General features: G+C 38.7%; 1 protein-coding gene, 1 long non-coding RNA gene and 1 pseudogene across 18 annotated transcripts; 1 reads left to right on the top strand and 2 right to left on the bottom strand.

The window, feature by feature from the left end:
- Nucleotides 1-294: 294 nt before the first annotated feature.
- Nucleotides 295-41,634, bottom strand: CD55 (CD55 molecule (Cromer blood group)). Of its 17 annotated transcripts, XR_008999409.1 has the most exons (12): nucleotides 41,018-41,604; nucleotides 40,048-40,233; nucleotides 38,415-38,606; nucleotides 37,935-38,034; nucleotides 36,799-36,884; nucleotides 32,688-32,876; nucleotides 28,975-29,088; nucleotides 27,781-27,864; nucleotides 24,963-24,983; nucleotides 19,612-19,684; nucleotides 17,502-17,606; nucleotides 15,579-16,661 (listed from the first exon to the last, which is right to left on the bottom strand). XR_008999409.1 is itself a non-coding variant. In XM_057508018.1 (11 exons), exons 1-11 carry the CDS (start codon nucleotides 41,103-41,105, stop codon nucleotides 7,121-7,123), a joined length of 1,272 nt encoding a protein of 423 aa, XP_057364001.1. In that variant the 5' UTR covers nucleotides 41,106-41,607; the 3' UTR covers nucleotides 6,911-7,120. The 17 variants fall into 17 exon arrangements, 13 of the variants coding, with proteins under 13 accessions (XP_057364000.1, XP_057364003.1, XP_036765738.2 ...); XM_057508018.1 differs by lacking the exons at nucleotides 15,579-16,661; nucleotides 17,502-17,606; nucleotides 19,612-19,684 and adding exons at nucleotides 6,911-7,264; nucleotides 12,912-12,979 and having other exon boundaries at nucleotides 41,018-41,607; XR_008999407.1 differs by having other exon boundaries at nucleotides 27,781-29,088; nucleotides 41,018-41,631.
- Nucleotides 34,671-34,770, bottom strand: LOC118924758 (U6 spliceosomal RNA; annotated as a pseudogene).
- On the top strand, nucleotides 40,246-60,098 carry LOC118924746 (uncharacterized). Its single transcript, XR_008999420.1, has 4 exons — nucleotides 40,246-40,864; nucleotides 53,530-53,618; nucleotides 56,815-56,913; nucleotides 59,763-60,098. It is a non-coding gene; the product is annotated as an uncharacterized LOC118924746 (long non-coding RNA).
- Nucleotides 60,099-72,089: the final 11,991 nt, after the last annotated feature.

The raw sequence follows: 72,089 nt of genomic DNA on the forward strand, positions 1-72,089 counted from the left end.
GGATTGCCCCAGACTTCCCTGAAGGAGGACGAACTTTTTGTTGCATTCTGAAAAAGAATGAGTCATTTGGAAATCTTGGGACCCTGGAGAGTCTTTTAGAAGACTTTTCTAAGGAGGGGGGCACAGAGAGAATAAGGGGATGACACTTAAGAAATTTGAGGAGCACAGCAGGGGAATAATTTATTTAAGTATCTGATTCTTACATCAGGGTGGTAGGGAACCACTCTGAAGAAGGACTTTTTTTCAGTAATTTTTACAGTAGATTCTTCTGCAAGGATTGCTCATAGAATCAACTCATTCTAGTATCAGGGACTTTTGAAGCAAAGGCCAGGAATTCATTTCTAGAGCTTGATGAAACTGTAGAATGAGCTTACTAAGGCTCGCAGAAACAATTGAGATTCTTCAGATTAACCCTTTCAATTTGCAGGAGGGGCATCAAGGTCCTGAAGGTAGATGGTCATTCAAGTTGGTGACAGCGGGAACCTGAACTGGATTTCCTGACACCCAGCCTCATGCCCTTTCCAGATACAACTCGAAAGTTGTTCTCGGCTGGAGAACATGCTCAGAGTTGGCCTGTCTGTGAAAGACCATTAAGGTAATATTGACCTCAGGGTGAGAAGTCAAAGGTCCAGACATAATGGAAACCTTTTCAGGTGCAGAAAAAGATGCCGACTAGCCTCTACTTATTTATCACCTGTGACAGGAAGGAACAAAGTCTAGGCTGCCAAGCTCAATTTTAAGCCCCAATTTATCCTACAGAAAAATCTGTGATTGGTTTTGAATGTGCCTAATTGCCTAGAAGGACCACAGAGAATTCTTGGCCTCTTCTGTTTGGTAATGGCTGAGAAGGAAGTCAGTTTAAAATTAGGTCTTTGAACTTTGCATCTCATTATTTTACAAAGGAGTGCAGGGGATGGGGTGGGAGGGCAGGAGGCAGAGGTCAAGAGAAATCGAGGTTACAATTCCGTCAGTTTCCTACACCGAGTATATGCTCAGAATCTGCTTTCTACAAATACATACAGCCAGTTCCTAAGGCACCACGAAGGCATTGGATCTCCAAGGGGCTTGCAGGCTACTCTTTCAGCTCTTACAGAACTTTAGCAAGAACAGAAAAGGTGCTACTCAACATTGTTTCTCTCCTCTGTTCCTGTTGCCTCACAGTTTAATACAAGTCACAATCCCTTTGATAGGAATAGAGTGAAATGGGAGAGCAAAGTGCAGGAAGAGGGATAACAAGCACTTTCTTAAGAGAAAGAACCCAATCTTACTCTTCCTTACAAACTAGCCTTTAGCCGCCACATGCACACCTTACACATAGTGGCTTATATATACCAGCAGCAAATACGGACACTTAGCTTGTGTCTTCTTCTTTTTTTTTTACTTTTATAAACAAATGTTTGTTCAACTACATAGCATTTTGTCCTAGTCACTCTTGTAGTTTATGGCAGAAATCTGAACTGAGCAATAATTCACCCAATAGTGTTTTAAGAAGATGGTCATAGAAAAAGTGGGGGAAAGTAGAAAAATATATCTTGGTATAGATTGTATGTAAAGCCTCTCAAATTCCTGAGTATCATTTTTTTTGATGGTCTGCTTAATTTAGCTTAATGCATATACATTTATGAAGTATTTTTCTATCTTATCTCACCATAAAAGTCTCACAATCAGGGACCTCATTGTTCTCTTTATTATGTAATTACAAAATAACAGTATTCTTATGGAAATTAAGTATTTATACAAATATTAACTCACTTAATCATCATAATTGCAAGAAGGGAGAGATCTTAGGAAAAGCACTGAATTTGGAATCAGGAAATCTATTGTAAATTTTCATCTGCCTTACCTCTTTATTGAAATTGGATAGGTTATAAGATCTCTTTGTACCACATTTCTTTATCATAGACACATAAAGACCTTTCTTATCCTCCTTGCAAAGTTGTGGGAAGGGTTGTGAGACCATGTGTGTAGATACAGGAAGTATTTTAGGTTTCTCAAGTGTTTACTGACAGATGTTGCAGATAAAGAAATGAAGGCTCAGAAAGATTCAATTAATAAATAAAGGAGAGTTATTACAAAGGTGGTTAGATTTTATACCTGGGATCTTTTAAAGAAAGTTTGAGGGCTATATGTAAGTGTGAAAACAAATCTCAGCTCTAAAATTTAGGTCAAGGCAGACCCCCAAAAATGGCCGCATAGCTAATTGGCTCCATCACATAAATAAAAACCACCAGCATCTTTTTTTTAATTGAAGTATAGTTGACACACTGTTATATTGGTTTCAGGTATAAAACATAGTAAGTCAACATTTTTATACACTACAAAATGCTCACCATGCTAAGCATAGTTATCATCTGTAGCCCTACTAAGTTATTATAATATTATTGACTATATTCCCTATGCTGTACTTTTTATCCCATGACTCATTTTTGAACTTAGTACCTATTGCCCCTTTTCACCTATTTTGCCTATTCCCCACCCTTCTTTGGTCTGGCAAACCACCAGTTTGTTCTCTGTATTTATGAGTCTGTTTCCTGATTTTTGTTTATTTATTTGTTAGTTCATTTGTTTTGTTGTTTAGATTCTACATGTAAGCAAAATCATATGGCATTTGTCTTTCTGTGAATTATTTCACTTAGCATAACAACCCTCTAGGTCCATAGTGCAAATGGCAAAATTTTCATTCTTTTTAATGGCTGACAAACACTCCATTATAGGCATATACCACATCTTCTTTAGCCATTCATCTATTGGTGGACACTTAGGTTGGCTATTGTCAGTAATGACCTGCATCTTTAATATTTGTTTATAAATTAGAATTTTAGATTTTGTAGAAAAAGATATTGTTACTATTTAAAAAATTGATGCTATTAATTTGAGTAGAGTAAAATTTAATAAAGTTATCATGCAGCAGAAAATATTTCCTTCGTGTATAATTACAAGATAAATCATGGACACCCTGATGACATGTACCCAATAACAACCACAATAATTCCTGTCAATTCAGCACTTAGATGTTTCACACTGTGGCAGTGACTTTACTTATACAAACACTTGAAATATATTTCTACCACTAGATGGAGACATAATCACAACTGATCAAAGTTTACCCACCTATCTAAAAGACGGGGGATTTCTATAAAATCTAAATAATTTTACATAGAAAGGGACATACACATTAGCTATACAATATAAAAAGTTTCTTTGATATTTTAACATACTTATTTAAATTTTTAGTATTTCGTTAATATGAAAGATTGACATGTGTGAAGGTTCCAGGTACTTTCTTGATGCCGTATTACTATCTCAAATCCCTGAGACTGGAAACAGAAGATGGTCAATTATATAAACAAAATAAAGTAAAACTGTATACATAAAGTTACTAGAACAGTGTCTGGAATCTAGTTTTCTCTCTATTTAAGGATGGTTAAAGATCTGAGCACAAAGATCTAAAAACTTTTATGTAGTACTATTTTCTGTCTTGGAATTTAAAGATTTTCTTTCAGAACAAGCCTGGATAGGCACGTATACTCCATCAATTCTGTCTCAAATTCTGTGACTCTTTTCATCCTATAGTTTTGAGATCTGTAAACAAGGGACACTTTCCTTTATTACTTTTATAGTTTTAATCTACAATGGAGGTGTTTTAACATACATTATGTTCTTATAATACATGTAATGTTTTTATAGATTAACATACATACATCTTATAGGCTATATATCGTAACAGTGATATATCTGGGTTAAACATATTATGGATTTAAATGTTATCATATATTGCAGATTACTTTCTAATTATTTAAACTGACACTCCACTGATGTATAAGTTTGCTTTGCCAAAATCTTTTCAACACTTAATGCTTAAAATTTTACCAATCTGATGAATGAAAATTAAATTATATTTTTTATATTGCATGTCTTTGAATATCTATGATATTGAACTTTTTATATTTTTTATTGGTTATTTGCAATTTTCCTCTGTAATTGCCTATTTGTATGGTTTAGCCAATTTCTTATTTATTTATCTTTTTCTTTTCCATATGTAGAATTCACTTTATATATTAACTTGTTTGTTATATTGGTTGTAAATTTTCTCTCCGGCTTACATTTACAAAGACTTTTTCATATATAATTTTAATGTAATCAAATATATATATATAGTTTATGGTTCTCTGGTGTTGTTCAAGTCAATTCAATTGTTAGTCCCAATTTTTATTATATATATACTTACATAAAATAGATAATAATATATGTATATTTAAATTACAGATACTTTGTCTACCTGGATTTTATTTACATAAATGTGTGATGCAGCAATCTTTTTTTGTTCCAGGACAATATGCATCTATGCTGGTCTTCTTTTTAAAATACACCATTCTTTTTCCACTGAATTGGGATGTCAAGTTCATCCTAAATTAAGTTTCCATATAGTGTTGGATCTGTTTCTATATTTATGCATTTGACTCCATTGATTTATGTATTATGAAAGACATTTTAGTATCCTTTATGATTAATTTAGTTTTACAATTTGACAAACCTTGTCTTAAGTAATTAGGTAAAGATATAAAGCAATGACTCTTGTGAAAATTACAGTAACAGATTCAATATCACTCCTGCACTTCTGATAACAAAAATAATTTCACTTGTTCCTCTTTCTTAGGCATCAAGACATTAAGAATCTAGATGATTCCTAATTTTCCTGAAAGTAATTATAACACAGTGTTTTCTTTTTGTTTTAATAATCTTTCTGCAATGAATAGCTCTATTGTCTTGATTTGAATTTTTTCCCTACAGTAAATAATTCTGTTTTTTTTGGGAGCAGGGTGACATATCATTCAATTATAAATTACCTAAACTTAGCGAAAATGTTTTCTCTGAGTGGGACTTAGGGGAAAGCCTTGTGTGGCTGCTTTATTGTATGCTAGCCTGGTTAAACTCTATTTCTCCAAATCTCTCCTGCAAAGATTCTCAGAGCCATGTGCAAAATTCATCCTATGGTTTGTAACATATCCCCTGAAGAGTATGGGCTTCTGGCTGGTTGTTTTAGTGACATTAGCCCATTATAATATTTAAATCTATATATCTGTTTTATTGAAGATATGCTTGTGAATATTGTTTTTAAGGAAGACCTTTGAAATTTTCTCCCCCCATTATTCAAAAGATAAAGTAAAATCCATAGTTTTGTTGGATTCCTTATTCAAACAGAGAATTAAGAGCCTCCTGTCTCTTTTAAATTAACTGGGGATTGAATGATGAAACTGAAGTGGGGTGGACCCTGACATACAGGTAAGGTTACCCTCCATCTGGGGCTTAGGGGTGAGGCTGTCCGCTGCCATCTGTCCCTGTTGTTGGTTGTTACTGAGGTTGATTTGAATCCATAGGATCCAGGTTTCTTTTTTTTAATGGCATAAGGAAGTCTGCAAGCTTTTGAACTTAAGGATGATTAAACTCCTAAATTCCCCACTTCTGGTTTGATAGTTCACCTATCAAACTGGTTGGAAACCTAGTCTGATTCAAAGCAAGCGTGGGCTTCTTTCTTTGGGTGAATTGAGGGTCCAGCAGGGGCAGGTTTCGTTTTTGTAGTGTGAGGGGAGCAGCTGCGGAGCTCTGGAGCCCCCCAGACAAACCTGCGACCACCCTGCGTTTTCTCAGTAACAGTGCACTGCTACCCCCTAGTGGACACACGCACAATGGGACGTTCTGGTTCCCGGAAGCTCACTCAGCGCCCTTGGGTAAAACCTCTGCAAGGCCAGGCTCGCCTTGAACTGGTTCAGAGTTAGCTACTTCCTACCTTTTGTTTACTTTGGACAAAAAGGGTGGCCACAACCTCTACTTGGCCCAAGCATTAGATAAAATTCTTCCCCTGAAGCCGATCGTTTTTTTTCTTCCCTGAATGAAAGCCATGAAGTAAAAGACAGGGAATGGATAATCCAAATGAAATCCACAAATCTTAAACAGGGGCTCCAGCCTGTTAAAAACAGTTTGGTTTAAGGATCTGCATATTTCCTGAAACATACTGAAGATAATCCTGATACACTCTGAATACAACTCAGTTTCCATGGAGGGAAAGTTAATCGAGATCAGTCTCTGCACCTCAATCTTTAATGGAAGGGCAATACTGTTTGTCAAATGCAATGGAATTTCCATAGTGTTAGTATAAAAAGGCCACTCAATGCATACATGTCTCAAAGAATCCAAAAGAATTAAGAAATCAAGGTAACATTCCAAATTTTTTAATGTGCTATTTCTGAAACGAAGACAAAAACAGTAACAGCAAAAACCTCAAGGTTAGGAAAAAATGGAAGTACATGTCTTGGAGTCACGGCACTGGTGCACACAATCATTATTTATATAGGGTAAGGAAATCATATTCAGAGGACCAAGTCTTAAAACGTTTTGACTATTTGAAAATACTTACTGCCTTCCAAATAAAAATACTGACTTGTTAAATTGTGTTATAACAGTACACTGATGAGAGGAAAAATAAAATACACATATATTAGCTGTGTAGAAAAATCTAAATTATTAATGAATATGGTTTTCTGTCCTGGTATAAATGCTTCCTATTCCTTAAGTTTTGGGTAAGGAAAAGGGAAATGAATGGTCTAAGGGCCTCCATGTCCCTGCTGAATTACAAGGTAGAGAAAAATAATACATCAATTAGCCACAGTCTAATAATTAAAGAAGAAAGACACACATGGGAGATACGAGGCCAAAACTGTTTTCTGTAATGAAAAGTAACACTAAACATATAATATAAAGTAACTTCAGAAATGTGCTTTATTTTTATTTATATATTTAATTTGATAAACACATAGTATGCTTTGTCCTGGGCACTATTCAAAGCATGCTACAAATATTAACAGATTTAATTCTCATAAATATTCGAGGTTCTACCTTAAGATTTATAGATGAGGAAACAGAATAGACATCTACAGGAAATCAGCTTTAAAGCTGGAGGATGATTTGCCACTACAATAAAAGATGAGAGTGTTTGAGATAAAACCTCCACAGAAGCTACAAATGAGTTTTGGACATTCCTATGATGTTGTGTTCCTTTAAATACAATTTATAATGGTTAAATGCATCTTAGTGATATTTTTAATGAGACCTATCACATCTTTTAAAGTAAAGTATTTCTGGAAGTTGGGAAAAAAATTTCTTCCTTAATAGCTCTTATGAGAACCTTATTTGAATCTTGATCAGTAGTTCCATTGATTTTGTCTTTGAGATTAACGCTTAACACCAGCAGGGGAAGAGAGAACATCTGAGGGATGTAGAATGCAGAATGTCAAAGAGGCATGAATACACAAAAAATAAAGTAAGAAACCAACAGTAGAATTCAGAATCTAATACAAAAACAGAGTAACAACTAAAAACCTACTCATAACTCATGAAACTAGCTTATAAAACAATGAGTTATTCTTACCACTATAAGAATTTAACAGACCGTCTAACAATTTCAGCCATAAAATTTTCAGTCAACAAACAGGGTAAGTATAAAATTTATATTTATGATATATTTTATATTTTTATATTGATTTTTATAAATTTTAAAAGTACATTCATTTTGTGTTTATTTGCTTATTTTTTTTTCAGTGAATATATATAGTAAGCACCCATAATGAGACAGTACACTGAAAGAGGTAGAAATACATTGCTGAGTAGGATGAATATGATTCCTGCTTTCATGGAGTTTACAGTTGAGTGATAAGGCATTAAACTATGCCAAACATACAGTTATAACAAGGAGTGATATATGAGTTGTACAAAAGATGGTGCATATGTGGTGTGAAAGTGTGCTTTTGATATAGCATAAATTAGGGGAGGAGAGAAGTGAAAGGTGTAGGCAGAATGAGGGTCAGAGGGTCAGATTAAAGGTCTTTAAGACTGAAACCTACAAAATGAAATTCATTACTTGTGTGAAAGTTCTTAGAAGGGAAAGAACTGAGAGAAAATGACACTCAAAAGTTCTACCTTTAAAAGTTGAAATTCTCATATATTTCATCAAAACAGGGCAAAATGTTCTGTTAAACTCATGCTCAGAGACAAAAGTTGTCTAGGAGAAATAAGTACACATTAAGTAAATTCCACATTAAAATACTTGAAGGAAAATTTTTGAAAAATATTTTATCAATGTGCTAATAAATGAAAGAAATTAGAATAAACTTTCATAACTTTATCATTATGATTAAATAGGTAAAATTGTTGAGGCATTTTCAGGTAAAATAATTAATGTAGCTTCAGAAGCATAGTACTGATATGAGTTATCATTGGTACCCAGGCTATGGACCACTTATCATAACACATATTGTACTATAATGAAAAAATAACTTTTATGAAAAATTACAAAGCAAAATATTATTGTTTCAATCAATTGACAATTACTACAGCACAATTAATTTAATAAGCCACATTTCCCATGCCATAATATATGCCTTAATCATATATTAAAATCCCTCATAGTACTGAGTCTATTCCTAAATTTTATTTGATATAAATGTGTTTTATATTATACTGATTTGTTTTAAATGTATGATTCCTTATAATTTGGTAGTTTTGGTAGACTAGAATTTACATCTGCATTAACATCAAATTTCATATTTATTTCTGATAAAAATGGCTTCCATTAGAAACACTTACTTGAACACTTCACTGTATTCTCTACAGACAGTACCAGTGTAATGCTAGTAGTGAAACTTTGACCAAAATGGCCAGATGTTTTAATTTGGCACTAAGAGTCAATAGATCTAATCATCTCAGAATAATTCAATACAAGCTTTACATCAAGCAAGTCCCTTCCAATAATTTCTCAATAAACTTGTCTTCAATTTCACACATCAAATAGACATTAGATGAAAGTAAATAAAATAAAGAGGTGGGCATCTAAATAAAATTGAAAGTTTATTGGATATTAGTGAGCAAGCTGCAGTGTTAGAGCTGTGAAAGCAGTTTGGAAGTCATTGAAGATTCACATCAGTACAAATTTACAATGAGGATAAACATCTGGAAATTAATTCATAAGAGACATTGCTTTACTACATGAGGCATTCAAAGCAATGCCAATAATTTCTTTCTCTTTATGAGAAAAATATAGTTATTAAAATTAAAGATTCTGTAAAAATACACATATGAAGCAATAAAATCATGAGAAATTAAAGCTATTGTTGAAATAGTCATGATGTACTACAGAACAGAACAAAAAGTAATCACTCAAGAGAAAAACTGTTAAAAAGTCAAATTTTATCAAAATACATTTGTTCATGACCAAAATAAAAAACAGACTTCTTTTAGATTATTGAATCATGGAATATGGTCAAATGAAACTCAGGGATTAAAGGTGAGCAACACTTAAGTAAAAGTTAAGTCAAGTAATAAGGGGCTAACATCCAAAATATGTAAAGAACTCATATGACTCAACATAAAAAAAAAAAAGTAACCAAAGTAAAAATGTGCAGAGGACCTAAACAGACACTTCTCCAAAGAAGAAATACAGATGGCCAACATGCACATGAAAAGTTACTCCACATCTCTAATCATGAGGGAAATGCAATCAAAACCACAGTGAGATATCACTTCACATGTTAGATGGCCACTATCCTGGAGACAAGAAATAAAAAGTGTTAGTGAGGATGTGGAGAAAAGGGAACCCTCCTGCACTGTTGGCGGGAATGTCAATTCGTATAAGCATTGTGGAAAGCAGTATGGAGGTTCCTCAAAAACTGAAAGTAGAAATATCATACGACCCAGTAACTCCACTTCTAGGAACTGACCCAAAGAAGACAAAATCCCACCCCTATGTTTATTGTTGCATTATTTACTAGGCAAGATACGGAAGACACCAAAGTGTCCATCAATAGATGAATGGATAAAAATGAAGTGGTACATATATACAATGAAATACTATTCAGCTGTAAAAAACAAAGACATTCTGCCATTGTGGCAACATGGATGGATCTGGAGGATATTATGCTAAGTGAAATAAACCAGGCAGGGAAAAGCAAACACTAGGTGATTTCATTTATTCGTGGAATCTGAAACCAAAATGAACAAAACAGTAGTAGACTGATAGACACTGAGAAGTGACTGATGGTAACCATGGGGGAGGGGTTAAGATGGGTGGGTGGGGTGGGGGAGGGGGATAAAGAGGCACAAAATTGCAATCATAATTGGTCACAGGGATGGAAGGACAGCATGGAGAATATAGTCAATGATTCTGTAACATCTTCCTATGTTGATAGATAGCAACTGCACTAGTTGGGGTGAGGATTTAATAATGTGTATACCAGTTGAATCACTGTGTCATATACTTGAAACAAAGAATATTGTATGTCAACTAGACTTCAAAAAACAAAGAAAAAATTACATAAAACTTAAAAAAAATAAGCCAGATAACTAAATATGACATCTCAAAATATGTATGCAACTAGTTGATAATAGAGATAATGAATATATAAATTTTACATGCAGTGTTATGAGGGCTAAAATAACTTTCAATGTAATGATTCTTCAAAAGACTCTGAAAGATTTAGTACCATGACAAGATGATAAGTATCTTAATTTTGTTGTACACACCAGAGTAAAGAAGAAAATACTGAGAGCTAAAATAAAAATTTCAGCGATATCATACAAACAATACTCCAAAGGTCGTGGTGAAGTCAGGGGGAGGAGTCACTTAATGATTCTTCTCACTCTTCTTATCCCTGTTCCTTCTCCTGTTCCAGTGAGAACTAACAAGATTGTAGGGGTATAAGCCACAGATATGATCTAATGTTGTATTTCTGCTTTATTGTATCAGCTAATCCTGTTTGCTTCTTAAAATAAATTCATCTATTTTAGGGGAGCAGGTGGATGGTATAGGAGGCAAGGAAATATAATTTTAAAACTTCCATTAGAAAATAAATACATGTTTAGAACTTGGTAGGGTAAATGTTTAAAATGTGTGCATAATAACTTATAGATTGTAAGGTTTGTCGTTTTAAAAACAGTACATAATTCTCAAGTATACTAAACTATAAAGATCTGGAATGAAGCAAAATGATACATAAGTGAATTGTAGTTTTACTAATTTATTTCAGTCCTGATTAATAAGATGACATTATTGGACTAGAACTAATAAAACAAGGCAATGACTACCCATGCCAATATTTGAAGAATAATTATTGTTTTCTTTCTCTTTTTTTAAATCAACATAAAATCTTGGTAGTGGCCACAAATTCTGTAGAAATAAAAGGGTAGACATCAGATGTTACTTTTAGAGGTGGCAGAGCATGCTGGTGAATAGCACCCCTACAGAGTATTGTCCCTTCATCTGTGGAACCACAGGTAAGCTCTCGCGTACTCTCTGTGCTTTGGTTTAATCATCTGGAAAAAGGAAATAATGGTGGCAAGATGGAAGAGGGCTGCACACTTCATGTTAAAATTCCTTTCTCCCCTTTTCCTTTTCTACTCTGAAATTTTTAAACTTCAAAGGCCTTCTTTTATTTACCAGTTCTAAATAATGAAATTCTAGTCCTTACTTCTGGAAATAGGCTTGTGAAACAAATTCCAGAAAAATAAGGCAATGAGAAATCAGTTCTGATAAACAGGTGAATTGAGAACAAACCGCAATATCAATTTAACTCTCCTGTTCAATATGGAGGATTGTGTGAAATGGGATAATCTTGTTGCTTTTTGTTTGGTAAACATTCCTTTAAAAACATCCATGCTTCAAACAGTATTGCTTTCCCTTTTGAGCTTTTACTTAAATAACCTCAGATTAGCTGTTTTACTTAATGATTTGTTGACTTGATGTTTAAACTGACACATCTGTTTTGTAAAGGTATAAATAATTTGTGAGAGGAGGAATTTAGCAATTTCATTTTTTTCCCTTCATGCATAAATGTGTAATAGAACCATTACTCTCTTGGATTTCTTATTCAAACACAGATTAAAAATCATTCTTTTTTAAATTAACAACAAACCATTAGTATTATGAAAAATAGGACAAAATGTAGCGACTGTGCCAATAAATGAGTCCACCAATCTCTGCCTTCTCTCCCAGCCTCTGAACCACCTCAAATGAGACGTCTGTTGAGAGAAATGCAAGGCTGTGGAAAAGCAGAAGCACTGATGCCTTGTCTGAGGGTTTCAGCCCTGGGCAAGTCCACTGTGACTTTGGTGAGACTGAGAAATGACAGTGGAATGTTCTTGGTGTCAAAGGGTTTATGCCCAGCTTTGTTTTCATGCCAGTAGGTTGAACACCAGAATCCCATCTGCACCCAGCAGTCTGCAGGTCCCTAAATGCACCTCCCTCTCTGGCTCCATCCAGAGCACTGGGCAGAGCTCTTACACAGTGACTGAGTCAATAATAGCTCATTGCCAAGGGGTGTGGGAGCAGTAGCCTAGCAGACCAATTATAGCATCAAGTAGCTTAGGGTCAGGTGAGGATCCCAGCCATAGGAACTTCCATTTTCCTCACAACTGAGTCACTTACATTGTTGTACTTTCTGCCCATGTTACTTGCAGGGAGTCACAACATAGATTCAGCATGTAATTTTTAACTAATTTATTAATTTATTTAAGGAAGTGAAGTAGATCTGCTAGCAGCAGGGTAGGAGAAAGTGTTTAGTTTCTGCCTGTTAGGAAATGACATGTCTGTGTTTGAGAGCTGATTAGGTTAGAATTATAATGTATTTTGAGGCAAGATGTTTGTTCCTTTGTGAGAACTATAGCTTCAGAAGAGGAAGCTTTCTAGCACCTTAGGTAGCTGAGGAGTAGGGAGGCTGTGGCCATCTCCTCACTTAGTAGAAGGCTGTCCCTCAGAATGAGAAACCGCCACTCTCTAGAGGATGAGAATGAAACATAATAACTAAGCATCAGTCTCAAGAGTAAAAGCAATACAATCTTTGCAACAAAGTTAACCTCATGCTTACCTTGGGACTATTCAACTTCATGAAAACAGGGTTGTCTTGCCAATGAGTTTCAGCTCCAGACAAGTTCACTATGGATTCAATGAGATTGAAAAAGGACAATGGAATGTTCTTGGGGTGAAAGGGTTTACACCCAACTTTATTCCCACGGCGGCAGGTCAATCACTAGAATCAGTCCGCTCAGAGTGAGTCTGCGTGCAGCAAGCCCGTCTCTGCCTCTGGGCCTCTCTGTCCCCGCAGCCGTCTGTTTCTGTCCTGGGCGGTACCACCACTCCAGCCTCTGCTCTTCTGCAGCCGTGCAGCCCAGAGCACTGGGCAGAGCTCTTCATGCAGCGTCAATAACAATGTAGTGCCCACATGTGTTTAGTGAGCAAGCCGACCAGGGCCAGGTGAGAATCCTGGCCACAGGAACCTTCACTTTCTCCACAAGAAGACAAAGTAATCATAAATCCTACCAGAAAATCTTGTTTTCTCAAACATGCCTACTCTCTTGCCAATGGGTTTCAGCCTCCAGCAAGTTCACTACGGATTCAATGTGACCAAGGAAAATGACAGTAAAATGTTCTTGGGGTGAAAGGGTTATACCCAACTTTATTTTCACGGTGTCAGGTCAATTATTAAAATCCTGTTCACTCTGAGTGAGTCTGCATGCAGCAAGCCGGTCTCTGCCTCTGGGCCTCTCTGCCCACACAGCCGTCCTCTGGGCCTCTGTCCTTGGCACTGCCACCATTCTAGCCTCTGCTCTCCTGCAGCCTTGCAGCTGAGCCACCGTGTCTCCCAGAGCACTGGGTGGAGCTCCTTATATAGAGTCAATAGCAATGTATTGCCCACAGGTGTGCAGTGAGCTAGTCAACCAGGGCCAGGTGAGAATCCTGGCCACAGGAACTCTCATTTTATCCACACCTACTATTTATATTATTTTCTTCATAACTGATTTTTAAATTTTTTTTAGATTTACCCTTATCTAAATAATGATATCAAGTCTAACTCAAGGAATTATATTGTCAAAGTATTTCCCAATATCTAAAATTCAAGCTATTAAAAACCTGTTTCCATTGATTCCAACTTCTAATTAAATCAAGACAGACTAAAACACTAGGCATTTATAATTCTTACTTCTATGCTAAACACATGACACACCATAGTCCTCTTGTTGGGCAGAAAGGGAAACATAAGTGGGTGCAGGGAGAATAAAGCCAGTAAAGCTCACTAACAGGGACTCACAGAATTAACCAGATGAAACCAGTAAAGACTCACAGTGTTAACCTGTTGAAGTTTCAACGACTAGGAGCTACTTGGAATGTCTACACTCTCCCCAGACAAAAACACAACACACCCCAATGAGAAGTTTCCAAGCACTGACTCTCCCCAGAGGAGAGAAAATAAAACATCCACAGACAGGCACAGAAATCATCAGAGCAGCCCCTGTCTTCTTTTTGCCAATTAGACCAGGCCTCCAAGGCCAAAGACCTTCAGTCAGGGACTTTTCTGCCCTGCTAAGACCCCATCAGTGAAGCTTTAGAGTAAGCTGCCTGTGCCTGTCTAACCTTCGGCCAGCCTGCTCTGCTGTCCAGGGCTAAATTAAATTTACTCTGCCTTCCTAACCTTGGTTTCTCGTCTCACTCTATTTCTGCGTCTCCAAACCGACTTTCTCCCCAGCACTCTCTCTAAGCTTTCCTCGTTTTGAGCTCACTGCCCCGTTTGCAGTTTCCAGTCCTGCCCTGTGAGTCTTACCTATCTGTCCTTTCTCAATTCATTTCCTGGTTTGAAGGCCTTCCTGCCCACCACTCATCCACCCAGCAAAGGCACCCCGTGTTCTGTCCAGGTGATGGCTCTCTTACAACTCTATGTTCTTTCTTCAATAAGTGTATAGTTGTGGTCTTCCTGTGGTAGAACATAAAAACCTGGAGCACAGACACTGAGGTGCTTGTCTTGTGTTGTAGTGTCTCAGCACCTAGCACATGGTGACGGGCAGGTAGGAGGCTCTCAGGTGTTTTCTGAGGACCTGAGTCAGTGTTGTCCTTGTGGCTATGCCAGGAAGCACCAGACTGTCAGAGAGTAGGCAGGACAGGCTCTTATTTAACAAGCAAGTGAATTAGTAGGTAGGTATGTCCTTATTCACAGAATTTTTAGGGGAGTTAAAAGAATTTCCTAATATTAGAAACTATTAGGCAATTATCGTTAATCTTGTTAGTTGTGATGATTGTGTGGTTAGGTAGAAAAAAAAAGTCCCTGTTGTTAGAAACACATATTTAAGTATTTACAGGGGAATGCCACGATACACATGGAATTCACTTTAAAATATTTCAACAACAAACTAGATGAAGCAAATGACAAAACAATTATTGTTAAATTTAGTTATGTGTATATTCTAGTCTATTCCAACAATGAAAATGTAACTGGCAGGATGACAAGAACATATTAAGAATCTAGAAATTGATGTGATTGCCTTTAGGTAAATCAGTAACAAGTTTTACAACACTTATTAATATGAGAGGATAGGACATACTCGAGAAAGTCAAATATAGTACAATTTAAAAGCAACTTAAAATGTTTCACACTAAGATAACCAAAGGACAGCATTCTAAACTACTTATGGGCAACAGAAAGGGAACCTCTCATTTAGAAATAAATTGTTTACATTTAAGAAAATAAGTTTCAAATACTACATGAGACAAAAATGTGATCATTTATTTCTATTAGGGAAAATAAGATTTTCTTTACATCACTTCTTGAACGTTTCTTATTATACATGTGAAATCAATGTGTTCACTGACATAAATAAATACAAATAAAATAATCTTAATATTACAAAAGAAAAAGATTTACAATTTGACTATGAACATCTCAGAAATATGGTATCTTTCCTTATGTTAATATTGTATTATCTCTGGATACTTCCAAAGACAGTAAGTCAATGAAGACACTTTTCACAGGGTTTTCTTTTCTTTTTTTTTTTAAGGCTGTCCTAAGAAAATCGTAGCTGATCCATCTTACAAGTAAGGGGCTTTGTCTTGGTTCATTATTTGTGCTGTGTGACAAAGAAAAAAAATAATCCTACATACTCTACTCCTCCTTTGCCACCAACTAACCCAAGAAACTCAAAACTCTTGAGTCATTAGCATGTTTTTCCTTTAAAATATTTTGTCAACCCATTTGGACTCATTTTAATGGAGTAAGGAAAGATGAAAATGCCTTACAGTCAGGAGGGATTATTTTATAATGAGGTTCATCTCTCTTTGGCAGCTTTGCTCGGAAGAGACTGGTTTTAGTTTTAGCTTAGTTTTCAATATCCAAGTAACGTTTTGAATTTTTTATTTTCTTTGTAAGTAAAAATAGCATTACACATCTAGTGAAAAAATATCACTTATTCCCTTTTCTTCATGCTCATATTCTAAGCATGAACAAATCTCTACACTCCGTTACACTTTTAGGAAAGGGATCACTCTCAGTCTCGTGAGTTGTTCTATTTTCAAGAGGCTGAGAAACATTGAGAATGTGTTTCCAGGACAAATCCTTTCTCCTTGTTTGGCTGGCATTCCTATGCACCACACACCTTAAAGAAGACAATGATCACAGCAAAACGAAGAGCACTATTGGATATATTGTGTCCATGTCTCCAGAAAGTTCTAAGAAACTAGAAATATTCTGTGTACTTGTGTGCACTTTCTTCTTAACTCTTCTTTGGCTAAGTCAGCTAGCCAAGGTTTACTAGCATCACAAGCAAAACTGTCAATATTGTACATGTGTGTCCTGAAAGTTAAAAAAAAAGTTACAATTAAAATTATTTTATTTACTGGTGATACACATTAGTTGTTTAGTTACTATGTGATAAACCATGAAAAAGAATTAATTGGTTAATTGGTTGTGCAAAACAAATGCAAAATTAGTAAGTTACAGAGTATGGACAACCTCAGCCAGTGTAGAGTGTAGTTAGTAGCTATAGCAACTCCACTTAAAATATGGCACTAGAATGTTTAGTTTCTTGAAATTAAGTGACCAAGTTAGAATCAGTTAAGATACTTTTGGATTAAAAGTCAGTGAAAACCCCTGACTATTATGTGTGGAATTAGAGGAAAGTTTCATCAAAGGAAGACACCTAGAAAGTTTCACAGGCACGTTTACATAAGATTCACAAACATGACATATGAAAGATACCTCAGAGCAAATTTTAATATTCCCCAAACACTGGAAAATCTAAAACCCATCCAGCAAAAAAGGAGGAACAAACACAATATAAGGCAATCATCTCACGATGCAAATCGTTACAATGAAGACATTCCTATTCGTAAACTGTAATGTCTCGACCTTTTGTTTTTTCCAAATACCTGCGGCCTTGTTAGCATCCAATCATTACAATACACTGAGTGCAAAACACAGGATGAGATGGTGGCCATATTGCTGGAAATGGGCACTGATGACACATCATACTAATGAGAGATTCACCCTGGCAAGTCATTCATCCAACAAAGAAAAACAGTAACAGAGGTTTATGCCTCTATTATCCTTTAATGGTCACAGGTAAATCCTGAGCCAACTGTACTGATGGACACTTTGCAAGACACAGAAATGTGATTTTATAAAACCATATACCTTTTATAATTTATTAGGCGGTCTTACTTCTGAGGCATCACCAGTCACAGTTAAATTATGAACAGAACATTGAGAGCTTTGTTGTTCTCATGTGTGTAGTAAGAGCTGAACAGTGGAGAAGGAAAACACTCATTGAGTTGCACATCAGTCAAAAAAGCAGTATCAGCATTTGCTTAAAATTATACCTTTTACAGACTAAAATTTTATCATACAAACTCAACACTTCTAAAAATAAATAAACCCTTTGATAGGCAAACACAAAGGATCACCAGGTGAAGGTCCATTATCCCCTTCATACTCAAATTCTTTCCCTGTCCTCATTAAGATGAAAGTTTTCATTAAGTCAGTATAAAATCACGAGAATAACCAGGAATGTATAAAGTTAGCTCTCAACCTCAACAGCTTATACTTCCAAAAGAAGGCAAGTGGAGTTTTTAAAGGGCACATGAAAAAGGTGAATTCTTTCACAGGGGTTTGCAGGAATCTCCTCTCATTCAGAAATAGAGGAATTAGGTTTACTGCCAAACCCCAATAAAATTCAAAATAGGTACTCCCTCCTCCTATGTTTCAGCATTTTTTATTCTGTTAAAATTATCACCACCAATTACCTTACCAAAGTATGTAAAGAAACTGACAAAGAGAAAAGACAGGGTACCAAGTAAACCCGTCACATTCCACTCCCCTCACCTACGGAGCCCGAAGCGCCCACTTTGGAAGGTAAATTAATGAAGCTCTAATTCAAAAGAAGAGTTGGAACAAATGCCCAAAGTATGTAAGGTCAGTGGTTTACTTTTCTTTCAGAGGAGTTTTGCTGAGGCGTTTGTACCAACTTAACTCACTTTATATGACTTAAACTCTGTTTTTGCTGGGCTGTAAACCACATTCTTAAAAAGTTTCTGAAAAATCTGAAGAGAAAGTTATTTTACTATTTGCTATGATAGCATCTAGAATACTTTACTGGAAACAAAAAAAAAAAACACCCGTAAAAACTACTTTAAAAAAATCCCAAGGACCTAATGGTCAAATAATTTTACTAAAAGACTGTACCATATGGTGATTTAAAGAACATTCACATACATTAGCTTATACTAGGCTTAACTAAAAGTGTTAATTTAAGGAGAAAGCAAAAGTCAAAGAGGGTAAAAAAGTAGATAGCTCACATCACCCAGAGAACTAAAATTGGCAATTTAGTGACAGCATTAAAAGATAATTCTTAATGAATCAGTAAAAAACATAGATAGGCATTAGGGAAGTTTAGAATTAACTCAAATTTATATGCATCCCACAATTAGTTTTCTGAACAGTAAAATCTACACAACGGAAGAGTGTTAATTTAAATAATTCTGTTTGTGTACCGGATATGGCAGAGCCATCCATGACATTACAGTGAACATATGTATGTTCAAAGCAGGTCAGATGTTTCAAATATTGATTTTTTTTTCTGTGTTGCTTTATTCCCATTTGAGGGCTTACCATGTGCCAAGCAATGTTCTACCTCTTCACAGGTGGCAAATCGTTTGGATCTTACTACAACCCCATGAGGTAGGTACTCTATTTCCCCCCACTTTACAAATAAGAAAACCAAGTCATAGAGAGGTTAAGTCATTCACAGTCACATGGCACATGCGTAGTAGACCCAGAATTTGAACCAAGCTGTCGGGTTCCAGAGCCTGCCCTCTTCCCCACGTGGCTGTTTGGGGCTAGACTAGTGTGTCTTAACAAATACAACTCAGAAAAATGCCTCATCACAGGCCATTTAACTACATGTTACAGGTTGATTTTTCCTAGATTTTTTGCTTCTGTACCACACACAGATACTACTATAAAATATACTGAGTAGGGAAAAAGGTGAGTTCATTAATAGATTACAAAGCAAGACTGGGGCTTTCAAATCACTTTCCTTTGAAATGTTAATGTCCTCGAGTACAATGAGAACATTTTTAAAAAGACACAAAGTCTGTTGATCTGGGGCAGTGATTACAGACAAGAATAAAAATATAACATGCCAAAAGATACAATTAAGCTAAGATAGTTATCTCTGAATTAGTGTCAGTTTTACTGAACAGAAGCTATGAATAAATTTTTAAAAATCATCAGAATTTCTGCTCACCCTGATTTTCCATAGTCCCAGATAATTTTGATTAGGATTAGGCTACCAATTATTAAAGAACCAGCAACAAATCCTTGAGGGGGACAAAATTTGATGACACAGTTAATAGACACATGAGCAATGACATATACAGTACAATTTCACAATGACAGATATACTAGTTCTGAGGCAAGTTAAACAAAATAGGAGACATGAATTACATTCTATATGTGGCGTCCTATGTCACAAGTTTGACAGTAAAAATTGCATGTTATTTACCTTCTTTTCTTTCAAAGAAAAATGACATAATATATTTAAAATAAAGGAACAATGCTCAAATAAAATCTGTTTGACAGGCTTGAGAGAATTCGAAAGTGTTGATCACATCCCCACCACGCTAATCTTAAATGCTTTGATCATTCAGCCTTCAAATACGATGATTGAATTAGGTAGTTTTAGCCCTAGGAGGTATCTGAAGTTCACTTTAATTCTGTAGATAAGGAAATTAAAACTCTAAAAGGTGAAAGTTACATATGTGGTTAAAGGAAAGGCCATTTACCTAGTTCACAGTAAGGGTAACAGAGATGTGGGTATTTCCCCATCACAGGGGAGGTATCATCATCTGAGCACGGAGGATAAACTTACTTTGCCTATAGAATGTGCCTTCCAGTGTTCAGTCTACTGTAGAAAATATTTCATTGAGGAAAGTTAATATTTACTTTTAAGATTAGATGCACTATTTGGAGCTAACCAATACAGAAGAATTGGTCAAATAAGTTGGTCAACAGCAAGTCATTTTTATAGCTTGACTTTTACACATTAATCTTTCTTCTTAAAACCACCATTTCCCCTTTCTCCTCATCACCCTGTTCTCCCTTTTCCTCCCCACTCCATCCTCCACCAATGTCCTTGAACTCCACTTTCTTGATCTCAACTACAAAGGAAATTACAGATGACACTAGAAAAGCAACTGAAGCTAGTGTGCATATTAAGTGTATTTGGTTTAAAATCAACAAAACATAGATGTTGCAAAATTGCACTGCGATATAGATACATGATTTAAAAAACAGCTCTTTCCACCATAGGTAAGGTTTTGCAATATTTTACCCAATTTATTTAACTGATCACCTAGGACTGTATCATTAGCTTGGAAAGACCATATTCATAACATAAATTGTGTCGCCTCAAAATTTTTGAGTTTCTTTTCCCTTCACCACTTGCCATTAATACTACCATTTTGAAATGATGCAAAAACATCCCATTTTCAATTTGAATGATAAATGAAGAGAGAACCCTTTAAAGTGACCCAGAATATCTGGGTGACAGAAATAAAACCCTATTCTTTTACTGAAACACTAACGAGCACATGTACATAATTGTAGAAGGAAGTGTGGGGAGGTTGATGTTTTATCAAAAAACCAGAGCAAAATACAGAAATGTGAGACATAGAATTCTACATAAATGATTCCTCAGGAGATTAGTAAGACAGTATTACCTCCCATATTAAAAAGAAAGAAAATGTTAAGGTTTAAAGGCAACAGTTTATGATCTCCAAATTCACTCAGTATCTACAGAAAACCAAGGCAAATGAGAATCAGTACCAATTTAAGACAACACAATTTGGGATAAATGAATCAATGAAATTATGATTATGATTGCAATGTTCCATATCACTGATTGAGGAGCTCCTAGGTAGGAAAATCTCATAATTTTAGACAATGGTTTTCTTCTTCTTCAAAAAAAAGTATTTAGTAATGTTCCCCATTATATAAAACTATATTTACACAATGTTTAAAACATTGCAAAGCATTTTGCCTTCTACTATCTTACCTCCAGTAACTAGCACAGTACTTGGTAAAGAGTAGGGAAGTGTCTAGAAAGTATTTATTAAATTGCATTGAATGAGACTCTTTTTTGCAGATGAGAAAAATGAGACCAAAAATGTCCAACAATTTGTTACTAAAAGAAACCTTATTTCTAACCCCAAGTTCAGATCATGATTTTAACTGTTCCTAGCATTCTCAATAAAAATACCTGAGGTTACTTAAACAAAATTTATAGTAGATGGGTATTACATTAATCCATAAAAGTATTATCCCCTGGTCCAAAGAATCCAAGTCAGAATTCTATATGCAAGATCTGGTATGAATTAAGTGCTGTTGGTCTCCTTTTCTGGAGACATGTGGGTTCATTCAGCCACTTGAAAAGTCTCACTTATGCATCTCATGAAGTGGAAATGCAGTTGACGTGATATGAAAAACTAAACAAGTTATGAATAAGTTTTGTTCTTCCTTACAATCCTATTTGACATAACAATAAAGGCACTGAGGTCTGTGGACAAGAGAAGTCACCTAGAAAAAGACTTTTGTAGGAAAAAGAATGTGCTTGAATAAACCTTAAATTTTCAGATTTACAAATCAGGATTCAACATCACCTCATCAGCAACATCCGTAGGACCCTGTAAGCATCTTGTATTATCACTGGATTTGCTCTGCTCTATATATTTCTGCCGATTTTTAAAGTAAGAGATATACACACACTTCCCTTTCCAGATTAAACAAACCACTGAAAATTAAATGAGTATCTGAATTCGTAATTCTGAATAACATGTAGATAATTGAAGTCATTACACATTGAGATTTAAGTTTGTCGTGTGTACCAACAGGTAATAAGACAGTGAAAATCCTTGTATCAGCATCTTACACATTTCAAATAACAACTGATGATTCAAGACTCTAGAAAACATACTTCAATCTATAATACATGCCATATTTAGGTAGGTATATGAAGCATAAGTAAATAAGCACGTGATATTTAAAGGATACAGAAGAAGTATTTTAAGTGTTTCCCTTAGTATTCTCTAATGTTTTCTTTAATATTTCTTCATTTGACCTGTAAGTCCCTATAAAGGATGTATGAATGCCAGTATATAGGATTTTATCAATGGAAGGGACAAAAGCAATACTTGTAAAGAATCGGGACCATCTTGTCATATTTGAGTCTTGCAGTTTCTTGTCCTGCCACTAGTACAAGAATCTTTCTATCCTTTCAAATACCTGGTGCTGAAGAAACTAGTCATTTGCCTCTAGCTTAGTGCCTAACATCTGTGTGATCTCAGGCAAGTTACCAGTCTTGACAAACCACAATTCTCTCAGCTAAAAACTGGGACATAGCTATTATAGGACTGTTGTGAGAAGTAAATGAAATAATACATATAGAGATCTCAGTACAATACTTGCCACATAGCAAACATATAAATATTACCCTAATGAGAGAGTTATTCTTTGGTACGGCCAGAGGGAATGATAAAACTGTCAGAAACCCATTTTAAGAAAACAGTAGTGACTACATTCTATGACTTCTTAATTCTTTAATATTTATTCATTTTTAGCACTGTGCTAGGAGTGTTCATATCCACTCTCACATCATGCTTCAAAGACTTTAAATAAGAACCGTGATCTCCATCTCATAAATGAGAAAATGGAACTCAGAGAGATTAACTTAATCACTTGGGTTGAATATTTACCAAGTGGAAAAAGAAAACCAATTGTCAGACTGACTCCAATGCACAAGGCTTCCTTCTATTTGATGTTGTCATAAAAACTGTATCGGGCATGTATTCTCAATGGGGGTGGTATCATTTCCAAGAGGGTGGAAAAAGGAGTCTGAATTCTTAATGTGTGAACTACAGATACACATGCAGTACTACACAGATTTACAGTATACCCGTGGCATTAAAATGCCATATGGGATGACTGGAAAAAGAAATGTCTAAAAAAAGCTCCTCAAATGGAAAGGGAAATAATGAGAAACAGTTTTTGAGAAACATGGATATAGAGCCAGCAGAGGAATAGCTTTAAAGGTCACAATAAGGGCCTCTCTTATATGGCAAATAAGGAAGTTCTGAGATTAGTCAGCCTCTCTTTCTTAGCAGAATTAAATAGGAAAAAAAATCAAATATTTCCAAAGTTCTAATACTACCTGCACCATTCACATACATTGCAGTGTACTCAGTAAAGGCAAATCCCTTGCAGTGGACTTTATTTATCTTTATACTGATAGGAAGCAACCTGATTCACAGAATCAATTTAAGAAATAAGGATGATTTTTAGGTTTATATTTTACAAGTATAGCATCCCAAAGAAAAATACTGTATTGTCATATCTCTGATTTAAGAGGGAAGGAGGTCCTCTTTTTTTATTTTTTGAGCATGATTTGGACTTAACAACTAACCCTCAGGGAAGGCTTCTGGGAAATCATGTACTATGTACATCAAGAATTTCAGAGAAAATAGTTGAGCACTTCAAACCTTCATTGAATGCCACTAAACAAGTGAGAAAAAGCTCATGTATTAAATTCATCACTACTGTCAACATTAAACCATGAAATCATGAGATTTTCATTAAAAATACTTTTATTGCTATTTAAAATATAGAATGAATAAAATATGATTCCAACTGTTGGAATCTTTCAAAGTAAATATTTTAGCTTATGAGAGGTTCATTCAACATATAAATAATAGCAATAATAATAAAATAAAAATAAAAAAGTATCTGCTTTCAGTTTTATAGATCCTTGGCTAATTCATGCATGCATAAGATACTTGAGCTTATAAGGACATTTTAAAATGTACACTTTTTTTAATAAGAATGTATTCTCTATTGAATATTACTTCTCAATGTGCCAACTTAGCTGTATTGCCTCTTAACAAACATTTCTCTTGCCATCTTCTTTAGGAGTTTATTAGTCTTCTTTTTAATGCATAACATTAAATAAGACATTTATGGACAAAAAGAAGGTGTGACGCGAATGCTAGAAAAACTTGCAACACAGATGTATGATTTTGGCCTTATGTCTACAACAGAATATATTTTTAAAGATTACTTTAAATCACTGACAGAGAAGGGAAAAGGAAGAGGATGTGATCAAAGATAGCACTCTTTCTTTTATTCAGGGTAGACAGAAATCTAGAAATGATCAAGGAGTAGTTTATGATTAACTATGAAATACTTGAGGATAGGAACCATACTGTAACATCTCCACTGTGTGGCTTTTCAGCTCCTAGAATGATGCATTGACACAATAGGCACTCAATAATACTTGATTGATTGGCCAAATGATCTGAAGTTGTCCTAAAATTATCTTGGAACAAGAACATGGTTGGGAATACTTAGAAACATACCGAGTACCTAATGGTGTCCATAAAACACGTCGATAGAATGCATTTACCTGTTTTCTCTTTGGCCCCCATAAACACCGCACTTTAATAGCATTTCTAAGACAGTTAAAAGATAATATTCTCTTCCAGGAATATGGATTATACATCCCACAGTGATGACAATTTCTTTTAACTGCTGGAGGGCCAAACTTACCAAATGTAATGATGGTAGCACCTAAAGAAGGAAAAGAAAAAAAGAGAGTTACAGAAATAAAAACTTCAAAAGGTCATTGGTTTGCTAGTATATATATATATATATAACAATAAACTGCACTTGAAAGTTCAAAAGTAACTCAGATTGTGTAACTAAAAGAATTATAAACAAATTTATGAGAAATCACACATTATTTAATTAATATTCACACCAGCGCTTTTATCTATTTAACAGAGACAACACTATAAACATAAAACACGATCAAACACCATCTAAATTTGGTTATATGACTTAATGGCAAGAAACAAGTTTGAAAGCTTAAACAGCAAATAACTGCTGATCCAGTTCTATGACCAAGAAACTTTCAGAAACTGAAGTCTCTTTCAGCAGACTCCAAACTTAAATTACCATATTGCCTTATTATTTATATCTTTCAATGACTATAAATTAGGTATTGCAAAAATAACTGTACTTTCAAATAAATGTATTTATAATAATAATAAATACGCTGCTCTCTTGCTCTCTTAAGTGAGGTGAACAAACTTGTTCAAAGTATCATTGAGAGGAGACACTATTACACAGAGAAAAAGCATGGGATTTAGAGCCAGCATATATGTGTTTAAACCACAATACTCTTCCTGTTAACTATGCATTGTATTTGAATCATTCAAGTTAAAATCTCTAAGCCTCCAATTCATCATTTATATAAAATGAAGCCAAAAATACTTATTTTGCAAGGTTCTGATACTGACTAGTGTCAACAGATGGAAGGTGCATGGTACATGCCAACACAGTATATAGTCAGTAAGTGGTAGTTACTACTATTTTTTCAGTATGAGCTAAGAGTGGTATATGATATTTAAAGAACAAATTAATTGTCCATAAAAGAGAAATCTGATCCCAAATACTGGTTATATTTTCACCATAACTGACTCAGTTTTAGTGTAAATTTATTAAATCTTATATTTTTGAAGAAACAGTTCAACAAAGTTAGCTCTATAGCAAACTTACATAAAGCGAAATACATTTCTCTTTGCCATGACCTTCTAAAAATTGGGTGTATTCAACCTAAAACTTTAAGGCCCAGAGATGTCATGAAAATGTAAGAAATCAGTAATTGCACACAAGTATTAATGAACTAAAGCTAATGTGTCAACATAAGCCACAAAACCAGTGTTGAGTGCAAAAAGTCAACTTAGGTAAATATATGACGTTCTGTTTACATAAATGAAACAATATTATGTACTATCTATAGGTACATACATACAGCCTAAGAATAAAAACATAGACTGGAAGTTTGCACACCAACCTAAGGGAAGTAATTACCTTAGAGCAGGAGAAATGGGAGTTGGAAAGTGGGCAAGAAAACTAACACTATATCTGTAATGTTTACACTTAAAATATCCAGGTAATGACAAAACAGACTTGAAGATAACAATTGTGAAATGTATGAAAATACAGTCATAATGTATAAAACTATTTAAAAAACACAACTGATATCACTGAAGATTGACCAAAAGCAGGCAGGAATTGAAGTTCCTCTTTTCAACAGGACAACTAAATGGCATGAGATTTTGTGTATTTGTGTGTACTTGGCTTTTTACCTAAGGGAATATAGAAATACATAAAGGGAATGTCAACAATATTTGTAATTTTTTAAGTTCTTAAAAATTGTCTGGGTTATGGTGAAATAGACTTCAACATAGCAATTATGAAATCTGGACAAAGTAATGAAAGACGACAATAATGGTGATTTGAAGGCACTGGAAAACAAAGTAACACAGGGAGAAACTGATCAAAGCCAAGAGAGAGAATTTCAGGGAATGAGATTTGCATATATGTTGCTAAAGCAAATTGCTAGGCCACATGGTTAGGGAGCAGAAAGCCAGTCTTACTGGCTTGAGAAGTCAGAATGGAGTTCAGGATCAACAGAGCATCTGGAAAGTGAGGGGACAAATCTAAGGGGATGCTATGGTTCTATTTCTTGACATTTGTGGTGGTTATGCAAGTATTTGCTTTAGACAAGTTACTGAGTTATGTATGTCCGCTCTGTGCAGTTTTCAGTATGTGTGTTGACTTCAGTGAAAATGTGAAAATAATTTCTTAAAAAGTTATCTCCTGGCTCAGTTCTATCAAGATTTTTCAAGGAATTTAAAAAATGGGGATCTCTAATAGAGAACATGAATAGCTATAAAAATGGCTATATATTAGACAACTTGTAAGAATAGAAGAAATTCAGTGGCCTGAAGCAACAGCACTTAGTAAAAGGGGTTTCATTCATTTACTCCACAGGTATTTCTGAAGTCTATAGCATATGGTACTCCACTTGCATAAAAACTGTCATTTAAAGAGTCTTATATTAATATGAACTATTTCAAAGAACTCTGTGTTTTCAACTACTTGGGACACACTGTTGAGATGCTTTACCAAATTCAAAGCTCTAAGGAATCTGGAGAGATCCTTTAGCATGTTTGAGTATCTGTCAGTGAACCAGACCCAGAAAGCAACCTTGTGGATGTCACCTATTTGGTTCTTTGAAGGGTCTTAAGGAATTCAAGACCCCCTACAGCTAATATAGAAAACAGAATTTTTTCACCAACCTTATTTCAGGATTGTTTTCATGAGGCCACAACTTTTTCAATACCACTGCAAAATGTTTCTTTTCTAAAGATTTGCCCTATCACAGTCCAAGTCTGCCTCTGAAGATTTTGGTTAGAATAAATCAAGAGACTATTGAATTTTGTGATCCTGGTCAAGTTGAAATTTCTACTACAGTGCATTAGATCCATACTTGGAAACCTGAACACTGTCAACTGACCTGAAGGAGCAGTTCCTCTTCCTTTAGATGTGCTTGTTGCATGGAAACGCGTGGTTGTCCTGGAAACAGCTGGTCTCTGTGTTGCTGCAATATGAGCAGAGGTCAGTCTTTGTGTTGTGTGGAGACGCTTAGTCACAGGGACATGTACAGCAGTGGACTTTTGTGTTCCTGGAAGACTCTGTGTAAATGAAGCTTTTGCTGTGGTGACTCTCTGGGTTGTTCGTGTGGCCTGTGTAGCAGAAGAATTTGCCTTGATGGGGTTCTGGGATGCTTGTGGGGTCTCTGTAGATACAGTGTTTGAGATGGGGGATTTTTTGGCTGTTGTGGATGAACCATTTGCTGTAGTGGGTTTCTGAGGAGCTGAAGGGGTTTCTGCAGCTGGAACAATCACAGCGGTGGGTTTCTGAGGAATTAGTGGCAACTTTGTAGCTGAAGAATTTATTGAGGTGGGTTTGTGAGGAGCTGATGGGGTTTCTGTAGCCAGAACATTCACAGTGGTGGGTTTCTGAGGAATTAGTGGCAACTTTGTAGCTGAAGAATTTATTGAGGTGGGTTTGTGAGGAGTTGATGGGGTTTCTGTAGCCAGAACATTCACAGTGATGGGTTTCTGAGGAGTTAGTGGGACCTTTGTGGCTGAAGAATTTATTGAGGTGGGTTTGTGAGGAGCTGATGGGGTTTCTGTAGCTGGAACATTTATAGTGGTGGGTTCCTGAGGAATTAGTGGCAACTTTGTAGCTGAAGAATTTATTGTAGTGGGTTTGTGAGGAGCTGATGGGATTTCTGCAGCTGGAACATTTACAGTGGTGAGTTTCTGAGGAGTCAGTGGGACCTTTGTAGCTGAAGAATTTATTGAGGTGGGTTTGTGAGGAGCTGATGGGGTTTCTGTAGCCAGAACATTCACAGTGATGGGTTTCTGAGGAGTTAGTGGGACCTTTGTGGCTGAAGAATTTATTGAGGTGGGTTTGTGAGGAGCTGATGGGGTTTCTGCAGCTGAAACATTTACAGTGGTGAGTTTCTGAGGAGTCAGTGGGACCTTTGTAGCTGAAGAATTTATTGAGGTGGGTTTGTGAGGAGTTGATGGGGTTTCTGCAGCTGAAACATTTACAGTGATGGGTTTCTGAGGAGTTAGCGGGGTGTTTGTAGCTGAAGAATTTATTGCAGTGGGTTTCTGAAGAGTTGATGGGGCTTCAGTACCTGGAACATTCACTGTGGTGAGCTTCTGAGGAGTTGGTGGGGATTTTGTAGGTGCAGCACTTACTATAGTGGTTTTCTGAACTGCTGGTGTGACCTTGGAAATGAAAGAACTTCCTATGGAGGAAAAAAAAATTTTTTTTAAATTAGCTATATAATGCTTGAGGAACCAATTGCTTGTTCCATGACTCTTCTCTTTCTTTCCCCACAAATACCTAAATAGTACTTTTTAGGAAACCAGGTTTTATTGTGTATTTCCTTAAGAAGCGAATTACTACATGTTTTTGCTTTGATATAAATTATATCTTCAGTCAACTAAAGTGGATTTACATCAAAGTAGTATTGAAATTCTTAAATTGTCTTCCGTGTGAAGAAAGGAAACCAAAGTTGGAGTTGGCAGTGATCTCATTCTGTGATGCACCCCAAATAAAGGTATTTTCCCTCCTAAATTACCTTCCCATGTTCATGCCAAGACCAACGAGCAGATGAAACCATCTGACCAACAGAGATAATCACAACATAGATACTTTTTCCAAAGTAATATGAGGACATGTTCGTGGCCTTGGCACCTTGTTCTGTTCTCACTTCTTTTTTAAGTAGTAAAGTCCATCGGAATAACATCAATCCCTTGTCTCTTTTTGTGCTGGTTACCAACTTCAAATACATTAGTTTAGTTCCTCTGGATCATAGATCAGATAACAAACATCTGAAATCTAACTTCAGTGAAAATCCTGTTCTGAGAATCAGCAATCTAACAGCAGAGTAACATGTCAGGCTTTTAATGCCTGTTTGACTTCGGGTTGCTCAGATACACTGCCTCTCAAGGCAGAATTAAATAGTGCTGAAGCCTGTTGTGTTACATACTGCAGACTCCTGTCAGGTTCTCTAATCCCTCTAAGCTTAGGTTGGCTCATCTGTTAAATGAGGATGGAAGAAACAAAGCAGATTTTATAACATTACAGTAAGGAATAAGGGAAGTAATTTAGGTAAATTATTTCATGGAGTGTCTGTCCCCTGAAGGAACATGTCAGATTATCCAGGAGGACCACTGCCTGCACGTCAGCACACGGTCTGCTCTGGGCACTCAGGTGTCCCGTGTTCTTTATTTCTGCTCTCTTCACCTCTCTCACAGGGTGCTAGGTGGGATAATGCAAGTAAAATATCTAGCAGGTAATATAGCAGTAGACACTCAAAAAAAATAGGTATTATTATTAAGGTAAGTCAAGTTTTTATATGGACTTTTCATTTGAGACCCTCATATATAAAATTTATTCTTTGTTTTAACAGGTTAGTTCTCACTTTTCATGCAGAGGGCTTCTATACAAAATAGCCTAAACAGAAGTTACTTTTCTAGTTAACTTTTTAATTGGTGATTTTGAGTCCGGCAACAGTCAAATGAAACGTGTTTGCCATCCGTCTTGATATGGTTCAAGCTTCAAGTGTCAGTTTTTTTAAAGTTTGTTGCTCTGAGCTATATTCTTACTGATTTTTGATTGTTGAGATACATAAGTAGAATTCTTGAACTATAGTTATGGATTTGTCTATTTTTCTTTCTGTCTGCTTTTACTACAGATTGAAGCTATTTGGAAAGTGCACATAGATTTCACATGGTGATATATTCCTTTGAACCGACCCCTTTATCATTATGAAATGTCTTATGTTGAAGTATACTTTTCTGATGTTAACAGTTGCTTTTATTTCTTCATTTTAGTAATCATTTGCACAGTATATTTTTCCATCCTTTACTTTGAACTTTTCAGTGTTCTTACCATTAAACTCTGTCTCTTGTAAACAGAAAATAATTAGGTTTATTTTTTACCCTAGTCTGACAATCTTAGTCAAATTACACTTAATGTCATTACTGATATAGCTGGGTTTATATCAAATGCCCTCTATTAGTTTTCTAGTCTACCCATCTATTTTATATTTCTCTGTCTCTCCACCTCTTCCCTTTTTTTTTTTTTAACACATGTTAGAACAGTTAAACATGTCTCAAATGTCTTTTAAACTTTTACCTATATTTTACACCTTTTCTCTCTTTGTGCTTTAGTTTGGGCATTTTTAACTAACCTCTCTTCCAGGTTGTAATACTGTCTCCTGCTGAGTCCAAATCACTGTTAAACCTACGTATTGTGTTCTTAACTTCAGATATTATATTTCCCAGTTGTAGAATGCCTATTTTACTCCATTTTTATAGATTCCAATTCTGTGTTGAAATTCCCTATTTAGCTTTTCCTTTAATATCTTAAAGATACTAATCACTTTAAAATCTCTGGTAACTCAAATATCTTGTCTTTATGTGGTTTTATTTTCTTCTGATTTGGTTATAATTTCTTGCTTCTTCGCATATTGTTATCATATGCCAAACATTGTATATAAAACACCCACATATGATCTTCCAGGGAGAGGGTCCCCTTTTCTAATAGGCAGACTGGTTTAAGGTCATCCTTCCTCAGCCTCCGAGGCACTGGGCTGGGTTAGTTTTAGACCCAGCCTACCTGCGCTCGCACTCTGTTCCTTGGGAGAGGCACCTCTGGGCTTTTCACTGACAGCCTGGTAGATCTCTGTTTCCTCAGCCCCAAGAGACTGTGGGGGAGCCAGGTCTCCCCTTCAGCAGCCACCCAGGGCAGCAATCTAGCCTCCTTCCCCCACAGCTTCAAAATGGGCACAAATGCCTTAAGTTGGGGAGACTGCTGTGTGCCTGACACAGGCCTGGTTCCTCTGATGGGTATTTGTTACCTAGATACCATAAGGTTCAGAGAGATTTCCTCTGTACTTTGGATATTTTGGGTTTGGCTTCCCAGTCCCACATGCCCAGAGACCAGCAAATGGCCCTGGAGAAAAACTGGCTCTGCATTTGAGGACCCCAATTTCCAGTGTATTATCCTAGCCCACCACAACCGTGAAAGGGTTTGCTAGTTTCTCTTTCCTGGCAGCGGTCTTTTATCTGGGTCAGGGTGGATTCTCTGCCCAGGTACCCTGCAGAATGGTTTACCCTCAGTCCCCACCCCAGAACTTTGAGTTCATTCAGTCCTAGTTGTAGCCACAGTTGTATCTTATGCTTTTATAAATGTGATTTTTAAAAAACCCACACAGCTTTTGTAGTTACTATAATGAGAGCACTGGCCCGCCGTGACCTACTTGGACACTACCATAAAGAATGGTCAGTGAGAGAGAGGAATTCTGTAGGTGGGAAATAAATGAATGGAACACGATGTTAACAGCTAGCCAGGTGTTCCTCTCAGCTGTCACAACATAGATAATCACTGTCCAAATCCCTCAGTCCAACCAAGATTCCCTCCCAACTGAGATTCCCAACTGAATAAAAGACACCATTTTATATATTTTCTGTATAAACACAGACCTATGTTAACTTATTAAAAGTAACATAGGAAGAAACAGCAAATTTCAGTAAATTCACTAAACACACAAGACATATTATATGTATGTGTGTATATATGTACATTTTATAGGTATGTGTGTGTATTTGTACATTTACATATTACCACATGGTCCCCACATCAATGACTCTTTCTTTTTTAAAAATCATTGACTTCTCTGAGACTCTGATGAAAAATTGTGCCCCTCCAAGAAAAAAGGGAAATATGCATATGTACAACATTTTACGTTCATTTCTCAGGGGAGTCATAGATCCTCTGTAGTCTATCTATTGACCTAAGAATAAGCATAAAATAAAAGTTATGGAAACGGGTTACCTTTGCATTCAGGGGGTGGACCACTCCATACTCCTTGGTCATCTTTCACAGTACAAGAAATAGACTTATCTCCGATCAAGGTGAAGCCCTTTGCACATTTATATGTTATAGAATGTCTATATATATAAATGTTCTGTGGCTCTTGAATTACTCCATTGTCAATTTCTGGTGGTTCTGGACAAGATATTTCTTTAAAAAAATTTCAATACATATTAATAAAACTGGCTATGTATTTTTACATGTTAAGATACTATTTAAAAAACATGTTAAAGATTTTATTAAAAAAAAATCAAAATCTACCAGTTTTCTAAATTCAGCATTATCAACACGGGATGCTTATAAATACCTATTAAGTAATGGGGAGTATATTTGGAGCCCTGCATACAAATATTGTAAAACATGAATGCTAACTTTGAGACCAGTGTATATGAATAAAAAGATTTAGAACATTACGTAAAACAAAAACTACAATAAAGTCTGCACATATTACCTATCACGCTGGTCCTAGAGAAAGTAAATGCTGCAGGAGTTCAGAGATGAAAGCATGGCACAGACTTTAGGGAGTAAATGAGACTTGAGTTTGAACCTAAGGTGTACCCTTCTTCTAAGGCAGGGCAGACAAGAGGGCATTACTTTTCACTCCAGGGTGAAATGATGCCAAATGAAAGCAGTTGGGAACTCAAGTGGCACACTTGGAAATAGGAATAGATCATCTGGATAGAGCAAAAAGATCTTAAATGTGGGATTACATTTTGACAGTAGATAAAATTTTTTAAACATGTGCTGACTCACAGCCTTTTATTTAAAGTAAATCTTACTGAACAGCTGACTTTGTAAAACAAATAAGCAGAGTCACTGTGGTTATATTATAAAAAGAGGCCTCTTCCGGCAGTCTCCCTGATAAAAAATTCAATAGCTCCACATTCTCTAGAGCCAGGATGTTGTTTTTCTTTTTTTAGGCAGAAAAGCAATGTGATCATGCATAGGTCAAATTATATCACACTGAATGGCCTTAAGTATCCAGAGAATACTGGCAAATTCATAAATTACTTTTAGCCCATTGATCAAAGCAAAGAGTAAGGACAAGCTAATCTGATTTACAGTGGATTTGGTGTGCACTGACTACACACATTACTATCAGTTCAATTTAAATATATTCTGAGCAGACATTGTTCTATAAACAGAAGTGCAAAACTGAGTAAGATAGTTCCAGTGTCTTAAAATATAGTGAGGAAAGATCCAAAGAGATCATTTCAATACAAAATAGTGGGGCTCATCATTGAAGAGTGTACCATGGTGTGGAAAGACAGAAGGACAGTTAAGCAGCCTGGGAGGTCAGGGAAAGCTTCTAGAAGGACTACCAGAACAGACTCTCAATAAGAAGAAAAAAAAACAACAACCAAGCAAAGAAAAGCTGAAGGACAGTACAGGGAGAGGCAGCAGCATCAAGAAAGATGTTAGGGGCATAAAGAAGCATGAGGTACATGGAAAGCCAGAGCAGTTTGCATGGGTAGAACATAAAGTATGGGAGCAAGACACAGCACGGAGAAGCAGGTAGACCACGGCTAGCTTTGCATGCTACACTAAGGAGTTTGGACTTCGTAAGCAATGAGGAGATGCTCATAAGCTTCAAGAAGGAAAGAGACAAGTCACATTCATTTTTCGGATGGATCACTCTGGGTAGAGTATGGATGAAACGCTAAAGGAATGTGAGAATGGAGGATGGAGGTCATTGCAATTGGTACCAGCTTTGAACTCAGGCAAGTGGGACTCACGCCTGCTCTCACACTTTAAAAGGCCATGCTCTGCCCCCATCTGGCTGTTTAGGCGAGGTTTCTGTAGGACTGAGAGGAAATGCTCAGTGATAGCTTCGCCCACCCCATTTTAAATCATGCTCCAGGGACTGGAACCCAGAATTCCCTGTGCCAACATCCCTGTCAGGGCCTGAGAGGTCCCTTCTTCTGCTCTATATTCTTTTTTTTTAAAAGTATGTAATGCTTTATGAATTTGTGTGTCATCCTTGAGCAGGGGCCATGCTATGCTCTGCATTGTTCAAATATCAGCATACGTGCTGCCAAAGCAAACATATAGTCAATATTCTTTAGGATGGTCTATACTGCACACCTCTAGCCCCAAGTTCAATGGAATGGGAGTAAAGGTCATAAGGGTCATAACTTGGGTGCTTAGGCTGAGTTGTCCATTACAGACATACACTGAAATCTCTCACAGTGTAATAAGGGGGCACCTATTAAAGGAAGGCTGGGTTTTAGGCCAGAGACTTCCATTTATACTATTGCCCTGGGCTCTGAACATGTTAGAGGTGGCCCTTTCTGCAATAGTCCAAATGAGGGATGATAAGCTATATTAGAAGTGACACAATGGAGGGTATAATACAGGCTTGAGAAATATATTAAGGAGGTAAAGCAAAATGACTTAGTGATTAGAAATGGGAGCTTAAGATAAAGACAGGGGCCTGAGATGACACAGTGCATATCAGGGATAGATTCCAGGCTAATTGATTAAAATTACTTCTGGAAAAGAAAACATTGACGGAGATAGGAAAACAGAACCTTCTGACATTGAGGCTTCATTGAGAGGTGAACAAACATCACCTGTGTTTGATGTATAAGCAAGGATAATTCTCAAATATGTCCATTGTTCTTTCCTTCCTCACATCCACAGCCACACATGAACCTCAATGCATTCTTGTACATCTGTAGGCCAGGGGCACCTACTTGAAGTGAAACGACTCATTGTTTAAGAACACTTTCCACTCAAACTTTCTGGTATTGTCAAAACAGAGAAGTAAGTTATGTGGAAAAACAAAACTAGATTCTAAAAGAAGTAGGACTTTACAGGAATAGTGGAAGGTGCTAGACTGCTCAGGGAAAATTTGGGGCTCTCTTCTGCAGGGTACAGACGTCAGTGGTTGTTGAGTTGGCGAGATGGATCAAAGAGTCAAAGAGGAAAATAGAGACATCAGGACAGTCACCATGGAGTTCAAGTTAGAAGACAGTGGGACTGTGGCCAGGCTGTGGGCAAGCACAAAGAGGGGGTGGGTTTGCAGCCCCAAAGCTCCTCTGCACTGGAAGATGACCACATTTCTGAGAAATTCATTACAGCAGTTGCTTATGGAGACACTGGCCTTGGACTGTGAGACTGTCTAGACTTTGTGAGAAGTTTCCTACATCACTAAAGGACATGGTCCAGCTCCTCCTTGTTTTCCATATGGATTTAGTATCATGTACATCATTCGTTCCTGGAGGGTGGAATGGGGAAGGTGGTGGTGGGTAGTCACGATGAAAATTTAAAAGTAATAATAATGAGGAAGAAGGCGTAGCAGCAGATATAGGAGGGTGGGGCAGGGGTAAGCTCCCGGTTGGCAAGATTCCATTTAATTTGTCTTTCTACCAGTTGACCCCACACATTCCCTCCCATAGAGTGTTAACTAAGAAATGCTTGATAAATTACACTAAATCTACCTAGTTCCCTGCTCCTAATAACACCAAAAAGTTCAACCTAGTGATAATTTTAACCTAGTGATAATTTTAACAAGGTGGGCGAAATACAGCCTATATGTATAAATGTTGCATATATTTTACTCCTCTCAACTTTCAGGAAACATATATCTCTAATGGACATAAATTTGACTTGACATATCCATTATGTTATTATTTCTGTGCCCTGTCTCCTCCTGAGAAGATAAGATTCTCAAGTACAGAAATCCTATTTCTTCCTTATTGTAATAACCTTATTTCTCTAATGATAAAAATATATCACACTTTAACACATTTCTGGATAATGAGCTCAGTTAATAATCCTTTAAAAGGCATACAGGCAACACAGGGTGTTAGAAAAATGATGGGTTTAAAGTCAAGACATCTGGGTTCAATGCCTTCTCTTGCCACTTACTTTGTTTTTAATTCTTCGTCTCCACTACCAATAAATTAAGGAACGTTACTAATAAAGGTTTGTAAATTAGCTAAGACACTCACACATTGGGACTGAGGGTACTACAGATATACAGGCTGGATAATTCTTAATGGGCAAACGTAGTTTACCATTATTATTCAGCTCCACAACCAAAGTGCTTGGATTTTTGCAGCCTTACCTTTGCATTCTGGCAATGGGTCAGTCCACCCAACAGTGTTTCCCACTACAGAACAGAAACTAGAACTTGCACCAACTAATCTGTACCTGAAGTAATGAGGGGAGAAAAAAAGTTAAGTTCTATTCATACATATTTGCCTTCCTTTAAATTCTCCAGAATCTCATCTTAAAATATTTACTACACCACCATAGGGAGACAAAACAATAGATGATAAAAATTCGTATGGCCACTTAAAGAAAAAGCAAAACAATTAATAAAAGCTACTACCTAAAGAATAAAGAAGTATAAGACATGTTTTATTGGGGTGGGGCACATGTTAGGAAATACTGAAGGGTTCTAAAACATTTAAAAAGGATACAGATGCTCGAATGCTTTATATTTCTGAGTTCTAAAAGATCAATACAGTCTTCAAAGAATAATAGGAAATACTGATATTTAAAGGGTTCAAAGTACTCCCAGATTTTATGTGATATTAATGATCCAAACATCTGTGTTTAGTGCAGGGGATATAGTGATATTGATATTTTTATTGTATAAAGACCAGGCATACACACACATTAAAATATCATAATTCAATTTGCATATTTTAAATGAGAAAATGAATATAAAGTTCTCAGCAGTGTCTGTAACACTGATGATACTTTATGAGTTTGTTTCCCCTACATAATGAACTCAGAAAACACAATAGGTCAGAATGATATTTTCACAGTAGGAATAAACATTTTAACCCATGATATTTTATTATAGGTTGTTAGCATATAGAAAAAGCCATATGCAAATTCATTATTTAGGTAAAGATTGGTTTCATATTTAACACTTGGAGAAGTTAATTTCCATAAGTATCAACATATCAGAAGTTTCTTCCTTTACTAACCACATGTAAAATTTTATCATGAATCCCATATGTACTGAAATTTAAGAAGTGAGAGATTTTGGGGTCACAAGGAATCTTTCCTTCTTGCCCGATTTTACTACATTTAACTGTGGTGGGCTAATGATGAAAGATCCTTGAGCAGAGGGGGTGTTTTATAGCTACTAACTTGTAAACACCAGCCACAAATCTAAAATTGCCCATCTTATATCTAATTTGTTTTTACATTTGTTAAATACAGAGTGTACAATATGCCAAACCTTACCCTGTGTTACATGAGAAGAAGATAGATGCACCAAATAATATGTCGGTTGTTATCCTGACATGACCATCTTTTATTTCTCCAGGATTAGGACATGACTTTTCTAGAAGAGAACACAAATTGAGTTTTTTTCATTAAAATATCAGGCACATCTATGACAATTCATCATCTGAACCATTGGTATTTCTTACCCTTAAATTTTTGTAACCCTTCCTTCATTTTGTAAGTGTCAAAAAAGCCACATATTCTGAATATATTCTTATTTGTCTTAGGTAACCATAAACTAGTTAAATGTGAAATCTGTGAGTAAATTAATATCCCCATCTTACAAGTATTTAGTGTGCCTAATTTAAAATAAAATGATTCCAATGGCTCTTTTAAGAATCATTCTAAATAATAATAGCTACACAGAGACTTCCAGCATGAGGAAATACTATTTCCTCAAACACTATATGAATAAAAATACTTTAAAATCATACTTACTTTTACAAAATTCATCTGCTTTGGACCATGTAAAATTTGCAAGGCAAGTTAGTTTTCCTGACAGAGAAGGGTCCCTTTTGTAGCCCATACGACACTCATATTCCACCGTGGAACCTTCTGGAAAATAATTCTGTTCGCTATAAGGTTTTTTGAGAGACGCAAAAAGTAGCCTTGTTGGAACATCACAGCTACCTGAAAAGTATTAACAAAAGCAACAACAACAAAAGCAGTATCGCTTTATTTTATAATCTATGTTTAATTATCTGGAACTATCTGCTCCTCACCTCATCCCTTTGTCTGTACTTCTGTGCACATATTTGGCATTTAGCTATATTAATATCACTATGGCATTTACAGTGTATCAAGCATATGCACATATATACTTTCATTTCCTCATTACTGGAGGCCTGTGAAGTAGATTTGGTCCAGACATGTCACTATGCCCACAGCTCAGAAAATAGAACCCACTGAAGTTGCCCAGCACAGCTCTGGCACTGACTCAGTAAGTGCCAATTCCCTTACCCTGCCCCATGTGATACTGAGGTAGATGAGAACCAGTACTCCAGGTGCTAATGGCCTGAACAACAATAATAATAGTAATAATAATTGCTAACATATATCGAAAACTTCTAAATGTTTTACACATATAAACTCATTTAATCCCCAGAACACCATGGAGACAAGGATCAGATGAGACAGTAGTTTACATAAAAGGATTTACAAACTGTAATATCTGGGCAAATGTGACATCACCGAGGCATAGTATAGTGGAAGGGTCATCGGATCTAAGAGTCACAGGACTCAAGTCTGAACCCTGCTTCTCCTGCCTAAGAGCTGAAGATCTCCAGGAAGTGATTTAACTTCTGGGGACCCCTTCCCTCGACTGTAAAATGGGGATAAGAGTTCCTACTCATTCCATGAAGTTGTCTGGAGCATTAGATGAAGGCATCTATGTAGAAGACTTATGAACTCTGAAATATGATACATGTGCAAAGGCTTATGTACTTCAACCTACTGCCTTCTACCATAGAAAAAAGATAGATAAAAACAAAAAATTTAAGCTAATTTCACACTTGGTTTCAAAAAATCCTTGTGGCCATTTCTATAGTTACTGTAGCTTCCTTTGCTCCAAGTTGGTCAAAGACAGGAATTGAGTCTTATCTTTATCTTTCTTTATATGTCAAGGCTAATACAGGACTGTGCCTGTAATGATAGGTTCTGACCTAAATATAGAGAACTTTTTTAAATACCACTACAGAGTTGTATTTAGTAAGTCTTACTTTACAAAATGAAATTTAAGAAAACAAAGCATCTATGTTATGTGTCTCAAGGTAATTGCTAAACATATGCATATATAATTTGCTCCCTAAACAATACCTACTGTTTATTTTCTCGATTCGTTGAGGAGGTACAGTGTTAGGGGAAAAAAAAACAAAACAACTGTTAATGAAGCAGCAGGACCTATTCCGGAAAGTAATGCCATCAATTAGCTGGAGTGTGAAGTGCCAACAGGTACACCCTGGGGCTTAATAAAGCTAGAAAACTATCAATTACCAGTCACGCTGAAGATGGATAAAATTAACAAGATGCATTCCATTGCCATACCTTTTCTAAAAAGAAATGAAGAACTTACGATTACAAAATTCTGCAACCGGTGACCACTTATTGTCGCTAAGACAGACCGCGGAATCTGCCTTGCCAGGAATTTTTACAAAGCCTTTATTACATTTGTATGTTACCGTGCTTTGCTCAGGAAAACTTGTGTGACCTCCCAAAGTCGGTTGGGCATTAGGTACATCTGGGGGAAGGCTGCAGTCACCTATGGGGGAAAACACAGAGCTGAAGGAAATACCACTTTTCAGTTCATAGCAACGTGCCTTTCCCAAGGGGAGTAAAGGAAACAGCAGTGGTTTCTGCTGCACATGTAACCATTTCCATCCAGGGCTGAACTGACATGCTGAGCATTTGCCATGCTTCCTGTCTTATCAATTAATTCAAGACTAAAGCAAGTTGAGAATCAACCCCTCCCCTTCACTATTTTAAAAAAAAAGTGGTTTAGAATTTATCTCCATACAGATGTTGTTGCTGGGCACACAGTAAAGACGGGTGCCCCCTAGGATCGTTGCAGCTGGAGGAGATGGCGCGCAAATCTGTCGTGCTGGGTGCTGTACTCACTGGACTCTGCTCAGAAGCGAGAGCAGCCCTGTGGCCTGCCACCCTTAAAGAGACTGCAGGGGCTTGAAAATCCTCGCTATCCGAGCCCTGCCCTTCGGCTTCCCGCGGTTGGCTGCCCCGCGCCCTCAGCCGGTGCTTCCTCCGCCCTGCACGCCTCACCCCTAAAGCTACGCCAGCTGCCGGCTCGAGCAGCAAGATCGCCAATTGCTAGCGAGCCGCGGGGATCCTCTTCCTGTCCCAAGGGATCGTGCCAGTCGGGGCTTTGCGCCTTCAAGGTGGGGAGTTACGGGAACCATTACCGAAGCCCACATTCCTCACCTCCCCGGGGCCCCAGACTCCTCGGTGGTCATGGAAGTCAAGGGACCCAGCCCCTCCCGCCCAGCCTCGGGGTTTGCCCAGCGCGGCGGGGTCCCCCCGCCCCGACTCACCCCTCGCAGCCGGGGGGCACAGCAGCAGCAGGGTCAGGCCGCCCAGGAGGCGCGGCACTCCGGGGGCGCTCGGCCGCGCAGGACGCATGGCCGCGGGGACGGGGACCGGCGCAGGGGCTGCGCGGCCTCGGCAGCGAGACGAAGCTGGTCCCAGCCAGGAGCGAGCCGTACGTAGCAGCGGCGCCTGGAAGTGCTGCACGTCGAGTTAAATTAGCGCCTTGGGCGGGGCTCGGGCACTAAATCACCAAAGGGTGGGGCGAACAGCCAGGCGGTAAAGGGGTTTGCTCGCCCCAGGTGCTGGGCGGGGAAGGGCAGAGGCTCCGGCGTCCCTGGCCTCGGGGGACCCTGGACCAGGAGAGAGGGGTCCCGGGCGGGAAGAGGAGCTCTCGGGAGCCAGGCTCTGCGTCTCTTTTCTTTTTCTTTGCTAGGGTGGGGCCTGCGACGAGCCCATCTGTAAATGTAAATATCTGCTTTCTAAGTAAAAAAAAAAAAAAACTAGGGGGAACGGAGGAGAGGACGGTGGTTCAAGTGCAACAGGCCTCGGCTTCCCAGGAGCCTGAATCGGTTTAACGGAGAGGGAGCGCGCGAGGGCGGCGGGTGCGGGGCGCTCCCGGGGGAAACGGTGCCTCTGCGGGCCGGGGTCCTTCCGCCGGGTGGTCCGCCCATGCCCACGAGACGGGGACAGCTGCGCGGTGTTGTCTCCGAGCACAACTGCAAGTTGGGAAACGGCTCCAGAAAACAGATGCCGCAAGACAGCAGGGAGTTACCATTTTCGTGCCTTGATTGGGTGGGAATCACTTCCTGCGCCAGGATTCTCCTGTTCCACCAAGGACACTTCATGAATTCCACTTGGGGACTATTCTAGTTACCCTCCCGCTAAGTAGGCCGTGTGTGTTGGGCGCGGGGGAGAAAAAATCAAACCAAAACCCCAATGCCAGAAAGCTAAATTTTAAGAGGAAGGTTTGTTGGAAGACCTTAAGCATTCGCCAGTGGTTTGCGAGGCTTGCCACACATTAGAATCACGTGGGAGCTTTTTAAAAAATCTAGATGTTCAAGCTACATCTCAGACAAGTTGAATTAGAAATCTCGGGGGATGGGCCTGGGGCACCAGGATTATTTAAAGCGCTCCCGGTAATTCCACTGTTTAGCCAGGTTGAGAAGCACAGATCTTTGTGGTGCCCGTCAGAGTAAGCAGGTCACAGAGCCTGGCGGCACAGTGCTTGTCAATTAGAAAGGCCAGCGACTCATCCTCATGGGGAGTAACTACAAGACCGTGTGTTTTCCTTTAGGAATTTACCTGGGTCTGGTTAGCAGGTCCTAGCCTAGGTTTCCTATCTGCTCCAGCCCCTTACCTGGTTAAGTGAAATCCCTGACTTTAATTATGCCTTGGTCCATGGACAAGTTGTGGGGGGATTTGTGGCATCCTGTCATGAAATTCTTCTCTAAATGTTTTCTGTTCGCTCTTTGTTGGTTAGTATGACTGTTTTAAGGAGGAAAACAAGTTTGGGACAGTAGTGTTTTCTCTAACTCACGCTTACTGTTCTGAACTGAATGAACCCCATTGTGACCCAGCACTGGAGCGTATCACATGGGGATTCCAGGAAAAGGACTCCTATAGGCTTTCATTGCAACCTACCAGTATTAAAACATTCTAGAGTTTGGAGGTTGGGAGGAGGGCTTTTAAAATCATCTAGTGTGACTTACATATTGATATTAAAACACTTTACTTTTACTCCCATATTTGATATAAAAACGCAATATACATCAGGGCTCAGTAGTGCTTTAGAAGTGACACCAGATTTCCATTTATTTTCCCTAAGAACCTCCCAAGACCTGAAGCACCCCTTCCTTCTGCCGTTACTGGCAGATTGTCTGCTTTCCCCCTGAGCTCACAGAACCAGCGTGAAAGGCAAGGTGACATTGTAAAAAAAACTGAAATCAAGGCCAGTTCTGGAACAGAAGACTTAAGTTTGAGGCCTGTTAAGACCTCCTTTAGTGTTTATTAAATAAATGTCATTGCATTTTATCCAGAGAAAACAATGAGCTCTGTGGAGTGTCAAAAAAAATTATCTCTATCACCCAGCTTAGCTACACTAAATGCTGTAAGCCTTCACCTTCCAAAGTACTTCGTTCTTGATAACTTTTTTTTTAAGAAAAGGAACATTTACGAGAAATAACCGGGTGGACTCTTTAGTAATCCTTATACCACCCAAAAGAATTTCAACACTCTAAGGGCAAAAGAAAAAAAAAATCCACTATTCACTTACTCAATTTAGAAAAAGGATCTATGATGTTATAAAAACCTATGCATTATTAAGAAAAATAAAATATGCAAATTTATAACTTAATAAGGACTATTTTAAATAATGTCCTCAGTTTGTTGTGTTCTAGTCACTTCATAAACATTACACTATTTCACCAACACCATTCAGGAAGTGCAAATAATTGTCCACATTTTATAGTGAGGAAACAAGCTGAGAAGCTAAATAATTTACCCAAGTCAATGCAGCCAGTTAAGTGACCAGGCCAGAATCTAAATCTTGTTTGTCTGATTCCAAAACCCGTACTTACCTCTTCTATTCTATCAGATTATGTTCTTTTTATTGGAATCAACCAGCAAAGATTTCTTCTGTGTAGGAGACACTGAATTAGGTATTTGGGGTGATGATTTGGGAACCTGGCTGCTTCTGGGGTCAACAGGAGACCCAAGTCTTCATACTTGATCTACTGACAACTAGCTATGGGTCAGCTGAGTCAATCTACCCTCAGGGCCTCATTTCCACATTGATTAAGAAAGTCTGAGACTGAAATAGTCTCTATAGAGCTTTCCAACATCATAATGGCATTGAGCTTTTATATTTTTCTTGTGCTTATTTTGGTTATTCCAGTTATTTTCTTTCATAAAATATCTTCAGGTAATGGAAGCAATAGGTGGGGAGGCATCTAGGTCTAAGTGGATAATGATATCATTCTTTGCGGTAAAGCAGGTTGAAATAGATAAAAAGGTGATGAATATGAAAATGAGCTCACTTCCATATATTCTCCAGATAAACTCAAAATCATCTTACATAGGTCTTTTATTCTGGAAAATTCTCTCATTTCTACCTATCAAATTTCTAATCTTGGTATAGAGGTCAGGGCAGGTTTACCTAGACTATGAATTAAGAGAGAGAAATGGCCAAATTTTGAATGATGCTTTCAGTACTCATCTTACTTAATATATCTGCAGTATTTATTTAATGTTATTAAATTCCAGGGTCATAAAAAAGGTAGACTGATAAATACAATTTAACAAACATTTATGCAGTGCTTACAGTGTGCATGCTATTGTCCTAGAGTGTAAAGGATTCAAAGATAAATTAGATATTATACTTGCCTTCAGTAAATTCAAATCCCCCTGAGATTTTGGCTTGTGCTTCAATCAGCCCGTATGTGGCACAAGAGACGAAGAACATACCCATAAGGAGAGGCCACATGCTTTGAAACACAAGGACTGATGTATAGGAGGGGGAAAGAAAGGATATCTCAGAAGTCTTAGAGGAGGTAGAAAGAGATGGAGACCTTGAGGAAAGAGTAGTATTTTTCAACAGTAATTGCACTTATTGTTTGAGATAAATTGCCTTCTTTATAGCAGACTATTTGGCTTTATATGAGGAAGTGAAATTTATCCTAAGTAAATGCCCATCGTTTGGGTAAATAGCTTTTATTTGAAAACTGAAAGATAAGTGGTAGGAAAATATTTACCTACTAATGAATACTTCTGAGAAATATCAAGGGAATGTTTAACTTCAATTATGCACCAACAAATATAAGGTAACACGTGTTGTGGAAGGAATTTTGAAACCACTCTGACCTGGGTTGGAGTCTTGGCTTTGTCATCTGTATTCTTAGGTCCAATCATTTTCTCCTCTGAACGTCTGTTTTCTCATAAGAAAATGGATGTATTAATAGTTCCCTCGGGGCATTGCTGAGATGGTTAAGCAGCAAGGTTAGGTCTCAAACTATGAGTAACGAATGCATGGTCCTTAAATAAACATTTCTGTCTTCCCTTCTCATCCTTGTGCAATTCTAATGAGCTGAGATTGTAATTCTGCTTCTTAATTTGCAAGATCGTAAAGCAAGACAAACATAATGCAGATGGGATACAGAGGAGGTTGGAAAAGAGGACAATGTTTAAACAGATCTCTGAAAATGACCTAATATTTGCCAAAGAACAAATTCTGTTGGGTGGGGAAAGAAAAAGAGAACAGCTGAATGATCTCAACACACACAGCATTTCTTTTGGAAGTTTTATATTTCTCTCAAGGATTTTTCAGTTTCTATATCATGGATTACCCTTTTTTTATAGGTTACCTGAAACATGGGAAAACCCAGGTATATGAAGTATTCATTCCTGTCAGTCACCGCTATCAATTATTATTAATATTCATTGAGTATTTACTGTGGGCCGAGCAACATATCAAATGCTTTTGTATACAGTATCTCATTTTTTTCCTTCACAAAAACCCTACAAGGGAGGTACTATTATCACACCTGTTTCGTAAGTGAGGAATTTGTGGCACAGAGCAGTTGAACACTAGACCACGCAGAAAGCACAGGAGCAATGGAATCAGCATTTGAGACAAGGCAGTTTGCCTCACAGACTTGCCCACTTAGTTGCTGTGCTGTTATCTCCCATCACACTCACACACACACAGCCCCCCACACATACCACACACATGCATACTCGAAACCATGCATATACATACACTACTCCCCATCCCCCACCCCCTGCCACACACACATAAATTACCTGGCACACCCGCCACCACCTCCACTTGGCAAAAATTCACTGCTACCTCAGGAAATTCAGGCTTGGCAGAGAAATATTGGCTCAAGTAAGTCAAGCATTATACTTCCGTTTGGCGGCTGAGCCCTTCTTCACACACACAGGGAAGTCAGAGGCAGGGCAGGATGCCATCATGTCAGGTGCAAGTGCCGCATGGTATTAGGCCACTTTTTCTAGGAGCTGCTAAATCTGTACCTAGAGAAAAGAACTACTGTCTCATGCAGTACAGACACCTTGGTCCAGTGGGTACCTGGAGAATCAACTTCCCTTATAAGAAATAGGAGTCTGCCCGTTTGTTTCCATTCACTTTGTCCAAAACCCACTTCACTTATTCTGCAAAGAACAGTGGCCCTCATCTGCAGCTGCCTGACAAAGGTACCTCAGTAAAAATATTTTGTTTTCCTTTGGCCTTTTAAAATTAGCTGGGAATAATTCTAGGCCGAGGTAATATGAAATAGCCCGATTCCTTGGATGTGAAGAACTGACAGACACATGGGGTACTTTGGGGGCCTGGAGGTTCTGGGTCTGATGCTGTGAGCAGGGAGCTTTCCTAGAGGAGGTGACATCTGAGCTGGGTAACTGTGGGGTTAAGATCCTAAGCCAGCTCCACCCTCACAAGCCCTGTGGTTTGGGATGTGTTACTTAACTTCCCTAAACATCAGTTGCCTCACCTACAGCAAGGGTGGTAATATTTGGCTCACAGTTTGGTATCCTTGGGCTTTCCGGAAATTGCACTGTCCTTTTCTCTTTCCACTATCCTCTCCTTCCCATTTATTGTCTGTATGCTGATGTGGGGGACCCTAAGCTCACTCTGTGGGCCTCTGAATTTCTGTGTACTCTCTCCCTCAGTTACCTCAGGGTCAGCCTCCTCTCACCCATCCTCTGCCTCGTTCTTGCCTATGCGTCATCTCATGCTGTATGTCTCCATGCAGACACCCTGCCTAGGCAGTTTATGTTCCACACGCCTCCAGCCAAATTTGCTATTTCTTCCCTCAAGCACCTCTTGACTTTGACATGGATAGTTCTTTTACACAGGGCCCCTGGTCTCACAGACACCAAACCTCTGAGTCATCTTTCGCACTTGTTTTCTTGTTTCTTTATCTAATCAGTCCCCATATTCTGTGGGTTCTTTCTGAACCTCCTTTGGTCAGAATAGGCCAGGACATTCAAATGGCTATAATAATTGTACGAGAGGTTTTTCTTTTGGAGTCACAAGACTATTTCCCAAGTATCAATTCGTTAACTTTAAAATTAAAGTTCTGTCCCTCCCACCTTCAATGCCTGGACTATTGCACAGTTAGCTAAATTGGGTCTTTGCTTATAGAGTCACTCTAATTGCAACATTTTGCCCACAACTTCCAAATTCACCCTGTGCTTGTCTGCTTAAAATCTGCATGGCTTCTGAAGAGTGTCAAAGGCAGGAGCCTTATGGTTAGGGTTCTCTCAAATCTCTTGCCAGCCTCTCAGCCTCTCCTCCTAGTTCAGTACCCCGTGTGCTCCCTTCACCGACTCCTTACTGTTCCTGCCAGCGCTCACCTTCTCCTGACCCAAAACCTTTGTTCATATGGTTCTTATCTATTTTCATATTTACATGCATTCATCTTATTTAGCTGAATCACTAGGCCGTTAGACTCCTACACCCAATTGCCAAACTCCTCTCTCTTTTTTTGGAAGCCCCACACCACATGGACTGTGGCATTCTTATAGCATTTATCACATAAACTCTCCCTGCTAGATGATGGATTCTTCAACACAAGTATTGGCACTTTGTTGCTGTGCTTCTGAATACTAAGGGCTCCCCAGCTGATTAAAAGCCTTGATTTAGTTGTCAGTTCCAGGGACAGGGGTGAGAGCTGTGCTCCTTAACTTCTGCCAAAATCACAGACCTATTTTCTATTTTTTAAAATGTCTCTTACCTAATTATATAAGCTAATCATTTTTGATATGCAAAACCAAAAGCACAAAGAGTTACTACTAAACACTCATTAGGACGACAACAATTTAAAAAGACTGAAAAATAACCCAGGTATTGGTGAGGGTATAAAACCACTGGAACGCTCATATACATCGCCAGTGAGAACACGGAATGGTAAAACCACTTTGGAGAACACGTCGGTGACATCTTCTAAAGTTAAATACCTTATGATCCAATAATTCCATTTCTACGTATTGATCCAGGGAAAATAAAAACATGTCTACAAATGACTTGCACATAAATAAATGTCCATAACAACTGTATCCATAATATCCACAACTGGAAGCAATTCAAATGTCCAGCAACAGGTGAGTGGATAAACACATTGTGCTGCAGTCATACAAGTACTTAGCATTACAAAGGAACAAATTAGTGAAACAAAAATATGGACAAATCTCAAAAACATGCTGATCAAGAGAGGCTAGACACATAAGAGTACATACTGTCAGATTCCACTTATGTGGTGTTCTAGAACATAGAAAACCAATTTATAGCAATAGAAATCAAAGTAGTAGCTGTCTAGAGTGGGAAGTGCAGAGGGTTAGGAGGACTGACTGTAAAGGGCAGGAGAGAACTTTTCCGGGCCACAAAAATGTTCTATCTATTGATTGGGGTGGTGGTTCCATGTATGTCTACTTGTAAAAACTCATTAAACTGAGTACTTCAAATGTTTCTATTTATTTTATTTAAAGTACACCTCCTAGACTTCATTAAAAAACACAAAATGAGACCTAAATGTTCAGTTCTAGAGTTGGTGGGTGGGCTTAAGCAACAAAGAAGCAAATAAGGCATTATGTCAAGGACAGCACAGTTATATATATATATGCCTTTTTCCTTTTTGCCCCTAATTTTATAGATCAGTTTTAAGTAATGCTAACTTTGCTTGTGCAATAATCTTAGCCTATGTGGAACAACATAGTGGGCTTTGCTGACTTCCAAAACAACTGAGTTGTTTTATATATATATGTAAATTTTACATAAATGTAAATTATATATATGTGTGTGTGTGTGGGTGGGTATATATATAAGAGAACTGACATAACAAAACAAAACATGTTGGTCATTCTTTTGACTTGGATAGTATAACCCTGGCTGTTCACTATATTCTGGAAGCACAGGGTCAAAGCAATGTGTTTTGACATCTGTGGGAAGTTCAGTGAAACTTTCCACCAAACGAAAACCAAGGAGATTCCAATTTCCATACAGTTTCGACCCCAGCCTGCTCCTACCGTGCCATCTGAAGACCTGGTGATAAGTTCTCGGAGCTACCGAGGAGAGTTTCTGGCTCCCCCCCAAACGACCTCTCCCTCACTCAGTGAATCCCCACGAGATCTGGTGCCAGGATAATGTGGAGGACAGAGCGATGACAGCAACAATGTAAATGTGTGTGGGACTCTATTGCCTCGGGGGTGTTTATCGCTGATATTAAATTGTCAGGTCCACTCTGCGAGGCAGATGTTATGACATCTCCCAAGTGAATTTCCCCACTGACCACAAGTCGTATGTCTGGTAATTATAGGGGTGAAACTTGAACCCAAATCATCTGATTGCATATTTTGTTCTTAGTCCCTCATGCCACTCATCTTTCACAATTTGCTGCAAAATGGAAAGCCGACCCCTGCAGGCACCATGCTTTAAAGGGTGCTGTGTATTTGGTCTGCTCCCCACAAGCACCAGAAGTTTCACAGTATGTGCCAGGGGGGACTGACTGGCTCAGATCTCTCTTTCAAATAATGTTTACTGTTTCCACTAATTCAGAATTCTAAAACAATATGATGAATGAAGGGAATAATTATACCTATAATTCAGATTGTACCAGGTACATTTTCCCAGTTAAATGTAAATACATATAAATAAATGCAGTAAAAACACACCGATACAGGTAGAGCTGTAGTGTGCTTCTATGTTAATTATCACACCCCAGTTGTGCCTCCTAAGATGTTGTCTGTGCTGTTTCTCATGTGTCATTATTATCAGTTGTCCTTCAGGGGCAGCAGTGTGGTTAAAAACAGCCATTTGGTCGCCTCACTAAGGTTTTTCAGTTTAACTGTTTCATCTTTACTTAAAGAGAAGCTATGTTTAAACTGGCTACTTATTTCCATACTCCACTGTTTTTCTTGAAGATTTTTATCTGGAACACTAGCCTAAGGAGGTAATCTACAATATAGGAAGAAGGTTTTAAGGGAAAAGATATTACACTTATGTAAAAATAAAATTCAGCATGTGCCTAAATATCCATTATAGTTAGTTAAATGCCCTTTTAGTACATATGCTCACATTACTGAATGTTATGATTATTGAGTTATGTATACAAAGAAATTTATAACAAAATGAAATGTTTATTAAAATGGCAATTATTCAAGCAAGATGAAAATTATGAATTCTGTACATAATATGATCAATTTGACTATGTATTAACATGGAAACAAAGTTATACATAAAACAGATTGAAAAAATTAACAAAAATATTAGCTCAGATATATCTGGAGGGTAAGATTACTACTTTTTTCTTCTCTCTATTTTTACTTATTTCCCATGTTGAGCATGTCTTACCATTAATTTAGAAATGTTTACTTTCATTTTAAAGGAAATCCTATTAGCTATTCAAAATCATAATTGCTAGATAAGTATTTGATTATTCTGGGTTGTAACTTGTTTGAATCTAGTGATTTGAACTTGTTTCTTAAAAAGCAGATACTCAACTTGAACTTCCTGCAATTTAATTCCATTCCACATCTGTTGCATCCTTGCTAGTCTGAAAAATCTTTCACCTAGGTAGAGAAACAAAATCCAACATTTTTTTGGTAAGTCTTGGTGGTTCTTGTCCCCCAGAATCCAGCACTTTCTCTCCACCAGCACTAAGCCCAGCCCAGACCTTTGTATTGGGACTATCGCAGTGAGCCCTTTACCTGTTCTGCCCACCTCTTCTGTCGATTATGTCATGTGCACAATGTCCGGCTTAAGCTCCCACAGGCTCAGGAATCACTTTCTATTTCCGTAGGATTAATGTGACTTCCGAGCCTGGGGTCAGGGCCCTTTCTAATTTGACAGTAGGTCTTCCCTGTCTTACAACTCACTGAATTTATTCGTGGATGAACAAAACTTGCCATGCCATGCCCAAATTACTTTCCTCGCTGACCTCTGGCACCCAGTTTACCACCACACATCTTGCCTCACTCACAAGGAATGACCGCCCCACCCAGATCTGTCCAAATAAATTCTTCCCTGCCCCTCAGGCTGAAGGGTTCTCACTTTTTTTTGAGCGCCTACAGTAATACACTTATCTTCTCTACAATATGCTTGCACTCATTTGTGACATCTTTCCTGGCATTCTGTTGAACTCGTTCTTAAAATCTTATAAGGTTGTTTACCTCTGCCTGTACCTCCCCTCAACCAGATTATGAAGCAGTATGTCACCATGGAAACCACCACTCACACATAAACCTTCTGTTTGGGTTTGAATCCTGGCTCCATCTCTCCTGAGTTCCGGGACCTGACCAAGTTACTTCATTTTTATCAGGCCTCTGTTTCCTCATCTATAAAACAGAGATAATAATAGTATCTACTTCACAGAATTAGGTGAACTAATATAACTAAAGTTCTTGGGAAAATGCATGGTGTGCATTTACCACCAATTAAACATTAGCTGTCATGGCTGTTATTCAGATTATTTTAGTAGGATTATATTTCATATTTGTTTATATCTTTCACAACACTTAGCGAAGAATGTTTTACTAGGGCAAAGATTTCAATATTTGTTGATTGCTTTCTTAATGAAACTACCTTTATATCCCAACCTGGCAAATCTTGGGAATTTATTAATACTCTACAGTGTATCAACACTACATCCTGTGCTGTACACACATTATTTTACTAAATATTCATAATACATCATTTTTTCCTACGTGGGCTTACATGTGGTTTTTAAATTTGAATTTTAGGGTGTGTGTGTGTGTGTATAATTTTGAAAAACCAAATAGTACTTTAAGGACATGAAGCAGGCATTCTGTGACCCAGGATGCCCCTAAAAGGTAGCAATTTTTAACGTTTTTAATTGCATCTTCAGGTGTATACTCCATATATCTACTCTTCATGTCTTACTATTCCTTTAACAGTTGAAGACTGTATCTGTTGATTTCCTATTACAGACAATTAGAATTAACTGTCTTACTTCCCCGCCTCCCAGACCTACTTCCCATCTCGCTCCCTCATGCTCTCAGTATAGTTATAGCACGATTTTTACTTGAATTAACATTCATTGTTTATATTATTAGTACCATGTGAATACTGTAGACAGATTAACATACAGTGCACTTTTCTTAATTTCCTTTTCTGTACTACATTTTTTAATATTTATTTCTGTCGATAATGGTCTCATTCTATTGTTTGCTCATTGTTTCTGTGTACCTTTTACTAACTTTGCAAAGAACCACACATTCCTTGAAATATGATCAGGTATTAGATAAACCATGAATTACTCTTTTCTTCTTTTTCCCCTTGGAGTACAAACCTTTCGTACTCCTTTGTTATCTTCCACCAGTCTGTACTTCTGTCCTTCTGGGACTTTCTTTCACTATGCTTCTGAGAATCACCTCTGCCTCTTCTGTTATTGTTACTGGATTTCCTGTTTCCTGCTTTCTTGTCTCCCTTTTCTTGTGTTTCTCATTTTGATGATCTACGTCCTCCAATATCTTCCTTCAGAAAAAAGGGATGGGGGATGAGAGACAGTTTTCTTTTTCTCAGTTTTTTATTTTTTTAATGTTTGGAAATCTTTCTTCTACCCACAAACCTGACTGAAAGTTCGTCTAGATTTTTAAATCTAAGTGGAAATCCCTTTCCTTCAAATTTTGAAGGCATTTCTCTATTGTCGTCAGTTTCAGGATCACTCATTTCCAGAATTTGAATGTCATTCTGATTCTAAACTCTTTATGTTTGACTCCATAGAAGACCATAGTTTCTTCTCTTTAACCTTGGAACTCTGAAATTTTATCACAATGTGTCTCGCATTTGTCTTTTGTCATTCAGCGTGCTGGACAAGTCAATCTAGAAATTCATGTCGTCCTGTTTGGATAATTTTTTTCTGTAATCTTTTGATAATTTTTCTGTATTCTTTTTCTTGAACTTCTATTAGTTACACTATTAGACCTGAAATTCCTCTTAGTTCTCCAAATTGTGTGTCTTTCCTTTATTATTTTTCATCTCTGTCTTTTTGTTATATTTCCTTAAAGATTTCCTCAACTTTATCACCCTATCCTTCTGAACTTTTATTATTGCTATGAGTATTTAAATCACTATCAGCTCTTAGTTTTCCTTTGAGTATTCTTTTTATACCAGTCTCCTTTTCTCATACCATAGATATCGTATCTTCTTTTATACCTGATGATATTAATCACACAGAAGTGTTTTTACTTACTTCTGGTGGTAGGTATTTTCTTCTGCTGTTTGCATTGTCTCTGTTAGCTACTTCTGAAATCTGTTTTTCATGTTGGAGGCTTTCCTTGACTCTCTTACAAATCTATGACTTTCCTTCAATATTTAGGAGTAAGACCCCAAAAGGTTCGTGACAAGGCTCCGTATATGGATGGTCCCGGCTGGTTTCCTGGTTGGCTTGACTGTAGGGCTATTGGGGTAGGAAGTTGACTGTGTAGTAAGTAGCCCTGTGTGTCATCACTCGAAAATATGTTCTCTTAGATCTATTTGTTTTTCCAGAAAAAATGCTCCGAAGTCTTGCCTCGTATGGGACAAAGAGGTATAAGCCTGGCTACCAACACCTGGGATCTTAGCGGGGAACGGGGACCGTGAGTCTTACCATTTGGTATCTGTCTTTGCCAGCCTCCCCTCTCACTTACTAGTATCCTAGAGTCAAGGATCACTTGGCTTTGATTTTTCCACTTAATACTCCCTGCCTCCTGCTGGGGTAGCTATCTAGACGCTCTCGGTATGAGAAGGCTTTTTGCAGTCTGTTTATATAGATTTTCAACCTGTCCTCCTATTTCCAGTGCAAACCCTCATGCCTCCACCTTCAGAAGTCCTTGATGCCTCCAATTTCTCAGCTTTTCGGAGGTTCTTCAGCATGAACAGACTGGCTTCTCCTCTGCAGGCAGTTAGATTTTAATGTTCTACTCCTTGCTAAATCATTAGCCATTCAAACACCTGTCTGCATCTCCTCACCCATTATCATTCTCTAGTGTCTTTATGCCTTTAAAAAATTCCTTTACTGTCACTTTAGTGGCATTTGGGGAAAGAATAGAAATAAACATGGATATTCATTTTTGATCATTTTTAACCAGAAGTCACACACACACACACACACACACACACACACACACACACACCCCACATATATATATACTGCTTAGCCATTTCATGTGATCACTTTAAGAAAAAGACTTCTTTATCAGCCAATATCAATTAGCATATTGCTCAGAACTTTGAAAGAACCAATGCCATTGAAAAGTAAAGAACAGAGGCATAAGTTGAACAATCTTCTTTGTTTCTAGGAAAGAAACACCCAGGAAGTAAGGTAAACTGTAACTCCGCTCTTTCCATTTAAATGGCCTGAAGAATGGGCTTTTCTTTGACCTAAGATGCAACAGAGTGCATCGACACGTGGCACCCGAAAAGCCCATTAACTTGTGAACTATGAAGGGAAAGCTTTGGGTTTTACTCATTCCTGAATAAAAATCACTTGACAAAATGCTAATTCAAAGCCCAGGGTCTGAAGGACGTAGCAACCCTTCAGAGAATAGACAGAACTTATTTTTATTCATTAATTTAGCAACTGCTTATCATGCCCCCACTTCATGCCGGGAATGAGGATTGCTGGCCCTTTGACACCAGTTCTTGCTGTGGACAAAGTAGTGGGGAATGTTGCCCCACACAGAGCCTTCTAAAGCAGCCAAACCAGAAAGGCTGCCAAGGATCACAGGTACTCAATCTGTGTACAAAGCACTAAGGTTTTTCCTTCTAGTTGAAGTACTGTTTGACGAAGGAAGTTTTCACCATTTCGAATATGTGACGAGTCTTAAGTTTCCAAAGGGACTCCCAAATTAAGAATTTTCTGGGATGATATCAGCATGTACTTCACAGACCAATCAGATTCTTTGAGAGATGTTGGGATTTTTAATCTGGTAGCCGAAATGATGTAGCTATCTATTCCTCATCATCTAAGACCAAAATGTTTAAAAGAAATGTAAGCAGCACTAGTGTGGAGGATGCAATTTGAAGCCAGTTTAAGCTGTTTATTTCTTTATTCCAAGCCAAAATTCAGCTGACCATTTTCAGAGCGCATGAGCCCCTCAAAGTCCCCCCAGTTAGGGGTAAGTAGCAGGTTTATTTTGACAATGTTTACATTGAAGAACATCTGAATATTGGTAGTGTTTCCTAAGGAACCTTTTCTGCTATGAAGGGCCCAAACATCCAGTGTATTTTCAGAATGAGCAGATGTAACGTGCAGCCGTTGCAAACCGGCTGTCTGCATGCTGGACCCTGCTCGGTATGCGTTGTCTGGCTAGGCTCCTCACCTCCACCTGGGCCCTGGGTCCCTTCCTAGCTTTCTGCTCTGGGACATCCTTCCACCAATCCTCTCCCCTCTCCCCTGCATCGTCAATTTCTTCTCTCCATTGGATCTTTCCTGCGAATGTACATACATCTCTTACTTCTCTGACCTTCATAAAAGAAGCCCTCTTGAACCACTTCTCCCTTCAGCCATTGCCGCACTTTTTACTTCCCTTAGAACTCTTCAGAAGGTTTGTATATGCTTACTGGGTCTCATTTTTCTCCTTCTTGAACTTATTCCAGTCAGGTTTTCACCCCTCCCCACCATCACTCTACTAAACTGCTCTTACTGAGGCCACTAATGATCCTCACATTGCTCAGTGTTCATTTCTTGGGACTACCAACTGCATGTGCCCCAGATGACCACCTCCTCCTTGAAGCACTCTCTTCTCCTGGACAACATTCTCCTGGTTTTTCTCCTGTTTCACTGCCTGTGTCTTCTCTGTTGCCTTTGCTGGCTTCTCTGCATCTCCCCAAATTCTAAATGCAGCGTGTTAGTGCTCAGGCCTCTGACGTGATCCCTTTTCTATCAACATTTTCTTCCCTGATGGCATCTAGTCCAAATTCTATGATTCCCCAAATTAGACCCGTCTGGGTCACACCCCTGAATTCTAAGCATATACACCCAATTGCCTAATTGACAACTCCACTTGGAGATCTACTAGGCATTTCAGCCTAACAGGTAAAAAAACTGAGTTCCTGTTTTTCACCCCACCCCCAAGACCCCATCTTGGTTAATGACAACCCACCCTCGCAGATCACGCCAAAAATCCTGGGAGGCTTTTTTGGTGTCTTGCTTTCTCTCTCACCCTGCATGTAGATTATCAGGGAATCAATTCTGTTGTGTCTGCCTCCAAACACATTCTAAATCTGACTCATCTGCCCACCTCGACCTGTACCAGCCTGTCTAAGCAGCCATCTTTTCTTGCCTGGGTTTCTGGCGTCATTTGTTCTCAGGTCTCTTCGTTCCTGCCCTCATTCTTTGTAGAACTTAGGTGCCCTTCTTAGCAAGAACAGTCACTCCTCAGTTAAGCAGACCAGGGTTCCTGGCTCCCCCCCAGGATAATAGCACTATCGTTCACCATGTCCAAAACAATTCTATAGAGACTGCCTCCCCACTTCTCTGACGTCCTGTCCCCACACTCCAGGCCTCACCGCTCCACCTGTGCTGGCCTCTTTGAAGTCACCGGGTGGAGCCCCACCTCGGAGACTTGCTGTTGTCTCTCTGTGTGAATATGAAAATAGGTATCTGGTGGCTGCTCCTTCACTTCCTTGAGGCCTCCTGAAATCTCCCTTTCTCGGTAAGGCCGGTCTCTGCTACCCTGTTTCTAGTGGCTTCCACTCCGGCGCTACCGTCCCACCCTCCCGCTTCACACTTCGGTGCTCGCCCTCCGGGTGCCTACTCCCTAGCTCACCCATTTCTTTTGTTTATCTTAGGTGTCCCCACCCTTGAATGTAAACCTCATCCAGGAGAGAGGTTTTGCCTCCTTTATTCACTGCCAAGTCTCCAGATCCTGGAAGAGCGCCTGCAACAGAGTAAGTGCTTGCTACCTATTTGGTGAATAAATGAATTCACGCACAGGGATTTTTAAATCTGAAAATTCCCTCTAAAACCCCATGTTTATAGTTCTTGAAATGTCAGATTAGGCAACTGGGACAGTGTCTCCCCCTCCCCCCCACTACCAACAGCCGTGCGCGGGCAGGGGCGGCCCCCCCCGGGGGGCGCACGCTCTCCGTGCCCCCCGCTGCCTCTCACCCGGCAATGATCACGTGTTATCTGACTCTCCGTGTAGCTCCAACGTCTATCCTACTCGGGTTGGGAGGGGAACAAGACTTCTCTTTTTCTTTCTGTCTTTTCAACAAAGACAGTTTTCAAAGTAGCAGGAAGGAAGTTAAAGGAAAAAAACAATAATTTTGTTTAGAGCGTGGTTTGGATGCTCTCAAGCTCATCTCAGGCCTCTTAGGCTGGGCATCCGGGTGCTCTGGCCGTCTGTCTGGGATCTGCTTTCAAGGCCTTGGTGGAAGCCCAGACACCGACTTCTAGGTGGTCCTTTCAGTCTGAACTGCCTCCTGAGTTCCAGTCTCACCTAAGCAACCCCTGAACAGAGACGGCGAGGAGAGTTCTCAGAGTCGGCTCAGACCCATCCTGCAGAAGGGGGAGTTTACCGCCTGCTCCCTACCCAGCAGCCCTAACCTTTCCTTCACCCTCCAACCAGCACTGCATTTTCTCCAGTCTTCTTATTCATAATCAATGCACCACAGGACACCGGCTTCTGCAGTCAGCTACAATTCCTCTATTTGTCTTCCATTTCCAACATACATTTCATTCACCAAGCTCTATGAATTCTACCTACTAAACGTTTATTTCCTTTCTCTCTTTACTTCTCTACCACACCAAATTTTTTTTTTTGTAATCCTCTCTTAAGAGATCTTCTGGCCTTCAGTTCCCTTCAACCCCCATCCCTTCTCTAGTCTCAATCCATGCTGCCAACATTGCCATCTTAAAAAAATGTATTTCAAATCCTACATAGCCTGACTTTCTAGAGATTACACTTCAAACTCTTAGCACAGCTCTGGGGCGCTACAGGATCTGCGGTCTCTGTCCCTTCCCATTGATATAACTTGCTTCTTCCTTCTACATCCACCTGTGCTAAAGCCTAGCTCAGCTATTTGTTCTTTCCTAAATGCTGTTTTCTTTTTCACCCAACTACAAGGCCCTTACCTAAGATTTTCTCACTTCACAATGCACATTAGCAACTGCCAGCTTCATGACGTTCTCTGTAGCCTTGCCACACAGACATTCATAACGCTTTATGGATATTCTATTACAGCCCCTAATAAAAATCTGTAATTATTTGTTTATGCCATTAGACTATGGCCTCTCAAGAGCAAAGATTGGATTTAATCACCTTCATGTTTCTATCAACTAACTTTGTCTCTGTAGCAGTATATAACGTAAGACATACCCCACAAACACATGAACACATGGATAAACGAGTGAAGCTCCCAAGGCAGAGGTGTGGTTCAGCTTTCTTTGTTTCCATTAAGCACTTACTGTCTCAGGGGTTGTGTACATGGTAGCCATCATCTCATGGGCTTATAATAATAAAATATCAGCTCACTTAGCTATGAATAAGTAGTTAAATGTTTCTCAATCCTTTGTAGGAACTGTGAGTCACAAGGGTCTAGGTGCGGTATGTTATAAATGCAATCATAATATATTACAGAGCTGTGTAAATAAGTAAATTTACCAGGCACAGAACGGAACAATGGAGAACCGAAAACTAGGATAAACTCAAGGGGCAGAAAATATGACTTAAAGAAAATATACGAGCAAGATAACAAACTACACACCATTTATTTACAAGATGCTAATTCATTTGCTACTTAAAATTATCTAAAAGAAAAAAGTAAAAATACCAACCAGCCACTCACCAAGACTGTGGTTTCCATTAGTAAATAACATGTTTGTTCTACACTGTCAATTTTAGATCATTTTTCTTCCACCCTCTCATAAAAAAAAACTTCCCTGCCCCTCTGGGAACAGTTCCACTAAACGATCCTATTCCATGCCTTCTACTTTCTGTCAGCTACCGACCTCTCTTGATTCATTGATGGCTTTGGCACCCTCAAAGTTTTCTTTTCCGTCCAAGATCCACTCATTTTCCAGATAACATCATGTCCATGTTTGCCACTTTGGACGTTTATTTCCCTGACACATTCATTTCCAATGATTTCCTCTTCCTAGCCACCCATTCCCATAGACACACCCTGGAACTTGTCACCTGGAATTGCTCCAGCTCTGAAAATATTTTTCCTGATGTCAGACTCTGAACATAACCTTTAATCATTTATTCTCAATCTATCATTTTTTATTTGGCCTCATTGAGATGTCCAGTTCATGAATTCCTCCACTTTCTATCCCTCTCTCGGCTCCTGCCTTTCTTCATTCCTTCCTTGCCTGGTTGAGATTCTCTGCTCCATCCCCTCTCCCTTCCTCTTTCCAATGCCTTTAACTTTCTTCCCCCATTATTCTCCCACTGTGTGGTATTAGCCAGCTTGGCAATGGCCAAACGCCAATCCTGCATGAACCCCATTGTCACCCATTTATACATCTTCAGATGACCTGCTAGACAAAATAAAACAGTTCAATGGACACTAAACCAGCTGAACTGAACTGTCAACACTGCTTCTTCAGCAGCTCTCTCTGCCACCCTCTGCCTTACCTATTTCATTTCCCACTTTTCTAGAATATCTACCCTCCCCTCCGAACACATCTTTCCCTAACTCTCTGCAGGCGATTTTCCCTTCTAATTAGCGCATATAAGGTGAGCATCAGCCTCCGTCAACAAACACACTCTTCAGGGTTCACTTTGCTGTTACAGTTTGAGGAGAAGGAAGCCTTTGTGTCTGGAGCCCTGGAAGCCTGGAAGCTTCACTGCGTTACACTTCCTGCGCACTTCTCCCAACTCTGCCAGGGAAAGCATCTGATCGCCGCTGGCCACAGCTTGGAACCCATGGGCATGAACATGGCCTCCTCAAAGTCATGCCATGTTTCAGCAGAGGGAAGAATGTAGGGCAGGCCACACTTTTGTTTCTTTTTTATTCTCCGTCCATTTACTTCTTGCAATGCTATCAAATACAGCTATCCTGATACATTAAATTTTTATGAAGAGTTGGTGGTAAATAAAGAGATCCTGTTGTGTAAGGGAAATGAAAAGACCAACAACAATAAAGCAATAACACAAAAACTCTTGGCTAAACATACCTGTGATCGTAGTCCAAGAGAAAACAGGAAAAGGCCCACATGCTCATAAGAAGTGCCTCACAGACAGACCCCATTGCATAGCACTGGCCCCTTGTCCTGTAAGGCTGCAGATCTGTCCTACCTCAGGGAGCTCCTGCATCTTTAAATCTCTATACTGTGAATATCCACCCCGGTTTAGGGAAACTTCACGTTTACTTTCAGGGTTTGGTCTGGCCATGGGATCCAGCTCCCAGCCTCTAGGAAATGCAAGTGTGGAAATGACTTGAAGGAGCACTTGTTTGGTCCAGGTAGGAAGAGGTTATCTTGCTTGCTTTTGAAATACAAGACCTACTACAGAATTTGGAAGATCATTAAAATTTCAATAAATATCTGTTTTCAATAAATATCTGAGGCAACAGAGGAGAAAGAAGAGGAAGAAAGTGTAAATGGGGACCATCTTGATGCTGAGCTTGCCTAAGCCATGTGTTGGGAATTCTTGCATTTTCTTCTGAGAAACACAGGCAACCTTTGACTTCATCTCCTTTTCCTTAGCCTTTCATTTAGTCCCTTTGCAGTTCAAGTGGGCCTCTTATAATGTCCATTTATTCTTGGTCCTGAAGTTCTCAGTTCACCTACAACTAGCAGAATAAGTGTGGATTGTCATGTCTGCATCATCCCTGCCGAGTGCTGTGTTCCTGAGTTTTACCCAGAGCCTATCTTTAATAGCAAATTAATGTATATTTTAGCAACAGGAACCCAATTAAGGTTAACATCCTTCATAACTTAAGTGGGCCACCCGTTCTGTATTATCATGGACAAACACATCCTCATTAAAGAAACTTAAAATTTTGAGATGCAGTAATTCTTATCCGTCTCTTACCAATAGGTAAGCTGGTAGGAAAGGGAAAGAACGAGTAGGTACCAGACAAAAATAGAACACAGAGCATTTGACTCCTGACTGCCTGCTTAACTGCTAGACCAGAAACTCCCACTGTGGCCAACTAGGGCCTGTGCAGAAATAAACAAACAGCTTTTTAGCTCAGAGTTCACTGAGCCCAGCTTTGTAAAACCAGAAATGCAGAGAATCATTTCTAAGAGGGATTTCCGGCTTTTCAACATCTCTATAATCTGGTTATTTCACTCTCTCAGACCACAGGTTGTCTGAAGTTTCAGGAAACTGTCTTCCATCTTACAGACCATTTTTGGCCTTAATTCCACATGTGGTCCTGTGTGTGGTTGCTATACACTGTAATAATTAAGTTAACGCTGTTTTCACAGCATCAGCAGGAAGGAATTTAAAAATTTCACATAAAAATATTCAAAGTTGTCAATTTGTCCATGCTATTATGCAAGTGTGCTATTAGATTTATTAGAAAACTCCACAGACTTTCATAATTTGAGGAGTTTCTTGGGCCAACATGTCAGGTCATGTACTAGGTTTTATAGTCCCTCAGTCACCATCAATCTGAACACATGGTTTCTGAGCCATGACTACATCCCTGTTGGAATGTCAGAACCTGGATCCTTGTATAGATAGTTTTACTTTTTAGTGTCTTTTGATTAAAAATACATAGTCATAAAAAAGCTACCATGAACTCAGAAATACTTTAAAATGCATTTTAGTTTATTAACAGCATCTAAATACTTTTTTATTGATTTTTTTATTGAAGCACAGTTGGCATGATATTAGAATAGTTTGAGGCATACTACACAGTGATTTGACATTTATATACATTACAAAATGCTCACCATGATAAGTACAGTTGCTGACTATCATTGTACCAAGTTATTACAATACTTATAAATACCAGTTTATTAATTTGTTCTACAGAATATGGTTTCACTGAACACAAAGATCATTGACATTCTTCAAGTGCTTGTGGCCCCTCATCTGGACTCATTTTCTGTTCCTTATTCTCTTCTCTTCTTCTTTCAGGCCTTGTTTACCTTTGAGATGTTGCCAGCCTCCTTAACTCCAATCACAAAACTCATTCTCCCTCATTTGTTTAAAACACGTGAACTTAAAAGTTCTTCAACACTTTTATCCTCCAAGAAACTTCTAATGTCTATTCTTTGGTATGTTCTTTGAAATTCACTAAGCTCAGATTTAACAAATTTTATTGAGCATCTATTTGTGCCAAGTACTGTGGTAGACACCCCCAGGCATTAATTACGTGACTTCATCATAAGTCTTCACAGTCACACTTTTGAGGATGTCATTTCCATCACCATTTTACACAGGAGGAAACTGATCACAGAGTCATGTTGCAAAATTTTTAATGAAAAGAACCTAGATCCCAAACACATGCTCAAGATCTCTAGTTTTCCCACTGTATATATATATAGCACCTGTCATGAAATGTCATATTGCTGTTAACATTTATGTGGATCACACATCATGTAGCACCCTTCTGTACCGATTTCTATTCTAGGTGTTGGATGAGGGCAGTAAGAACAAATTCCACATATCAAGGTGCTTATCACCTAAAAAGTAATGGATTATTAAAAAGACAACTCAGCATGCCCCAAAACAATTTATTACCTTTAATGCAAATGTAATTTATCCATTTAAAAAAGTTAGTCAAGTGTAGTTCCCCTTAACCTCTTAATAAGGATTTACTACAGACATCCTTGACAGTCGTTCAATAAAAGCAGTTAGAACCAAATTATAGAGATGCTGTATTTATTTCTAATTCAGTGCCTGCTAAACCTTGCTGGAATATGTTGGCCTCTGTGGAAGTCTTTGTAACCAGGCAAACATGACATTGCTATGGCATTGTCTCTTGGAACAAAAGGTCCCAAGGTCTTTGGGGAGCTGAGGCCACTTTGGACTTCACATCAAATTAGCGTCTTAAGAAGCGAACCATCAAGGACAGAAGAGGCACAGTGTATGTTCATATACACACTGAAGTACCCGCAAGTATAAATACTCAGTTTTGGGTAGAGTGCCTATTTTATCTTTTGACAGAAGAGTAGAACTTCAACTTTATGTATTTATTTTGGAAAGCAAGATTGATTTAAGTTAACAGAATAAACAACGTAAAAGAAAGGAAGTAAGACCAGGAGGCAGAAACATTTCTTTTTTTGGCATGGGGGAAAGCTTGAGTGTGGAGGAGTCAGAGGGAGAACAAATAACAGCAAGCTTGTAGGCACCGGGTGTAATTACAACAGAGTGGAAGCACTTTGATATCTGAAGACAGAAATTGTGACTCAGGCATGAACACACTTGAATGCACATTGCCAGAGCCACTGTACTGAGATTTTTAAGCCTATATGAAAATGATACCAGTACAGAAGGAAGAAGGACATTTCTGCAAGTCCTTCTTGCAGAATTTTTCATTTTCCTCTGAAGCCAGATTCCCTACTTCCCAAGCTCTTCTGGCTTAGGCAAAAAAAAAGAAATCCTGAGACTCAAGAAATGTGAGTTCTAGTATCAAATCTCCTGGTAACTAGCAGGCTTACTTTAGGAATGTAAAGAATAATAGAATTACAGCCTTGAGAGAAACTTCAGAATTTTCTTAATCCATCACTTCATTTTGCAGTGGCTGAAATGGGGACCTGTCTGCACTTCGATTTTTCCATTCTGTCAAATGCATTCAGTGCTTCCACTCACTTCAGAACAGAATTGGTGGGGTCAAGTGAAATAGAGGGTTTGAGAGTGGCTTCTCCCTAAGATCTCTGCATTCCCAGGATTCCTGTGCTATTTTTATTATTCCTATTCTTCCTACCCTACCTTCTCCCTCCCTTACACTCCTTCCTTCTATCCTTCCTTCCTTCCTTCCTTTTTCTAACTGACTAGTCTTGTTCATTACATGCATGTGTCTTCCCTTGGTTTTACTTTGATTTTGAGGGCAAGGAGCTATATATTAAATGGTAAATAAAGAGCATGAAACATACTAACAGATGAAATTCACGACATAATTACTATGTACCAGGCACTGGGCTCCTGTACACAGCAATCCTTAGAAGTGGGTAGTTTTGATCCTCCTTTTCCATGTAAGGACACCAGAACCAGAGAGGTTAAAGGGTGCCCCAGATCATGCAATTAGGACAGAGTGGAGGGGGACCAGTCTCAAATTTCTCTGGCTCCGAAGTCTTTATTCTTTCCATGCAAACAGGCTTGACTAAGTTAAAGTGCTTTTGAAGTGTTAGACATAATTATGACAAGCATTGCTTCTCCCCCAGGGACCTGGGGGACAAGTGCAGGAAAAATAGGAAGCAGCAAAGGGAGGGAGAGCCTTTTGATATTATTGTAAGCATGATGAGAGAACTGGAAAACTATTCCTACATCTCATACCTCCAAGGATTCTGCTCCGGAAGTTTCATTCAGCCTTATGCATCATCTGCTCCTTTCCTCAGCCTTACTATGGGCCTATAATATATTCTCTGGCTCTCTCTTCTTATCCACATGAGGCATGAATTTAAAAATGTTTAGACCTTTTATATTTAATCACTGTCCAAGTGTCTTTCATTTTATACTCTTCAGATCCTCGTACCTTTTCCTTCTCCCTGGTGTGGCAGGGCAGTGGGCTCAGGCAGGGGACTGGCTCTCAAGGCTTGATGCCATAATGAGTGGAAAGCTACAAGCCATGCCCTCAGGGAGCACTTGAACCCTGTTCTCTGCAGCTTCTATGCTTTCACAAGGCACTGGCCACCAAGGATACCTGACATTAAAAACAGTTGCAGTTTTAAATGGCAAATCCTCCAGGAAAACACTGTGTTTATACCTTTCTCACATTTTTTCTACAGCTCCTAACTCCTCTTTCACTGTTACCCGTTAAATTATACCTTGTTAGAAAAAGGCAAATTTCATCTGAAGAAAACTCTAAAGAACAAATAGTCTTGAGCAGGTGACATGTGAAACCCCTTAGCTTTTTTGTTTTGTTTTGTTTTTTCTTTTTTTTTCCCTTTTCCCCTTAGCTTTTAATTCGTTCAATTCTTATTGTTTATTATGTGCAAAACTTTATGCAGTGAACTTGGCATTGATGGGAATTTAGATTCCCAAACAGATTTCTAGTGGCTACTATATTGGATAGTGTACCTCTAGAACATTCCATCACTGCAGGAAGTCCTATTGGACAGTGCTGATGAGAGTGTTACTTAGTTCTGTAGGCTCAATGTCTGGGAAAAATTCACTGTTTTCTTCTACTCATCCTCACAATACTTCTGACACTAGACGAATGGGTTTTCCACATCAAACAATTCCGATACTAACTGCCTGGAGTTAGTGCACATTCCACAGGTTAAGGACTCAGTCACACACACACACACAGACACACACACACACACACACACACACACACACACACACACACACACACTTCAGATGCCCCAATTCCAAGTAGCAGTTCCCAGGTTACCCAGAACTTCTATCTGACTTAGCTGCAAATCTGAGGTTCCCACAGCCTTCTTCTTGGGTTTATTAATTTGCTTGAACAGCTCACAGAACCCAGAAAAACAGTGTACTTAATTATTGCTGATTTGTTACAAAGAATACTTTATATGTATTCATATACATATATGATACAAATGAACAGCCAGATGAAGAGATACAAAAGGCAAGGTCTGTAATTGTCCCAAATGCAGGAGCTTCTGTCCCTGCAGAGTCGATATGCCACTCTCCCCGCACGTGGATGTGTTCACCAATTTGGAAGCTTCCTGAACCCCATACTTCATGAGTTTTTTGTGGAGATTTCATCATGGAGATCATCAAGAATGATCATTTATTAACTCCATTTACAGCACCCTCCCCTGTTTGGAGAACCGGAGGCAGGGTGGAGCGAAAGGTTGCAAGTGTCTAATTATAGCTTGGTCTTTCTGATGAGCAGTCCCTATTCAAGGGCCTACCAAAAGTCACTTCATTAGAACAGAAGACACACCTATCACCCAGGAAACGACAAGGGTTTCATGAGCTCTATGGCAGGAACCAGAGTCAAGACCAAATAGTAGCAGTAACCAGGGACTGAGACCAGTATATCCAGTTGCTTATTATTTCATCCTCATGAATTTTGACTATGCAGCTGACCAACATGTAGAGATTTTGTACTTAGAAATAAAGATCCAACTTACCAGGGGTGAGGAAAGGCACATGGCTCTCTATTTCCTCAGACATAGTTAACAACATTCTTTGAACATCAAGTATTTTCAAAGCATTTTCTGTAAAATGTGATCTAGAATAAAGGCAAAGAAAAGAGAAAGCCTGGAACATGAAGACTGCTAAATCTGTGACATTTTTTGGTTATAGATAGAATGATTGCATGGCCCAGTTTACCCGGGTACTCCCAGTTTGACCTGTTTTCTTGGAGCATGGTCATTATGAGTTCTCCATTTCCATCTCAAAGTGTCCCAGTTGGGATGATAAATTACATGGTTGCCGTTAGAGTCCCATTTCCTCCTTTCCTGTTAAAGCTATGGGATCGGCAAAGCAAAACTCCTCCAGATGCTGGTTTCCTGAAACCAGCTTTGCCCAGCTCACATTCAGATCTACGTGCTCACAGACTGCAAAACGGCTCCCCACATATTTACTTACTTTTAAGTATTTACTTAACTCACTCGTGGCAAAGTTCCACATGTGGTTTTTAGACTTAAGTTGTTCTCTTTCTTAAGGATGAGCCATCAGAGAGAACACTAGAACAGAAATAGATGAATGACCTGAGACATAAATGTCATCAAATGCTTGTAAATATTTATTTTCAGCATCAACAGATTTCCATGAGTGTGATGAGGAAAAAAGAGGCTTGACACTGAAAGAAATGCAAAAATAAACAAGTATTTAGTGGAAAGAGAACTGACTGGGGAGTTCCTTGCTTGTTCAGCCATAATGAGCTTAGATTTCCCCTTTTTGAGTCTTGCCCCTCTAGACTGACCTTTTCTAGAAAAAAAGTGTGATACAAATTTAAAGCATGCTTCATTTGAGCCAGTTCGAACTTCTGGACTTCAGTATGCCAGTCTCTCTCTCACTTCTGGCTTTGGTATTCCGGGTTCCTTGATTCCGTCAGTCTCAGCAGTGGTGTCACTTCTCATGAGGGTCTCCTCTGATCCCCTCAACCAGGTCGAGTGATCTCATGGTCTCTATATCGCATCAGAGCACTTATCTTTAATTTCCTATTTATGTCTCTAAGTCCCCCCTGAAACTATAAGCCCTACGAGAATAAATCCATAACTATTTTATTCGCTGTAATAACTGCGGCCCTAGAGCAGAAACCACACAGCTGATGTTTAGTTATATTTGTGGAATGAATGAAAAAATGAATAAGCAAGTCTGAGAGCCAAGGAAGGCCTGGCTCCTGCCCTGAAGGAGCGCACAGCTAAGGGCGAACTAGAAGGACTCTAATATAAGGCAAACCAAGTTTCATGGAAGAGGTACAAGACGTTCCACAGGAATTCCACAGAGAAATGGCAATACACCAGATGTGAGAAAAAGCTTCTTGAAAGAGGGAGCGTTTGAGAAGGTCTTCTAGAAGGCTAGACATCAACAGGCAAAGATAATATGTTGTTAACATTCAATTTATTGTAAACCTATTAGGTATAGAAAGATACTGTTTTCGATACTAAGTTAATAAGAAGACAAATAAGATGAGTCCTGCCTTGAAGGGGCCAGTGAACTAACAGGAAAACAGACACACTAAAAACTATGAGAAGGCAAAATGGATTCTGTGCTAAAATTGACAGTGTGTATGGAGTCTGGGAGCTCAGAGGAGGGGGAGAGGGTGGGGGCAAGACAGAGAGAGAAGAGGACTGATGTCTGACGGGATGTCTCCTTCGCTAGGGTGGAGAACAGCAGAGCAAAGCCCTGCAGCTGTGAGTTTTAATGAACTTCTTGGAACTCGCCTTTGTTTCTCCTGTTGCTTGGCAACACTCATTCTGGCTCCGGAGAGGGTCACCACTGGGAACAATTTTTTTTAAGGCTAAACGTTAAATCCCCCATCTACACATAGACCACATTTGTAAAACTTTCCTCCAGATAGTTGTCTGCTTGGGCAATGACGTTGGCCATGTTAAGAGCATTTCACCCAAATTTTACCCTCCTTTTATGTTTGCCTGCTCTCTTGGGGTGATTGCCGGACTCTTTTTTAACTTCAGGGACTCCTGAGGACGCTTTGAGCTGTTCCTTCCACAGGGAGCTGGGACTGGTTTGAATGCACTTCAGGTGAGAGCTATTTATTTCCCCTTTCCCTCTTGGACTCTCACTTTGGGAATTAAAGGCTGTGCTGCTCTACAGAGTCCCCGTGGCGTATGTGCCAAATGGAGTGCCTAACCTAGCTGGCCAACCTCTGCCCTTGGGATGCTCTAAGGTTGCTCAGCAGCAGCCTGCAAGGGAGAGAAGCAGGGTTTTTTCTCTTCAATTAATCTGAAGCTGATACATGGATTCTAACTCCTGCTATAGGCTCAAATGTACCTTATCTGTGTGAGTGTCCAGGGGGACTGGAGCATCAATGTCACACGCAAGTACATCTGAAGATCTCCTGAGTGGGTCATCAGCATCGTAGCATTTAGCTAATGATTTCTACTATAGACCACTGAAAGATTTAATGCCAGTAGTAACCAAACAGCTTCTAAAAAGTGCTTGGGTCCGTCAAGGTCTATAAACTGCCCTGTGGTTTATGGAATTCCCTCAACCCCAATTATTCCTGGAAATAAGGGCAAGTTGGCAGGGAATTCATTTTTTTCTTGGGAGGGAGGTGTCTTCTAGGCAGAAGGAGCACTGTTAAATTACCAGTTGATCCAGCCTTATGGGGTGGTATAACGTGATGACAAGATCATCTCTAAATGCCCAAATCCATCTAGTCTATATCAAAGAAAAAAATGCAATTTCCACAAACACCAGGTGACCGCCATTTACCCGTGCTATAGGCACCAAATTACTTTGGAACTCCTCCCCATTCCACAATAAAGCATCTGCTTTGCAAATGAATTTTGTTGCAAAATCTGGAAGCATTATTAGTTTAGAGCAGGAAGGAAACTATAGATGCTAAAGACACTAAAACACTCATTTTCTTGTTAGTTTAAGCATAGCCAATGCAGACTCAGAGTACAAAACATTTCAGGACAAAAATAGCATCTTCTTCCTGTCTCTGGCATCCCTCAACCGGACCAGCCCACCCAAAGACAATTAGGCTGAGCAAGTCCTTTGTCATTTGTAAACCAGATGAAAATCTACAGGAAAAACATCTTTCCTATTACAAAAGAGAGAGAGAGCAATCTGTGGCTAATCCATGGAGAGGGTTTGGTTTTTTATTTATAGTTCTTTAGAATACATACACCCATATCCAAAAGAGGATGAGTAAAGGTAAATAAGCACTCTGCAGTCGGGAATTTCAAGAAAGAGACACACACCTGTATTGTGTCTGTATAAATGCTTTACGAGACTGTATTTTGGAATCAGCAATCTTATGACCAGAAAGAGAAAGCTGGTAATCTGGTCACTGTTGACTCTGAGTCACAAAGAAACGTCTGACCAAGTGCCACATCCTCCTATTTCATTGATTCAGTTCACATTTACTGTCCACTGGAAACATCATACTGTGTTTCTGAGAAATCCCTTCCTGCAATGTGTAAAGTGCAAAGCTCTGGGGAGGACAGATTCTGGCAACAAATAGCCGTGTGCCTTTTAACTAGGTTCACAGTGGCTCGGTTGATGCTAAACCTGGTGAGTTCTGGGCACCCACATGCCTCTTGGGCCCGTTGGGAATATTAGAGAAGAAACATGAGTTGCTGGGGAAGGTGGAGAGGCAGCGCAGAGTGACTGGTTACTTATGGGAAACCACGTACAAAGTGTACGGTGCTGGATGGATACATGTCACCCCCATCTGGTAACTCAGACCTCTACGTGGTTTCTTTATTAGAGCTAAGGGAAAGGTAAAAGGAAGATAAAAGCCATGTGCACAGATAAGAACTAAGATAAACCACTGTGACCATTACCTGCAGTCACTGTTCTAGGAGTAAAAGGTCATTCACAGGAATTTAACTATCAGTCAAGTCACCACTCTGGTTTTTCTAATTCCTTCTGTGCTCTCCATCCTTAGAATTTCCATTCGCTGTGCTGACCACTCATGTAGCAGTGTTAATCAAATATGCCTTTTCTGCATATTTCTTTCCAACATGTGAAGAGCACGGCTTTCGGCAGGCTCGTTCCTGCCAAACATCCCCCAGGGACAGGTTCCTATGAAGAACAGAAATGTTTGATCTTAATTCCCAACTATGGGGCGAGACCCGTCTGGGAATCGAAATACCTTCGGCTGTGTTCCGGACAAAACTGGATGAAGCGGAAATGGAAACGCTCCAGCTGTCTGTAATTATATTCCTGGAGTCACAAAGACAGGTTTTTGTTTCGCTCTGAACCCCTTTCACAAGAAAATCTGTTTTTCTCCCGAGGCCCGAGCCCCAACACAACTCAGTAGATGTAAAGGAATCACATCAGTGAGGGGTAATCCTCTTCCTCCGGTCCTACTGACATATAGGAAGGAGACTTCTTCTGTTCCATCCTTGATCGGACTATTACAATTGTAAAAAATTACAATATTGAAATTTCTTAGACATGCTCAATGGAAAGAGGCAATTAATAAGTATAAAGTTCAAGGCCAAACTCTCCCCTCCTCCACAAAGCCTTCCAGCTAAAATGGCCTTTCTTGGCCCTGAATTCCTATACGTGGCCCTGACATTTAACTGCAACCCCTGCGGCCTTCCCTACACTCATTCTGCTACCAATGTCTTGTCTCCTTGTGGATTTTGGACTGAGAGAGGCCTTCGCTTAGTTTTCCCTTTATTTCCGAGCAACACCAGCTTTAATAAAGCCCGTTTTAAGCACTGATCGAATAATGAATGAACAAGGCTTCCTCCCTTCTCTTCTTCCATCAGTTTTCTATCTGAATTAACTGGTTTCCCCAACATTTTACATCTAGAGTCCAATTTGTAAACTGTTTTTGTGGTTCACTTGATTCAGCGTCACCAGACTGACTGCAGAGAAATCAAACAGGCACCATCTGGGAAGAGGTGGCCAGTAATATTCTTAACATTCTTAATTTGCTCTCGCCCCCCACATTCTTCAACCTGGCAACAACCTTCAGAGGAATGGCAGAGACCGAACTGATTTTCCAACTATAGTGTCATTGAAAACAAAGTAAAACGGATAATAGGAAGTTACATGAATAACGATTAAAGTTGGGATTGACACATTTTGTTACATTACACTCTTCCTATGTCATTTTGATTGCAATCTTAAAGGTCCTTCCCATTTGTAAACTGAAATTGACAAGAAATCTGGTCAAAAAACAGCAACTGTGATCAGTTTTGAGCAGACTGGATGTAGGGAAATTGTGTCCTAAGTGTGCCTTGTGTATTCATTGATCAGTATCCCCTAATCCCATCGCTTTCTCCATCACAAACTGGTCAATTCTTTACTATTATCCCTGAAAAGAAATAACTTCAAAAAAATCTACTATAAGCAAACGGAGCTTGGTAGAAAAAAATGCTTTGAAGAAGATGCAGAAAAGCAGTAATAATTTACACCAGCACTTCGTTAATGACAGAAATTCAAGTGTTAGCCTAGGTCAGATGAAAAAAAAAGAATCTGTTTTTTTAATTTAAGGGTAAGCAACTACTGACAGTATTAATGAGACTGGCTTTAACTGTAATAGATGCCTTTTGCAGAAATAAGTTATCAAATACGGTTGCATTAGTATTGACGTTTCATTTTAAAAGGGACAGATTATCTCACCCGGCTGTTCCGTGACCCAGTATCCTGGAATAAAAACAGCTAAAGGTCAGCACTGAATCTTTCCTGAGGCTGAGAGGATACCTTCACTGCAGAGGTCTGGGCTAGCCTGGGAAGGAACAGCTGAATCCATTAGGACACGGAAGTGCAGCACTTCTAAACTTTTGTTTTGTAAGAGAATTTTCAAACGGCCCCAACAGCTAGCCGCGTGTCCCTGCTTCTCCCAGTCTGCCTTCTTCTTTCACATTTTGG

The sequence above is a fragment of the Manis pentadactyla genome, chromosome 9 (genome assembly GCF_030020395.1).
Source record: "Manis pentadactyla isolate mManPen7 chromosome 9, mManPen7.hap1, whole genome shotgun sequence".
Taxonomy (NCBI): Eukaryota; Metazoa; Chordata; class Mammalia; order Pholidota; family Manidae; genus Manis; species Manis pentadactyla.

What these genes read in the sequence shown, in the direction of transcription:
- CD55 (XM_036909840.2), bottom strand. Translation starts at nt 41,105, where the DNA reads ATGCGTCCTGCGCGGCCGAGCGCCCCCGGAGTGCCGCGCCTCCTGGGC. An exon ending in GTGCCCCCCGGCTGCGAGGG is followed by an intron (nt 40,234 to 41,017) that starts GTGAGTCGGGGC and finishes TTTCCCCCATAG; the next exon opens with GTGACTGCAGCCTTCCCCCA. An exon ending in CCCATTGCCAGAATGCAAAG is followed by an intron (nt 32,877 to 36,798) that starts GTAAGGCTGCAA and finishes ATTTTTTTAAAG; the next exon opens with AAATATCTTGTCCAGAACCA.